At 38.2% G+C, this 51,280-nt stretch overlaps 1 protein-coding gene and 1 pseudogene across 1 annotated transcript; both read right to left on the reverse strand.

Annotated features, from left to right (window-relative positions):
- Nucleotides 1-217: 217 nt before the first annotated feature.
- On the reverse strand, nucleotides 218-31,456 carry LOC137297030 (glucose-6-phosphate 1-dehydrogenase-like). Its single transcript, XM_067828980.1, has 12 exons — nucleotides 31,319-31,456; nucleotides 21,992-22,029; nucleotides 21,733-21,841; nucleotides 20,984-21,192; nucleotides 19,874-20,035; nucleotides 18,325-18,450; nucleotides 16,739-16,832; nucleotides 15,490-15,616; nucleotides 14,137-14,226; nucleotides 13,413-13,621; nucleotides 11,987-12,156; nucleotides 218-4,162 (listed from the first exon to the last, which is right to left on the reverse strand). The coding sequence occupies exons 1-12, from the start codon at nucleotides 31,427-31,429 to the stop codon at nucleotides 4,075-4,077; spliced, it is 1,533 nt and encodes a 510-aa protein (XP_067685081.1). The 5' UTR covers nucleotides 31,430-31,456; the 3' UTR covers nucleotides 218-4,074.
- A 9,162-nt stretch (nucleotides 31,457-40,618) lies between these two features.
- LOC137295812 (uncharacterized) lies at nucleotides 40,619-42,643 on the reverse strand (annotated as a pseudogene).
- Between the last annotated feature and the right edge of the window lie 8,637 nt (nucleotides 42,644-51,280).

The following is a 51,280-nucleotide window of genomic DNA, read 5'->3' on the forward strand; positions in this document are numbered from 1 at the left end:
TGTTGTATGAGATGCATTCCACTGTATTTTGGAAGAAAGGAGTATACCTGTACATAATGATGAATAATTAACAATATAGAAATGTACTTGGGGTACATGTCTATAGTACCCGTGGTGACAATGACCACTTCTGCCTAAGTGTTCAAACATACATTTGCAGGCCATTGGCTTGATACAAAACCTCAAACTAACGTGAATAAATGAACAAACATTTGCTCTAGAAAATAGATTTTATTCAAAACTAACTTCATTATGCACAGTTGATTATCAAGGTAGGAATAGCAAAAGCAGTTTTGATGATTATTGACACCTGAATTACATGTGAACAGAAAGAAAATAGTGTTAATATGCAATATATATAAGGACAGCACATAGCACAGTAACCAGTATATAATTTCTTGTAACAGATACCTCAATAACCATTTACAGTGACATATTCTAACATAGCATTAAAGCTGTAACAATGTATAACTGCTTTCAAAATCTAAACCTATTAACACAAGCAATGTTTTGTTAGATAACTTGTCTTCCTAGGCCATGAAACTGACTTTCTTCCCTGGCCATGAAACTGACTTTCTTCCCTGAAAGTATGCTTACATACATCTGTATCACAAGAAATATATGGATATATAAACAATTATTTGAGTAAAACTAGAAAGGTAATGTGTAAAATATAAAATAAGTGATAAATATGTCTGGAAAAATGTCATAAAATAAAATGCATTTGGTTATTTGATTAATGTAAATAATATTTGGTATTAACAATTATCAACCAATACTTGATGCGTGGGTGAGTTTAGTTTTGTGCTGCATTTACCAGTATTCTTGCAATATCACGGCTGGGGAAGCGGAAATGGCTTCACACAGTGTACCCTTGTGGAGAATAGAACCTGGCACATTGATGTGACAAGAACACTTTAACCACAAGGCTACCACACAGCCAACATTCGATATGAAGCAGTGCACTTGGTGTTCGTATTAACCAAGAGCTTCTCAACACCAACCACTGGTTACAATGGGTGATAGTGATGAACAATAATGCACAGGAAACTGGCACAGGATTGACATGGAAGAACAACCAACTGATGCCATCATGGACACACCATTATGCAAACACTACGACATTCCTGTATTGGGTTTTATAAAAAACATGGATTGTATAAACCTATTATGATTTTACATGTTTATGATGATATGACCAGAGAGTGAGTGAGTTTAGTTTTACGCCGCTCTCAGCAATATTCCAGCTATGTGGAGGCTATATGTCTGGTCCAGATAATCCAGTGATCAACAACATGATATGACCAAAAAGCAACACATGCTTGATATGAAAAGGTACTGGATGTATGCAGTTACATTTTTATGGCTGATATGAACCGATAACCTGGACATATTTCATATAAAAGAAACAAGATATCTACAACTGCACAAAGCCTGGTGACATTTTCATATGTTACATTCTCAAAACTGATAATGTGGCCAAAGTTTAATTTTGACATAAAGGTAAAAACTTCTCTGGCAAAGTTTAAAATGAGACCAAGTCTAATGTTTGATATAGTGATATGTATTCTTATCTTGAATGCAGTGTAAGCGGTCAAATCTTGTATATCGAAGAAAAGAGCAGATGTTTATCTTTTGATTGCAGTGAGTTTAGTTTTACGCCACACTCAGCAACATTCCAGCTATATGGTGGCAGTCAGTAAATAATTGAGTCTTCTTTTGACCACCGAGAACATGCTGACTTAAATAGTACTCTTTTGCAAAACCATTCCCTGATGAGAAAGTTCACAAGATCTTGTAACATGTATTCAGAGAGCATTGTATTTTATGTGTTTGTCATCTTAGATTCCAACTGGGAAATACTAATGTTTTGATGTTTGTGCAATTTTATCCTCATCTGAATCAGACAATAATTGCAATAACATCATGCTTATATACAAAACTGGAACTAAATCAAGGAAGACAGGTTTCTAAATATCAAGCAGACGTCATAAGTGACCAGCTGAGCTTGTGTGACACAGCTGTCCTTAATGAGAGAAAAATAAGAGACAAGATCATGTACATGTGTGGTGTTGGCAGGGCTGACTTAACTAGAAATATTGTGATAGGGAATAATTATGAATGATTATTGATGTAAAAAGTTTTGTATCATCAATAACATTTAACATAAACTTTTGATGAAATATGGTTTCAACTTAAACACTTAAACCCAAAGTTTTGTGTATATTCATGGGCTGGTACTAAGGTATGTTCGGAGTACTAATTTGTGAGTAATCCATGCATGCATATTTCACAACTCACCAGTGATGTGAATAATGCTGCTTTATTTCAGCTTTATCTGCATTTTTGCTCCGTCACATCTATGATTTCTATAATCTATATCAACAACCAATCTAGGTGTTCACAGTACAACATTCACAGACAACCAACTGTTATACGACAAACTGGTAACATTAGTGACGATCTGACCTCACACATAAATGTTGTTTTCTGGTTGGATAAGCACTCTTCTACTATTTTCACTGTACCCCACTTACAAGTGAGGTATATTACAATTTTACACACTGCCAATGACAACTCATTCGATACTTCATGGTAGCACTTCTTTATCTTGACTAATATTGAATCATGCATGATGCATGGAAATTACATATACTTTGCAAATGCAAATCAGTGGAAAGGAGACAACTCTAAATTGGTTTTTCTTGTGTTGTCCTAAAAATCTAGTGATGGCTATGTAAAAATTTACCTTGCATTACAATAAATATATTTTGACAAAACATTTAAATGAAGTAAATGTGAATATTAAGAAGGGTGAATCACATTGCTGCGTCTTGACTAAGTCAATATTTGGGGGGAAAACAGCAAGATGCAAGATTCGCATTGTTTGATTCACACAGATTGCCTGAAATGTATGATCCGATTCCCATGCTTTAAACAGTTCAAAATACGTTGTTCACTGATCCCTTGGGGCCCATTGGTTGATGTACATAAAATTATACCCACCTCGTGACCAGTGTACAACTCATATTGTCAACATGGTAATGACTTCTGAATGGGTTGTTGTTCTCTTGACACAAGCCTGTAACTCTGGACCTTTCTGACCTCAACCCTGCTTTCCTGACGATTCCATTAAGAATGTCTACATACATACTGACACTACTCATCATTATCTTAAGTACATGCATTTGTGTTAACCTCAGAGCTTCACCCTGGAATAGTAATGTCTGGATTGACAAGACTGTTAATGTAGACCGTTCTCATTTATTCCTTTCACTCAAGGCTGTTACCTCAGACCTACCAAACCTAAACCCTGCTTTCCAAACAATTATGTTGAGAATGTTCACATACAAGATGAACATGACTCATCATTTGTGTCAGTTCATGTAGTCATGTCAATCTGAAAGACTTCATACAAGAATAGTAGTCTGGATTAACAAGCCTTATACCCTGTTACTAAGCCCTGCTTTCCTGACAATTCTGTTGAGAATGTCTACATAAAAGATGAAAATTACTCATCATTTTCGTAAGTACATGTATATATTTTAATTTCTATTCATAGAAATGCAGTGCTGTTACAAAATTTCATCAACTTCATAAATATCCGTGAAAACTTCAAACGGATTTTCACACAACAAAATTATATATTCTCTCACTTCTAATAAAACTCTCACAGTTAATTTCAACAAGAACTTATCCATTGATGACAATTTTCTATGTGTTCTCAATAAGAGAAGCTCACTCGTCAAAAGTAATTGGTGGAATCTACAATCATATCTCCCTCAGATGCAAAAGAAAGTCTACATGCAGTAAAGACAATAAGAACATCTTGTTAGTTCTTAATCATATATTCTACTGTTACTCTACTTGTATTGTTTCAGCATAATGTATTAATAATCTGCAAAATTAGATATTTTCAAAGTTTCAAATACTATGCAATAACAACCTATTTCTGCATATCCTTCTGAAGTCATAACCTTTCAAATGAATAAAAGAATTTATTAAATGTGGACAGTGACAGAATCCAAAAGTGACAAAGTGAAAGAAAAATGAGATCCTTCTTTAGGAATGTGATTATTTTTTGTCACTGTTCCAACGATATGTGCCTGTATACTTGAAACCCTTCTTGGCAAAAAGATCATCAGCTTCTGATGGACCGCGACTGAAATCACCAGAAAATAAGGCCATTAGAAACTAATAAATACAACAATGAAAAAATCTGGCTTCTGTGAACCTAGCTCTGTCATACATTCATTCTGCAATAAATGGGAGGTACCTCTGAACATATGTCAAAGAAGGAAACAATGAGGTCTGATGTTCAATTCAAGAAATAATGCTGCCTTATTTAAGAATACTGAACTGAATCAAAATCCAAATAGGAACCAGAACAATAATTTCTTTGGCCAAGATCTGAGACAATCAAGAATAACCAAATATATTCTTGACGTGAGTTGGAATCCTATTTGATTTATTCCTAAGGATCAGGGTGATGTAAGAGCAACACCATCACTGATCCATACTACCTGCGCTTTAGAGGTGATGTTCAGATGCAGTATCAAACCAGATGTGCGGATAATTGTGCTATGGAGCGAGCATTGATTTGTTCATTTGATATGCATTTCCTATTTTTTTAATTAAATAACTTGTTTCACTTCTTGGCAGGATAAACAGGTGTTACTAATTTACAAACCATGTGATTGTCTGTGTCAAAAGCAGTCTATTTGATTTGTTTGTTACCACACTGAGCAACATTACTAATAAAGTGTAACCCCAAATTGTCTGGACCAGACAATCCAGTGGTTAAAAGTAAGATCAGCCAAGCCTGACCACCCAATCGTGTTTGTCACCTCTTATTATGGGCATGGATTACTGAAGATCAACTGTAACCCGGATCTTTGTGGGCTGGGTTATTGAAGGCCTATGGTAATCTAGACAGTCTACCTCAGAGCATCTGCAGTTAAATAGTTAATAAACCTGCATAATTCACAGCTGCTGGAGTGTAGTAACTGCAAATTTGACAGACAGTCAAACTGCAAAACTTAGTCATATCAAAATTCAACATACGCAGTCTTCCCTTTGAAAAACAAATGGACCCCCCACAAACCATCAGTAAACTAAGTACACCAAATTAATCTGCAATAAAATTTCATGAAGATTACTCACAAACTTCTTTTTGTCGAAACATAATCTACAGCTAATTATGATGACATTTGGAAAAAGTTATGATAAAGCAAAATGTTTAAGTGTACTGCAGTTTCACCCCAGTGAAGTATGAGACATGTGTCATGAACAAAGGATATCTTTCTGTCGTTGGTTCTAGTGGTTGAACAAATTGCACACTCTTGCTCATTTTCAAGGACTCAGACTATCATGAGTTGAACATCTCTAAAAGTGACTCTGATGTACAAAACAACATTTAACTTCTCTCACAAAAACCATCAAAGATCTCAAAGCTGAATTCAAACTATGACCTCAAAGCCAATTTCTAAATGAACTCAAAATCTAAATTCCAACTAAGACCTCATTCAAAGTATGATCGCCAAGATAAATTTTTAACATATGGACTCAAACCTATATTCAGCCAAACCAAATAGTGAAAACAACCTGCATTTTGGATCACTAGGTCTGCTTGGTTGGGTTCGAACCCCTTGAATCCCCCATCCTTGGATTTGCCAGTGCATGGTAACTATCGTATAAATACTTTGCTTCATGGTTGCATTGTTTGCAAGATACTGCATTCCAATACATATGTATTGTGCCAAAATTTACTGGCAAAGCAATCTCTACTTCAACAAAATGGAGAACTAAACACAATCAGCTACAGCATGTTTCTTGAATTTAAGGTCATACGTTGTGAAGAGAGTTCAGTTCCTAAATGTTGAGCCTCTAGAACACAAACATGACATCCTGGTATACAAGTCAGCTTCACTGCATTCTTTAAGTTATCACATTGTGTCGAGGGGTTTTATCAGTCCCGAGTAAGGATGCTCGGGGAATACAACTTTAGTTTTCACTAAATTAAAACAAAACAACATGCAACACAACACGTTTAATTGCTGCCATGCTGACACCAGAAGATTGTTTGACCTCAATGCACCGCACGTTACTAAAGGCTTGTCGATGCACGCTTTTCTCACTTCGCGTCATCACCAAGGTGTAGCGGTTTGATATGACTTTCGTAGCGGGATTACATAACTTTTATACTCCCGCTTGCGGATCGTGATGGATGTACATGGTATTTTATCAGTGTCATGTGGACCAATCAAAACTCGACATTCTTACATGAGGCTAGATAATACATCTTTACCATCATGTGACAGTAACTGACAGACAGTAATTCTAAAACACAGTCTGGTAAACAATATGTGTCAATGTAGAAAGTCTAGAAAATGCCAACACTGGTTAAATGGCTGCCTAAAGAGTCCCACCTCTGCAGTATACAATAAGTGTTATCAGAAGATAACAAATCCCTCTAGCTCTCACAAATTAGAAAGATCAAGTCCTACAAATGTGATCTCTCCAACTCAATGAGGTTATTCCTGCCTTATCTGGCTGTCTGTATACAAGAGGAGTGTTTTAGCTATCAAATCAGTGTGTGGAATTGGGATTTACAAATGGTGTATTTATTTGTTTGACTGGTATTTTTTCACAAAGAAAGAAGTCATCGCGGATGGCACAATATTCTAAATTCTGCTAAGGATTTGTGGAACTAATTAGGAAAAAATATAATTTAAACTGGCCTTTAATATCAATAGGCACCAGTTCATAAACTGATCTTCATGAGTGTTTCACTGCCTTCATTATCTCATGTAATGGAGGAATTAAATGCTTCATCAAAAAGAGACATTGGGACATTATGTACACTGTGAAATTTGTGGTCCAACAACTGGCAACCACACCTTTTCATCTTGCCAGTTCAAAATTAATAGAGGCCATTGGGTCATTAGACTTGCTGCTATGTATTGAATCTATGATCCCTATTAAATCTACTGGACTCAAAACACTGGAATAATGACAAGGACACCTGACTTCTATGTTTTTTTCCAGCACTACCTAGAGATGCATGAGATACACATGGTAATTTGTCAATGACTGTATTGCTTTTTATTGGAAATGTAAGCACCTGCAACTAAAAGACTCGAAAAGGTCTCAAACTTGCATTGGGGAAATAGATTAGTCATGAAACTGACAGTAGGTCCACTTAATTCCAATATTATTTGTCCCACAATTGCACATAATCTTGTAGTTGGCTTTAATCACCTCACTACCTTCACTGAAAATGATCTGAAGGTGTCCCATGTTGAACAGAGCTTCAACTGACAGTACACAGCATGTCAAGAGGTGAATGTTACAGAATGTTGTCTCTCACAACAAGCATGGGTAAATGATGGCCAATTCTTTCCAGGATCTTTACAGGTCACTTGTAACAGAAAAGGGTATCGCAATGAACTGATGCATTTACACACTGTTAGAAGTTCAGACCAGTGCTAAAACTGACAAGTCATTGGGATCATAATACTGGAATATCATAGGGGAGTCAATGATTTATGACTTGTCATGACTATTTCATATTAGCCCTGAAAACTTGGTGTAAGTACAGAAACAGTCAGGTCATGCACAATTAGCACCAATTTCAGTCTTCAAACAGGGTGCTGGCCTGTTATGCCTTGGAATTTCCCCTCAGCCTTGTCATGAGTGACTGAGCATGGATAAACTCTCCTTGTACTAGTTATGGTGATATTCAAGCTTTATCCAGGGATTCTACATAACCTCAAACATTACTTGTCCAAATACATGTGAAACTTCATAAGCCTTGGTGTCATGAACACGTAAGAGCCTTGGGCTAAAAGAATTGCGCCAAACTGTTGGCAAACATTCATATAATAGTGGTAGGGGGCATACACTGAACTTAGTAAGAGCCATTAGTTTGTAAGTCTCAGGTTAGTGAAGTGGAATAGTTGTTTTCTAACCTAAGTTAGTTATCATATTTACACAAGTCCAAACTGAGCTAGAAAAAATTTGGATATGCAGGGATTGTCATGGGCTCCCAAATATGAGTCATGCTGAATCCCTCCCTATCTTCATAAGAGTCAAAAGCATATAATAGTGGGTCATCTTTGAAAAAAGGAAAAGAACTCACTGTGGAAAATCAATTCACTGACTAAGAAACAATAACGAATCATATCCATGTTAGCATGTGATATTGCATATTGATCTTCCATCATGTTTGAGAATGATGACAAGTCACTTTGTTTTGGATGCCACAGTATTGCACAGTTATGCTGACCTAATTCAACAGCAGCCAGTATCTACGAGATTACGCATGTGTACGTGTTAAAGTAACCTACAGTCCCACTGGTCATCAGAAAATTTACAGCCAATCAGAGTAATTGTTACTGACATGATTTGTACCAGCTGTTACATTTATATTTAGACATTTCCCAGTGATAACCAAATCAATGACTCAGCAAGATTTCCAAGGATGACTAGGAATTGTAGAGTTTGCATTTTGTTTTTAACTACGTCTATTTGTGTACAGGTGTTTATGTTGTGAGAATCAGTTAACATGACACTGCATCAAATTGACTCCACTGAAAAATTCACCTGAATGTTTTCACCACAGATTGCATATTTCTATGACACAGCAAACCCTGGATATGAGCAATGGTGTTTAACACAGGCTAATAATATATGCATGTGGGAAACTGAAAATGGAATAAGGGCACAACATTAGCCAACACACAAGCACTAGAAGGTTATCTCATCCTAGTGAGTGAGTGAGTTTTATTTTACGCCGCACACAGCCGCTGCACCAGCTATATGGTGGCCGTCTGTAACTGATCGAGGCTGGACCAGAAGGTCCAACAACATGAGCATCGATCTGCACAATTGGGAACCGATGAAATGTGTCAACCAAGTCAGCGAGCCTGTCCACCCGATCCCGTTAGTCGCCTCTTATGACAAGCATAGTCGCCTTTTATGGCAAGCATGTGTTGCTGAAGGCCTATTCTACCCCGGGACCTTCACAGGTGTATCTCATCCTAAAGGGTACACATTCAGTACTGGGACTTCTCCATGACACAATACCACAACAGTGTCTCTCCATCATGCTAAAATCGATAACATCATCATCACAAACTCTGTTCGTGCCTTTTATATTATTTATGATAAAAGAATGCAGACAAAACAAAATTTTGGGCATTTTAATTACTGCCCAGAATGACAGAAGTATGATTTTTCCCAAGATATTCTAAAGAACATTACCATTCAAATACCATTTAGAATTAAATTCAAATTTAAGCTTGTTCTGTTCCTATCAACATTATTTTCAATTCAAAAAAACCAAAAAATTCAGTTTAATTTCCACTCCAACATTAGACCAAAAGTTAACGGTGACTGACTTGTGACACAGTCGCCTCACGGGAGAGGTGAGCAGAAGATTAACTATTCTTTTACACCACTTTTAAAAAGCAATATTCCAGCAAAATGAACTATTCTTTTACATCGCTTTTAGCAATATTCCAGCAATAACACATAGGGGAACATCAGAAATGGGCTCCACATATTGTACACAAGTGGAGAATCGAACCGAGCTCTTTGGTGTGATGAGTGAATGCTTTACCCGCTAGACTAAAAATCGGGTGTCAGAGTAACACCATCTTTTCAATAGTAGTATAACTGTGTCACAGTACTTCAGGAGAAGGAAAGCCTGAATTGATGAAAGTCTCTGAGAGTCTTTACTTGAAGCTTAGTCATGGAGCTGACAAACATAGAAACATAATCACAGCCCATTGTGTTTTGAACTCTGCCATGCACAAGGCATGTAACTCTGCACGATGATTGCAGCACCTTAGATGACTTGGCCATCATGTCAGACAAATCAGGGTTGGATAATTTTGCTATGTTCCAGTAAATGACATGCAACAAACCAAATCAATCACTGATTCAAATTGGTAACCTTTGTAAGGCTTATCTTTAAGCCTTAAAAATAACAACATCTTCAAAGAAGCAAGTTAAATGATTCACTAAGATTGTTATGGAAGAGATTCTATTCATGCCATGGTTCTATGCTATCAGTCTTGCACTATCTATTCAAAATGGAGAGCACTACTGTCAGTACATCAAAAACAGCATGCTACAAAAAGCTTTCACTCAAAATCGCATTCTTGAAACAATTCAACCAAATGCAAACATTAGGTTGCTTTTCCTAATATCTTCATGTTAAACCCACAGTCACAGCTACATCAGATCTAAGATACTGGGTAAAATTCATTTAATTTCAACATCAAGTAACAAAAAAGCCATTTTTTGCAGACATTTTTTGCACTTGATGAAATAATTCTTAGAAAGTTATTTTTGTGCACATAAATCCTCACATATATTTAACACTGTCGGTGGCCTTTATGCTCATGAATTTCATACTTCTTGAAAATTAGTTGTCAACATAAATTTTATCAGTTGTTTTCATCTGAAAAACTGATATGACATACATGTGGGAATGAAAAATGAGAACACGGAAAATTTGAATTTCCTACTTTTTGTTCTTCAGAGCAGCTGTCACTGAAAGCTACACCAAATATATACAGCATGGCCTTCAGTTATACAGTAATTTATAATGTATATACCAATGTTTCACCAACATCATCTCATACTCTACAAGCATATCTCGTGTTACCATCAGCTGATGACACTGTTTTTAAGATGTTACAAACTTACATGCAAATTAGGGAAGGATGGATCCTAATCCTATTCTACAAACCATGTACCCCACTCGTGTTAGCAGACCATCCTAAGATACCTGCTGCGGAGTTGAGTACAAAATAACACACAGACATTGTTACAACCCACAGCCCTGATGAAAACTGTATCAATACACGCATAATGTGATCATGCACAAACAGAACCTGTCCTCAAGTTTACACAAAGATATGGCGTGAGTTTGGTTTAATGCTGCTTCTAGCAATACTCCAGCAAAATCAGAGTGGGGGACACCTGAAGTGGGCTTCACGTAACATAGTCATGTGGGGAATCGAACTCGCCCTGCGCCATAACAGGTGAACGCTTCACCCACTAAGCTACCCCACCACCCTTCAAACATATGAAAGGCAGACAGAATGTGTGCAAAGTCAGACTGCATTGTCAATATCTGCGACTTGGAAGTTAACCAAGGTGTTTTACCATTCCTGTTGTTAACAGTACATTGTGTGGCTAGCCACAAGTGTGGATTGTCTTGTCAGTGCCGTGGTCTTAGTATGGACCCATTCTGAGAATGGAATTAACTGTCCCAAACCTAGGGATGTCTATCAGTTGACTACAATTATTAATATAGTAAATATACAAAACAAAAAACAACACACGTAAACAGAAGCCAGAAACATGCAATAAACAAAGGAACATCAGGGGTTAAGTAACCGGAAAGTTTCTCTTAGTCAAGCATATCTACAATAAACTTCATTACAGGTAATTCCTGGTGGTTGAAGCACAATATATGACATGCTTTTCTCCACGGCTCGAATATTGCTACAAGGTGCATTCAAACTCATTGTTTTGTGTCGTTGATATGGAGGGCCTTTTTGCAGCTAAATTATCTCAATTTATACACATATTTTTAAATACATTTTTAGCCAAGGACTTTCACTAACTGTTAATGGGATTTGTCCACATGTGAGTGTCATTTAACCCCTGATTAACATACTCAAACTGAGTTATTCACAAAAGCAAGAGTATTAGCTATGAAATTCAAGCATAGAGACTCAGAAATAATCTCCACCAAACTTATCAAACACAGTAACACCACTTGTTTCTCATGTGCTTCTATTTGTTTGATTCTAAAATGTTTCCTTTAATAATAACATAGGTAATCTACAGCTCTAACAGTTATCAAATTGGTATAATTTGCAAGGCCATGATCAACAATGTCTTCTTCCAGATATGTATATATCTGTGGAGTTTATTTCTGTGTTTTATCAACCAACGGCGCACTGACCTGCCATAGACGTATGGGATTGGTTTGGGTTTTTCCTTGTCCACCTGGTGCAGAAGTGGTGTGAATATCCTCCACGCCTCAGACAGCTCGTCAGATCGGACAAAGTGGATCTGGGATCCCATGAAGACATCCAGGATCAGACGCTCATAGGCATCAGGGAGCTTCACATCCTGGAATGCAAGTGCAACTGTTGATAGTTTGTCAGGAGACTACAAATTCTACTTGTTTTGGATCTTTACTTGATTCTGTATATCTGTACTGTTTTTCATTGGGGCAAATGCATTGTTTCTAAGTATCACAAGGGGAAGGAAGGGTGGGCATGATTGTGGTCTACAATAAACATAACTAGCCAGCTAACAGTGCATGATTGGGTGAATACAGGCTTGATAACAATAGTGAGTGTCCACTACCCATTTGGATTCAAACTGGTGCAGTACTAGGCGTAAAATTTGGTTGTAAATGCCAGGGGTGGTGGGGGTGATTGTGGTCTACAATAAACATAACGAGGCAGCTAACAGTGCATGATTGGGTGAATACAGGCTTGATAACAATAGTGAGTGTCCACTACCCATTTGGATTCAAACTGGTGCAGTGCTAGGCGTAAAATTTGGTTGTAAATGCCAGGGGTGGTGGGGGTGATTGTGGTCTACAATAAACATAACGAGGCAGCTAACAGTGCATGATTGGGTGAATACAGGCTTGATAACAATAGTGAGTGTCCACTACCCATTTGGATTCAAACTGGTGCAGTATAAGCTACTAGGCCTAGAAATTTGTTGTAAATGTCAAACATTAACATCAACTTACAAGTGCTTTGAGAGCTTTGAAAATCCAGGCCCAGTTCAATACAGGCCCTGTACATGGCAATATCGTACAGCATACACTGGTGTCTTGTTACATATAATTGTGAAAGCAAGACCAAAACCAAAGATGTATTGTCCAGAAACTTTGATTTAGCTACTCTCAAGATGCTATACTAATGAAATTTGCGCCCTTCATCCCACATGAAACATACATCAAAACATATTTCAATGATGGCCACAATGTCTAAATTGGACAGCTCAACTACAATGAATATGTTTCTTGGTATCACAATACAACATAATGCTGAAAAGCACAAACAAATGTTTCCTTGATTTGAGATGATTTGTTGGATTTCTACCGGTACAATGACAAATCTACATGAAACAAGAAAGAGTGAGTGAGTCAGTATGATTTTATGCCACTTTTAGCAATATTCCATCGATATCATGACACTGTGCACCAGAATAAGCTTTACATATTGTACCCATGTGAGGGACTGAACCTGGGTCTTTGGTATAACAAGCGAATGCTTTACCCACAAAGCTACCCCACATGAACCAGAACATGAAACATCAAGGATGTCTAATGTCTGTAGGTGCTATCAAATTACGTTTCAACTCACCTTGTAGCGGCTTCCGTACGAAAGGTCAAGTTCAGATTCTTCACATTCAATGGCCATTCCAGGGGTCTTGGTCATCATCTTCATATACACAGCCTCATTTGGCTGGACGCGGATCACCAGCTCATTGCGCTTCACTTCACCAGCAGGGAAAATATCTCCAGCTACATCGCTGAACTGAATACGGACCTCTGCCTTGCGCTCATTCAGGGCTGCATTAAGATAACACGTCATTAGCGCATAGGAAATCTTAAGTTACATTATTTGCTTTTTCAACTATTTGCCAATTTCTATTCATTATGCGTCACATATATTATTACATATCAAAATTATTTAAGCATTTCTAGAACAATAGATATGGGTGGGTGGGTGTACAAGGTAACAGTGAGTGAGTAAGTGAGTGAGTGAGTGAGTGAGTAAATAACTTCACTCTGAACAGTATTTCAGTTATGTCATTCGACAGCGGTAGATCAGTTAAACTGATATTCGCTCATCCACCATGGGGGGATTTCTATGCTGGAACTGTGATAGCTCTTATACCCTTCACTGACCATCCGTTTGTTTCAGGTCATGAATCACATTAGCTCCAACGACCACTTTCACATTTCCAATCAATTCCACAAATGAACAGCATGGCAGGAAATAAAACAGCCCAACTGACCTGTTGATGGATAAATGATAACATGCACCAACATACACCGTTATTGATTAAAACTGAATTGCTCACCTTTACCACACCTGAGTATGAATGGCACACCATCCCACCTTTCATTCCTCACAAACAACACAGCAGTGGCAAATGTTGGAGTCACTGAACCTGAAGCCATTAAACAGTTGTATCAGAGGATATATACTTCCTGGTGAACACAATACACAGGACAGCTTTACCTGCCCACATTACTGTCTGACATATAGGTTCTCTGTGAACAAATGCCCTTGGGGGAAAAATGATAATAATCAGAGTTAATTCTGGGCCCACAGTCAATGCTTTAAATAAGGGTTACAACTTGGGCTGGCTAAAATGACTAATACTTAGAAATATTGTTGATGGTAAAGATTATTAATGATAAATTAAATCTATTATTCGATACGAAATTTGTTATAGATAATACTTTAAGTAACTTTAGTGACAGAAAAAGAGTTTTAATTTTGTCACAAAAAATGCTAATTTATGACTTTATCCATGATCTGCTTCTACATTGTGTTCAAGATGTTGTTTAGTGAATGGTCCATTTATTCATGCAAAAACATGTCACCTCTCAGACATTTTCAGCATTTTTACTCCGTCTAGTTCCATCTCAGATATTTATCAATAATCAATTGGTATTATGTTAACGATTATCGAGTTTTACAATCTATATCTATAGTCAGCAGTAGTTGCAACTGAATAAACAATTTATTCCAGAAGTTCCCCTCTCGAGTGTAGATTATGGCATATGTATGCAACATGCAAGTCATGCACTGCACAGCTGGATTGCTCTGATTGTTTGTTGTTTAATGATACAATCAGCAATGTTACAGCTATATGCTGGTGGTCTGTAAATAATCAAATCTGGCCCTGACAATCCAGTGATCAACATCATGGGGGCCAATCTACACAGTAGGGATACGATGACATGTGTCAACCAAATCAGCGAGTCTAACAACCTGATCCCGCTAGTTACCTCTTGCAACAAGCATGAGTGGCTGAAGACCAATTCCAAAAAGGATTTTACAGTGACTAAAACATAAAACAATCACAAAAATCTTTAAGTTGAAATCTATCGAAGTTGTCACTGACATTCTTGTCCAAGTAGAGATGCACAAACATCTAAGACCCTTGTTTTCAAGAGTTTCTTCTTCTCTCATCAATAAACTCAAGCTTCTCCTGTAGTTCTCTAATGGTTGGCCATATAACCTTATTACCAGCTAACTGCGACAGAAAATTCATGTGAATGAGTATTGCCAGACAACTGCCATAAACGTATGTTCATCCTGAAGCTGCAGTATATTGTAACACAGAATTTCTGCCAGTCCTCATGCTTACTCATTGCCAGTCCAGCTAACCAGCCCTGGTGAACACAGCCACAAAGGTACCTACCCTTGGGGACGGTGGGATCATCAAGGTACCCATCCTTCTCTTCTCCCTTGCCATCCTTCTTGCCCACATACTGGCCAAGCACTACCTCATCCATCTTTATCGGCTGGATGCTTCGTAATACCTTTACCTACACAAAAATAAGCAATACTTCAGCAATACCATGGCAGGGGACTCCAGAAATGGGTTTCAAACAGTCAGGTAACCAGAAGTAAAACACAAAATGAATGAATGAATGAATGAATGAATGAATGAATGAATGATTGATTGAATTTAGTTTTACGCAGCTTTTTGCAATACTCCAGAAATATCATGACAGGGATTACTAGAAATGGGCTTCACATATTGTACCCATGGGGGAAACAAATCCCAGGTCTTCAGCATGACAAGCTAACACTTTAACCACAAGGCTACCTCAGTGCCCCACATAATATTGCATAAAACATACATTTTATGCTCTGCTATTAAAATGAGTCAATTTATGCCACTTTTAGCAATATTCCACAAATATCACAGCTGGGGGCACTAGAAATGGATTTCACACATTGTATCCATGTGGGGAACCAAAACCAGGCATGACAAGCAAACACTTTAACCACTTGGCTACCCTCCTGCCCCCTCATTAAGATGGAACATTACCCATGCTGGATGCAAAGCTTCATACCTTAGTTCTTGACATTTGTATTGAGTTTGATAAAAAAAAACCAGCGGTCCAAATACCTGCCTGCCTGACCTCCTGGGACATGTTATTTTCAAAATGGACACACAATTTCTCTAATTCACTTGTCTGATGGTCAGGTTATAATTTAGACATGCATATGACGATGTTCAATACACATTTCAGGATAATGATTCATTATTAATTCACTCATAAAAATAAATGATGAATTCTAATTGGATGGTAAGTGCTGTTGCTTGTCAAACCTTAATTATTGGCAGGCAAGGAAGTTTCGGTCAGGGCTGGCAAGTTTTACATCTAACTAGCCCTCTGGTCTGGCTAGCCCACTGATCAACATAACTGTATTAGGATGATAAACATCAACCGGCAATAAGCCTGACCCCAGTCCTGTTTGTCACCTCTTGTGACTAGCATTGGTTGATCAAGAAGTAAAAAATTGATCTTCTTGGGGGTAGTTTATGTCACTTTACATTTGTAATCATCCTTGTTCTGAAGGTGGGTAGTGTCTACAACAAATGTATTCTGCTATCCACATTATCATATTAAACATGTACAACCAATTGCTCCATCTACCTTCTCATTTCGGATGTCTTCAGCTGCTGTTGAAGGTGGTTTCTCCATGGCAACCAATGTCAGGATCTGGAGTAAGTGGTTCTGCATCACATCTCTGTAAAGGGAAGTATCAAAACAGGCTCCATTGTAAAACCATATGTGACCAAATGTACAAAAAGATATTTCAGCAACACTATTTCTGAAAGTTTGTATGTCCTTGGGTTTGATCTGGCTACAGGCTGGTCAAGTCCACACATAAACATTGAAAAAACCTGAGTCAGCAGATTTCTTGGAGTATAAAGTGACATCCTGAACTATAACTCTGGAAACTGGACTAAGGATAAGATATGTGGATAGCAGCAGTTGTGTTGCTCTTCATCAAGATGATTTTCAGCTTCATATCTTATTCTTATCTAGAACTCCAACTTCTATATGCTTCTCAAAGAAGAGTAACTGGACATCACATGAGTTTACCAAAAGCAGATGCTGATGTTTTGCTTCTTAATGCACATGGTAGCAATATTCTCCACTATGACAACTGTTTAAACAGATTCTACACCCTATAATGCAAGGGTTGATACTATGATCAACAATCCATGCATTAGGAAAACTTGACAAACTATAAACCCAGTCCATGGACTCAAGATCAATATGGACCAGCCCTCATTTCTCGAAACAAACTTCAGTTTTCATATAAATTTTGGAATTGTTCAATCTATAACTTAACTATATTCAGAAAATGAAAAAAAAAAAAACATACAAAATTAAGCAATCTACCCTCCAAACTCAAATTGTCAACTGTGTTCAAAAACGATATCAGTTCATTTTGGGAATTGCATTTCCTGCGTTTTCTCAAATATGAGTAAAAATCTAGCTAAGTCAAAAAAGGTTTTTAAATTAAGGTTTTGAATTTGCAATTTAAAATGAAATTTTGCTACCTGAAAAAAAAGAAAACCAACTTGCTACTTGGTAATTTTTGGTGAAACTGCTTACATTCATCAGTTTGACATCATTTTGTAAGGACAGATCTCCAGTTGTGCACTTTCACTCACAAACATTTACAAAAATGCTCAACAGAGCTTTAGTTGGTCACTAAGTCATCACTAAACTCACATAATTGCAACAAAGACTCAGTCAACTCGGTGCACACTGTGCATAAATATCGCAGTACTGCTTCCGATGTTTGATAATGAACATTTGTCATACTCTGAAGTTGATGATGTGTTTCATGTATGCATTTTCGTTTTAAATGGCAGATCGGTAAAAATGAAAGTTCTATCTATTCATGAGTAAAATGTTCAATTATTCTATTTTTCTTTGCTGTCAAAATTAAAGTTCATGAATACAAATCTAATTGTGGCATTTGTTGTTGGTTTTAGTTAAAAGAAACACTGCATATTATAGAACAACCTTTATGGATAAGAACCTCTTTCATTTATGAGAGAAATGTTTCAGTACAGATTCTTTTACCGTCAGTGCTAGACAACGGTACATGTCACTCTCAAGAATAAAAGAATAAAAGAAGTTGTTATCCATAAAGTTTATTATACATTGTACATCCCAAATTCTAAAAAGACACTCAAAGAAACACTGGTTGTCTGTCTCACCTGATGATTCCAAACTGGTCAAAATATCCCCCTCTTCCTTGAGTGCCAAATGGCTCCTTGAAACTTATGACAACACTGGCAACATTGTCCCTGTTCCAGACGGGGCTGAATATACGGTTCCCAAACCTATAAAATAGTATTCATGTCAGTTGGTTGACACTACACCGTAGCTCACCTTCAAATATATAGTGTCAACAGTTTCACATGTGAACAACACTGCAACTGAACAAAGTTGCTTTAACAAAATCGACAATTTTACTGAATTACACATTATGTTATCATATGGGAGAACACACATGCCGAAGTTCAAAATTTTCATTCTGGCACATTTACTATGTGCCCACAACTAACTGAATAAATTATTTATTTTCATTACACTTTCAGTTCAAACTTTGTGAACACAGGTGAAAGATCAAAGGTCAGGTAATGTGAGTGAATGAGGGAGTAAGGTTTAAGTATGGTTTAACACCGCTTTTAGCAATATTCCAGCAATATCACGATGGGGAGACACCAGAAATGGGCTTCATACATTGAACCCATGAGGGGAATCAAACCCAGATCTTTGGCATGACAAGCAAACACTTTAACACAAGGCTACCCCCCCTTCCCCTCATGTGACTGTAGCTACTGGTAAAAAAAATGACAGTAAGATCTTGTCCAGTCCAGAAAGCTCAGCTAATAAATGTTTGTTTGCTCTTAAAACACTGAGCTATGTGCAGCTGTCTGTAAATAATCACGTCTGGACCAGACAATCCAGTGATCAACATCATGAGTATCAATCTGTTGATACAATGGCAGGAGGTTAGCAAGTCTGACCACCCAATCTGATTTTCTGCCTCTGAGGATAAACATGAGATGCAGAAGATCAATTCTAACCCAGTCGTCACAAGATGAATATGATAACACTGAACTGGACAAAACATATCATGCTGATGCAGACATGTAGATATAGAACATTATTTATTATCATTTACTATGCTTTGTGTTTTTTCAGCAAATGACCCAGTTGTCGAGGCAATTTCAACTCATGATAAAGCCAATTCTGAACATTTGTTGTACAACCTGAGAACTAAGTTAGACCGACAAAGTGAACGCATGTACACGAAGTAGACAGTGCGAGGCAATGAGAAACCCATTTAGTTTGTGAAGGGGTGAGCAGACGTAGGCTAGTGCACATGCAGTGCCTGATGATGAAATTGATTCTGCGCAAAGTTGCACACACCTTGCTCATAAGACACTGACATGGTTGGTGGGCACTTCACTGCACTGTAATTGCTCACAAACAACCTGGGGCTCCTTCACTCACAATGGGAAGCACGAGCGGGCAGCACTCATAGTAATACATGCTAATATGTGTCAGTTGTCAGGTTGGTGCTCAACTTTTCCTTGTTTGCAAGCAGATAGGCAATCACTGTCGTTCATATACAGATCAAAGTGGCCACCATAATAATGACACACATCACACATGTCCTGCAACACCAACACAAGCTCCTGAGAAATAAGTGTTTTGGACCAGCGAGACTGACTGGTAGCAATAAAAATGTCTCACCTGAGAACCATAAGATTCTGCACCATTTCTTTGCCAAGATAGTGGTCAATTCTGTACAGTTGCTCCTCAGAGAACAGGGCCGCCAGATGGGCTGACAAACGATTGGATGAGTCCAGATCATGTCCAAATGGCTTCTCTACGATAATGCGTGTCCATTTGTCTCTGTAAGTATTCATTGAAATAAACAGTAAACTAGAGTTAGAACAAACTCAAAGGGACCACTGAGGTTCATTGTAACAAGATTTCATATTGACTAAAGCATACAGCAAATGACAAAAGGGTCATAAACATAGTTTATTGTAATCCAAAAGGACATTGTCTCTTGTGTACATGGTAAGAGTGAGTGAGTATGGTTTTACTTTTCTTAGCATCAGTACCATGGGGTGGGGGCTGAGAGAGAAAGATAGAGAGAGAGAGAGATATAGAGAGAGAGAAAGAGAGAAAGAGAGACAGAGCAAGTAACTGGGGATGAATGTAACATTCCTCTTTATCACAGACCACTGCTATGAAGTGGAATCAATAAACATTAACTATTCTTTTCATGGTTATATATGAACATAATGTTCACTGACCTAAACAAAACACAGGTCAATGATGTCTATAAATAGAATCTAGACAATCAGCTGCTTATGCAGAAAATCTAACAGTTTCAATGACATATTGGTGTGTTAAAATTCTCAAACAAAATACCAAAAGGTATCCAAAGTCAGTTCGAGTCACAGTTCTGGCGGCATCTACAGCCATACGACATGATACTAGTATGATTTTGTATTGTTTGGTTGTTGTTTAATGCCGTTCTCAGCAACATTTCAGCCATGTGGCAGTGGTCTGTTCACAGTCAGTCTTTCACTCAATAATCCAGTGATCAACAGTAGCAGCATCGATACATGCAACTGTGATAGGATGACATTTGTCAACCAATCCAGTGAACCTGGCCACCCGATCCTGTTCGTCGCCTCTCATGGCAAGCATGGGTTGCTGAAGACCAATGCTCCCCGGACAACTAATACATTTTGAAATGTGCACGGTGCAAATGTAACACATAAGTATACCAATGTTTTGACAGTGGGGACTTACATTTACATACCAGAAATGGCACTAAGTACCTACTTTTGTGACATGCAGACTGCCTTGAGGTTCAGGGTCACAGTCTCAAAGACTGATGGTGGCAGGGCCAGGTAGAACAGTCTGTTTGGATCTCCCTTCTGTTTGATGGCCTTGTTCAGTTTGGAGAAGTCTTCTGCCTGATCATAGCTGCCAGCCACATACTCATTAAGCTTGAAGAATTGTTCAACCTTTGCTTCTTCACCCTTCTTTACCTGGAGGTCAAGCATGTAAGTGAGAAAGGGGTTTTCCAATGGATCAAAGCTCCATACAGCTTAATGTGTCATATATTATTGCTCTTAGTCATACTGGTTTCCCTGCTTGAGTGTTGACATAGGGACACTCGGAATGAGCTTTACAACTTGTATGATGTAAGCTGAACCCTGGCCTTCAAGTGAAACGCTTTCAACACAAGACCACCCCACTGTCCCATTCAAGGTATGAAACTGACCAGGGCAAACCATCTTTATCTCTCCAAACAAGAAGAGGCTGGTTTTCTTAAATGTAAAAGAAATAACCGAGTGAAGCGGGCTTTCACCTTTGACTTCAAGAATTTTACTTACACAGACAATTAACATGTATGTGTATGTGGCATCTAGAACTAATCAAGACTGATGCTGGTTTATAATGCTAGCACTCTGAGATACTTTCCCAGTATCTTTGTCTGACTAGACAAACCAGTGGTTGATGTTATGCATCAGGCTTGGCGCCAATGGTTACAATGCAGTGCATACCATGTAAGGTTGTTATCTCACCTTCATGTGTGGAATACATTGCTTTTTGATAGCTTCTACTGTCAGTTTGCTCCTGGCATACCCAATGAAGAAGGTCTGGGGAGGAAGAAGGCCATCCCTGAAAAGCCACCTGAAAAGATATGTGATGTTTAACACTTGACAACTGCTTTTATCACTTTTGAAAGTAAAGAGTTTTTAATGATACTTTAAAATTACAGATTAATGATCATTATGACAAATACATAAGCACCATTACTGAAATAGAGGTTTTAAGTCTTACCATAACGTAGGGTAAATTTTCTTCTTTGCCAAGTCGCCCTGAAACAGGATGTAATTCTTTGTTAACACTGTGTGGCTGTGCAGGTTAGAATTTCATATACAGTGACAATATACACAGTAACACTGAAAGGAGATATGATACTAAACTACCTGGTTACTCTACTGTTATCATTTAAATTGGGCAAAGAGCCAGCATAGGGTTGTACCATATACACTATGAGACGAACACAAAATAGGGTAATACATTATATTCAATAAATCAAATGTGCATTTGCTTTGGTTGTAATTTTTCGATATTAATTTGGGGGTAAGGCACAGAAGCAATATATTGCAACATTGCCTAAAATACTGCAAACAACACTACAAATATGGTTATCGCCTTGTATTTTCTCATCTCAACTCTCATCAAAAGGCTGATATAAAATGTCAACTAAGGTAACAACTACCTAGTTGAGGTTTCAAGCTTTAATGATATCACGGATCCAGTACCATCGTTTACAGAAGGGAAAGTCGGAAAAAGTACCGCTTTTTTGTTCCAAACAACACTAATAAGAAGCAGACTTTAATTGGCCTTGTAGCCAGGTCAGAATCAAACGGAAGGATAGATTATAATTTCAAATCATAATTTGAAATCTGTCTGCATTATTGAGGCCTCAAAAATGTATAGTTTATCAATTATTTTGTTTGTGAGATGTCTAGGCTCTATATTGGACAATAATCCAGAGCACCTGGTATACGGGTGTATGCACTTCGCAATCACATGCTGCAAGCGCTGCATCAGCAACATGGACAGCAACACAGAGAAGCTTCTTCATAACATCATTAAATACTTCCGAGTCAAAAAGATTTATTAGCTATGATAGGGTGTACTATAGGGCCAGCTGTGCACTGGGCTTGTCATATAACCTGATGTATGGGGTTGCAAAGAAATTTACGGTGGGGGTTGGTAAAATGACAGTAGTTATGAGCATGCATGCTCCTGTAATTAAATTTAATTTTGCATACGACACTTTGATACATATCAGATCAGTACAAAGTGAAACATCACTTTTTAATATTAATATTTTATTCTAGTGACGATGAAAAACAATGAATTCATGAAATGGTGTGGTTTCTTCAACCTAATATGGGAATTGCATCTATCTGGTATTTAATTTATCTTATTCTTTATCATTCTATATGACATGTGCCAAAAATAAGACATTTTCAAACATTAAAGTTCTACTTCAAAGGTTGTCCTCAACTAATTAATTATGTGAAATATACAGAATTGGTTGAATGCGTCACTAGGTTAGGGTCAGCTGTGTAGGTTAAACAGTGGGATGTGGAACATGCTTTGTTCACTGAAGTAGTGTTCATGCATATATGATGCCTGTATTCAACTAATACACAAATACTGGTAAAGAAATATGTGAGCTGAAAAGCCAAACTGGTTAACACAACAGAGCTGTTACCTAATGTCATCACAGATGGTATCTTATCTTTCAAAAAAAGTGAAGAATATTAGGGTTATTGTGTGATGAGATGTCCTGCAAGTAGTCTGATGTGAATGGTAATTATTCTTCAAATTACCTATGTCCAAAATGCCCACTCGAGTCACATGCTCACAATTTGTTATCAGAAAATATTGCTTCAAACCTTTATTTATCATAGCCATTGTTCATCCACTGTTTCCCCTTCCAAATGACATGCTATATTTGTTTAATTGGTTTAGTTTCAAATTAATAACAGCAATTATGACCCAAATATTTTACCTACAGATACAAAATGACATGCTGAAATTATGTAATTAGTTTATGTTATTTCATTTTCATATCAATAATAGCAACTACAACCAAAACATTTCACCTAAAGATGCAAAACGACATGCTGAATTTGTTTAATTAGTTCGTTATTTTATTTTCATATTACCAACTGTCCAGTCTGTTGCCTTGATGAAGCTTCCAGCTGGTAGATATAATTGTCTTAATGCATAACTGAACAGTGTGTAACACGCCACTATCAATGTATTCAATGTACTCATCAAGGCAAGGTGGTGGCACTGATTACACAGTGGCCTCTACACCACTGTCTTAACAAGGCAGCATTAATCAGGAATATATCATTATATTTCCATCAGGCATAGCTGGGATGGCAAAAACGAAATATTAACAATACTCAATATGAAAGTTATGTCCTTGATAATATCCTGTATACAACGTGATAGACACATTTAGACAGGCAGAAACAGAATTCCTATTGACAATTGCAGCATACAAAAAGCAATTGTCTATGAACATGTTATCACTCACCTATGACATACATTTTTTATAATTTTTTTATCTTTTTGAGAATTGGGTGAGTGAAAAGGGTTTTACGCCACTTCTAGCAATAACCCAACAATATCACAGTGTGGAACACCAGAAATGGGCTTCACACATTGTATTCATTTAGGAAACAAGTGAATACTTTAACTGCTGGACTACCTCACAACCCCTGTAAACACTGGGATAAGATGACTTATTTTACCTCACACATAAATGTTGTTTTCTGACTGGTCGGACGCTCTTCTGTTATCTTCAATGTACCTCGTTTTCAAGCGTGGTACATTAGAGTATACCCTGCTGCCAATAGCAACTCATTCGGTACTTCATGGTAGTTACATTTTTATCTCGAATAACATTAAATGATACCAATGTTTTGCGAATGGAAATTGATGGAAGGGAGTTAACTTAAAATCTGTTTTTCTAGTGTTGTGATCAAAATCTAGCAATGGCTACAAAAACATTTGACTCTCTTTCCAATGAATAAATTTTGACCAAACATAGTCCCTGTGAAAATTTGTTTTTAGTGAGTGAGTTTAGTTTTACACCTCATTCAGCAATATTCTGTGAATATTAAGAAGAAGAATTACATCTTTATGAAGACAATACCGATGAAAAAAAAAAAAACAGCAAGATTTGAATGTTTGATTCACATAGGTTGGCTGAAGTGTACGATCTGATACCCATGCTTCAAACAGTTCAGAATTAACATTGAGGCGTTCGTTAAGACAGACACTCTGTTTACAGGTCAAAGTCAGTAAGCCTGACCAACCAATCCTGCTAGCCCTCTCTTATGATAGGCATGAGACCCTGACTGACTGCAGATCTTCATGGGTTTGATGGACTACCTAACCACCAACGACCACAATAACAATCTTACTACTGCAGTGAAATTGCCTGTCTTTGGTTAACACCCTTAGGTACGGTATAAGATGTTTTTGAAAAAAAAATCAAATAATCAATAATCTTTCCAACATAAAACAAACGTAATCCTTAAGCACATGTTATAAAAGAAATTTAAGTGATTTTGCTTCTAAATTAATCTTTTTAATCTTCTAAACACACAGATAAGGCAATAAAAGAAGCAACAGTAAATATCAAAGTGTAACTTTCCCTAAACTGGATTGCCAGGTCAAAAACATCAAGATAAATAAAATCCTACATGGTAAGATCCCTCACTGACATCAATTACTGCAAGCAGATTTGATTTACAGGACTTACACTAAGGGCAATATGATCATGAAAGACTAATAGAATTCACAATGGTCTCTAGACGTGAAGATATCGATCGTAAGGGTCTTTCTTCACCACAATCTAATTCCTTGCTAATTAAGAACAGCTAAAGCAGAGGTCGAGCCGTTGCACTGACCAGCTGTTTGACAGTCTGCTCACTCTCTGTCAGACTAATCTCATCATGAAACATCACCATTATTACAAGCATGGCTTTCAAGAGAATCTTTTAAAGAAAGGATTAATGTTTGGGTAATGGAAAAGGTTTGGGACATTAGAACATGAGTTCCTGTTATGCCTGTAAATTAGCCCATAAATCTCCAGGCATTCCATCGCAAATATCCATAAGATTATATTTACAAAACAGTAAAAAAATCAATCCTATTATTTGCAGAAACGAAACCCCACAAAATGCTGAATTGACCATGAATGTATAAACATGAGCGATGTATCGTTAGCCAACAAGTGAAAAATGCTGAGTCATCATTTGTCAGTGTTTATAACTTGCTATTTTTTTCAAACAAGCCTAAATGCACATCCAGTTATGGGGACAACTGATAGATGTGATAGGTCTGCTAATAAATGCAGCTGATATCTTAAGATAACAATGTCCAAGAAAATATCACCTTTCAGAATGATTCTCACAGATTTTATTGTCATGGAACATTGTAGAATGGCAAGGTACTTGACCACTGACTGAGGGTTTGATGAAGTAAACCTCTGTCATATCTGGGGAAGGTCAATATGTTTGAATGACATGGGTATAGTGGATAGTAAGTTTTATTTGCAATTTCAATTTTTGTGTTGATTCTGCTTGCTTTAACAAATTTGGTTTTACAAACTGGTGTTGCTAGACACATACAGAAGTGCTGCACAAGTCACCTTCAACAGTACGAAGTCCATTCACCACCTTTGTGGAGCCGATGGGAGAGCCTTGTGGTTAAAGTGTTCACTCATCACGCTGAAGATCCAGGTTCCAATTTCCCACAATGGGTACAATGTGTGAAGCCCATTTCAGGTGTCCCCCTGCTGTGACATTGCTGGAATATTGCCAAAAGTGGGGAAAAACTAAACTCACTATCACCTAACTGTGAATCCCATGGGCACAGCAGTGCTGCCAAGCCTAAGAACACAATTGGGGCCAAAGGAGAGGTAACTCTGAGACAGACACTTTTTCTAAAATTAATTATGGTTCACTAAACTGAAGTACATGTTGGAGCACTGTGTCAAGCTGAAACAGCAGTTCAGGTAACAGTTAACCCAAGAAGCAGGTTATCATATTTCTTCAAAAACAGCCATATGGAACCTAAGTGTCAAAAATATTCCACTGAAGATTTGTGGTTGATAAGGGAACAAAAAGTCATGTGAATGCGTAATGATTTTTACCAATGATCTTAAGTTCCAAATATCATGAGAATGATTACAAACCTCAGCATACAACGTCTTTCCACGCAGTACTCGCATTACATTAAACAAAACTAAGCTATGTGACATTGCCAACTTCAGAAATGTAACCTATTCTGCAATAGTGGCAATTATCCATATATTTCTGTCAGTTTCAATGTTCTTGACCTTAACATTTCATGGATATGAAGATCACCCCTTCTGGATTATGTGTGCTCAACTTCTCAACAGCACAAAATGTCAACACAACTTGCATTTGAAACAACCATACAAGGAGTGAATGCATCGTCACAAATCAACTGTCACTAAAACTACATACATCAACTGTTAACATGATAATTCTTCACATAAACCATGCCACTGAAAATGTATTACCCTACTACATTTATTAGTTTTGGGGCATCAGCTGCAAATATCATAATACTTTTGAGATTTCAAGCATGAAAATGACTTTTATTGAAATCATCTCCACTACCTTGAGTGTTCTCATAATGGCAGCTTTTAATCAGATCTTGCTGGACAGAACACAATTTTACTAGACAAGAGACAGCTATGTAAAATTCTATTTATCATCCAACAAATGTATTGTTCACAATGAGAAAAACTATCGAGGAATGAGTAATTAATTTTGTCTAGCCCAGGGGAATCACTGGCAATCATGATTATCCCATACTATCCATAATAATACTCTTTTCAGGAGACAAACAGAAATTCCATCTTCCAATTTAGTTATTCTCTTGCTAAAGGCAAAGTAAAATTTACAGCAAATGATTGAGTTATCCTATCCCTAACTGCCTTCAAATTTTTAGTGTTAGTAATTTGAATTTTTGTATCCATACTAAACAAGTCAAACTATTCACAACATGTGGGTGTGTGTAAAATTACTTGCGCCTATCACTGAATTTTAGTGCATATTAACTTGAACTTTATACGACAAAAACGCACAAAATCTGAGCAATATGTTGTTTCATTTAATTCATTAACTATAACACATAAAAGGTAATATTTCACAAATCAACATCAGTAATTTGAGAATGTAATTGAAGCGGATCACATGTGTTGATGTAACGCTCAGTAAGTTCTATTTATGTTGTTTTTTTCATATGTACATGATGCTACACCTACCTTCTAACAAAGGACAGATGGGTACAGAATATTAGATGTCACAGTTACATATTTTGAATCAGAATTCAGAATTATGAAATGTCTCATTATATATCGTGTGTGGATGATAAGACTTCTAAATTGACTAATAATGGAGAGTTACCTTAAACTTTAAAACTCACATGTGAAATACTACTCAAATCACGTTGAATTAATACATACTAAAAACAAATAGTTCTACCTCTATTTACCTGTTTTCAAATGTCTCCACTTGATTTACAGGACTTATTTCACAATGCAAGTCACAACACGAGATAACAGACTTAAGAAAATATACTTCTTACTAGAATGTTAATGTTAGTTGTAAGAAATGATCTGCCATCTTGTATGATTGAAATGGGCATTCGTTCTAGTTCCAAGGAAACTATCTGTTTCCGTTTCACTTTGTATGCATAGAAGATGCAGTATTTTGTACTGCGTACAACTCACATCAACCAAGCATAACATTACAAGCATACTCTTATGTTTAATGACATTTTTTCCAACTGCTTGTCGTAAGAAGTGACTAAATATAGCAATTGTTTAGATAGATGCTCGTGCTTTTGATCACTAGACTGTCTAGTCCAGATTTGATATTATATAGCTGGAATATTGCAAAGTGCAGTGTTAAACAACAAACCAACCAACTCTCTTTACCTTCATCCTATTTTACATAATTTCTTAATTCAAACCAGACATATTTGAAAACTGCATACAAATCAATGCATGACACAAAACCCTAGAGGTATTAATGAGTGAGTGATACAGGAAAATTGGATTTCAGTTAATATGGGCTGATATCAAACTGCAAGACAAATGTCATGAACCCTTTCAGATTAATCGTTTCATAAAACAGTTGATCGATGATGGCTAATGGATCTTAAACAAAATTGTGTGATCAACAAAATTACAAAAACAGCTAAACCTACATTATCATGATTTGTCAGCAATCTTGAAGCAGATAAGAAAACAGTTAAGTACAGACATAATTCTGGAACGCCTCAAATGTCTGCAAACATTCTCTAATTTATATCAGGAATTTGTCAAGTCATGTTTTCAGCATGATCATCAATATACAGAGGTGACTTGCATTTCTAGGATTAAACAACTACTGAACGAGAATAGGCTTATGTTTAGTTTGCAGTTATCAACCACCCCCTCCCCTCCCCCCAGCCAAAAAAAACTTAAAATGATAAGACAGGACACTTTTAGTAATACATGTAGCTCACTGTCCACATAATGCTCAGTCATGCTTCATCAGCAGTCCCAGCAGTTTCAGATCACAACAGTTGCTAGGTGACAGAGTTCCAAACAGTTTGCTCAGCAATGTTTATTCACTGAACTTTTTTTTTCAGTGAAGAATTGCAGGACATTTCAGCTGTCAATATTTTCTCTTTGGTCTCAACAGCTAAATGATATTCTGGTGTTTTCTGCATGATACTACTGGAATATTGCTACTAAAGGTGGTGTAAAACTCACTTACCAGCTGTAAGTTACCTAAGGCTGGCAGAAGTAATATTTCATTGGCATTCACTGGTGAAACAAGATTTCTTCAATGCCAGAGTTGAAGGAAAAATGCTAAGAAAATGTATATAATGTTTGACTTGACGTCACCTGATCCATATCGAACATTCACATTTATAACATTTATATGAACGTTTTCTCTAACTCATCTCTATCAATGTTTACTAAAAAACATGACAACATGAAAGCATTGTAATGCTGTATTAAATTGTGTTACTTAATGAGATTTCAGTCTCATAATCCACTAGGACTTTCCTTAGTAATGGTTGCAAGATCAACATAGCTTTGATATCATTTTAGCAAAATTAGATGTGATAGTGTTAGCAGACGAATCATCATTTTACCATGTTTACACTAAATAACAGGCACTCTTCTTGATGTACAGAATACATGATATCAATTACTAAACTATATTCAATATGTCTGTAACAGCTGCACCAGACATTGAATGACCACAGTTATGTCACATTCACACTGCAAGTTTGTGCATCAAAAACTGTCTGATAAACTAGTCATATCACGTCTAGGGATTACATGGCAAATTACAATTTCTGGGTGTAAGAAAATTTTAAGGTGCATCATACAATAAGTGAGTTAAAAGTTTAATGTCACATGAGCATTGTCTTACAGATAAACTGATAAGAATGGTGAATGGAATATAAACATGACCATGTTGAAAAATATTCTGTACATGTGAGTTGCTAAGTAACCAAGATATGCAAACTGCACAGGTGTTTTGACAGTGAAGGTGGATGATCCTCAAGGTGCCATATGACTTTCATTTGAAAATTCTTGCCTAAAAGTATAGTATTGATATTCAGTTAATGGTCATAACTGATAACAGAAAATTAAGATATCTCAAAGTTAAATTAATAATTTTAATCAAACGTCCAGCTATTCAAATACTGTTGTTGCTACTTAAATATCTAATGCAGCTGTTTGTCATAACAGCATCTTCATAATTCTGCATAAATATATACATAAAATTATTATACATGTGTAAAACTTTAATAATTAAGTTTTTAAGAGTCACTTTTATTCTAACTGTTCAAACAAGTGAATATGCAAAATGTTATCAAATGCCAAAGTGATTTGATAATGCTGTAACAAACCATACTGACACAAATGTTTACAGTACAGTTGCACATTATTTACAATCTTGTGAGGGAATTCTCAGGTCGAATTCCCTTCCTGATTCAGTTATTGTGATTGTGAGTGTAACGGACATTGTCAAGGTTTTGTCGCCTTCACAATCACCATGCTGGTCAAAGTAAATCGGTTTGGCCAGGAAGTCAGTGAAAAAAAGTGACATTCTCTATTTTACATGATAGAAATGGTTTGATTCTGTTGAGCCAGTTCACCGCACATTCACTTGCTGACGAGCGAGTCCCCTCCCACCCATGCTTCGCACAGCGCTTAGCGTCCAGTTCACATCGTTTGCAAACTCCGTCCACTAATCACTAACGTGCATAACGGTGAAATAAAATGGAAATGCCATTGCAGACGCCGAAAATATGCATCAGTAAACTTATTTCATTACTAAGCGAACTTGAACATTATCGGCAACGCGAGAGTCACTATTAGTGCTATAAGGCAAGTTCTGATATTTCGCCGAGTCATTTTCAGTGACAGTTTCGTCCCTTGGGCAACTTATTGTTGTAGTGTAAGTCCAAGTTGTCACGCTCTAAAACTGAAACATTTAGAAAACAGATGACATTGCTTACCGAAGCACCGAGCACGACAAATACATGGGAGGCACCGTGCCCTTCCTGCTCCAAAGAATCTCGGATGCGAGACAAAACTTCCTTCGTTGCTGGCGAATCCATGCTTGTCATACTGAAGCTGCAGACGAACTGAGCAGGAAGTAAATCTCACGTATGCGCTGTGTCTCACTGCGCCTGAGCCGGGCTCGTTGTATGGTACACCGTAAAGGACATAATTTGCAAACTCGCCCTCGCTGCTCTGTGGCTAATGTATACATCAGCTGTTGAGCATTTCGAGAAATCATGAGTTATAGGTTTATAATCAGTGTCCTGTTCTTGTGTCAGTCAATATGGGTCATTTGTATTATCGTGCCTGGCCTTGTTCTATATCAGGGAAACTAAATAAAGGACAATATTCTCGTTCATTCCATTTAGCCATGGTGAAGAGAATACAGTTGCGACTTACAATAGCAAATTTTGTTACTTGCCTCCACGCGGGCATACTCACCTATCCATCTGTCTGTATTATTTTCTTTGTTTCCAATTTCTCTGAATTTTCATTCCGACGTGAAAATATAAAACGTTTCCTCAGATTAATTTTCCTCGCTGCTATCATCGTTTTTGCCCTTATGTGATAAAATAGCTGACATTCTTGCACCGTCATTAAACAAAACGCCATCTTAATATTTCTTCATCTACAATTATCAAAAAGGGTTTCTAATGCTAAGCTACGCGATCTACATTCTTCGTAACAAATTTGGTGACAACTATTGCCAAGTGATCTAGACTGAACACACCGAGGTCTCGCATCAAAAAGTTTACGATTTTGAACGTTCATGATTTATGTAGGTTGTGAATGTTGAATTTGGTTAAATTAAATCGCACAGGCATTTCTTTCACATGGCCGTAATAAAACAAAACTATTTTTTTATATTTCTACGTCGAATTATATCTTTGCAAGATATACAGTCTTAATTCCACAGAAATCAGCTGATGTTGCGCTTCCATAGATTCAAGTACGTCACTCATGTCCGTCTACGCGTTTGACTCTCCTACATAAGATCCGCAACATACGGACCAGGTAGTTCAAGGTAAACAGATATGACCCCAAACTGCAACCGGATTCTGTGGAACAAGTCCGTGTTCAGCTCCCGGAAAACAATGTATATCACAAACAGAAGATATGAGAAGATATTCTATAAGTTAAATTCTTTAGTATTGAAAATTGGGGTGGTCCTGAACTTTATTTTTGTTAATTTGTTTTACTTTTTATTTTTGTTGGATACAGCTACTATACGTAGAGTAAACATCGATAGGAAATTGTTCCCAGGGTAACACTCGTCACTCAATGGGCAAAGAAATGATGTAAAAAGTTTCTGTATGGTTCGGTGAGTGAGTGAGTTGGATTTATGGCCGCGTTGAAAAGTATTATAGTTATTTTATCGCGTGTCAGCTCAAAGAGGGAGAAGTGAAGTTTTTAATGAGTACCAGTTTAGTCAAGCACGAGAATGGGGTATAGTAATAAAAGAAACCATGTCAGTATTGAGAAGGAAGTGGTGCTTTGATTTGACACGACAACCAGCACTTTATGGCGACACAACATGTTAACAAAGAATAGATGCAGCAATCGCTACAACCGTGCTCCCATACTAGTTAGTGTGGTTTGTTTGTTTGCTTGTTAATATAACAACATTTACCATAAAACACTAGCTATGGCGGCGACCTGTGAATAACTGAGTTAGGGTCAGACAATCCGGCATTCGGAATCATCAACAGAACTGGTCAACAACGATCCCCATGGCCGTGTGCAAAGACCTGCCATTAACCAGGTCCCGAGCATGGCCACCAGATCCAATTTGTCACCTCCAGCACAGAAGCTAAACTTGGGTCGACGCGGAACCCCCTTAGGATCTTATATTAGACCTACAACCTATACCATCACAAAAAGGGAAATAATATTTGCTTGTGATATTTGTCGAATTTGAAAGGACGACATGGAGGTGCAACGAACTGATACATCCGTTATAAGATGGCAACACTGAGGGAAAACTACTGCTTCCTTTTCCTCGTTTTTCGAGTGCGTGATCATGGAAAAACGGAACCAATTAGTGTAGTCAAGCACACATAATATAGAGCTTAATGTGTTGTTTTCCATTAGAATAAATATCAAGAGGTAACGGACTCGCGAAGGTCCCGGGGTAGAGTAGGCCTTCAGCAACCCACGTTTGCTGTAGAAGGCGACTGTGCGAGTTGTAAGAGGCGACTAACGGGATCGGGTGGTCAGGCTCGCTGACTTGGTTGACACGTCGGTTCCCAATTGTGTAGATCGATGCTCATGATGTTGATCACTGGATTGTTCGCTCCATACTCGATTATTTACAGACCTCCGCCATATAGCTGGAATATTGCCGAGTGCGGCGTAAAACTAAACTCACTCACTCAAGAGGTAACGCATCCACGATGATCCGTATGTACAATGGAGTAATGTGACACCAGAAATGGGTTTCGCACATTGTACCCGTGGGCAATCGAACCTGGGTCCTAAGCATGACGAGCGGACGCTTTAAACATTAGGCTACCTCAGGGCACCGGTAATGCAACAGAGACACTGCTGTCTATATATAGGTTATTATACGTGCATGCGTGTAAAAATTCTTGCATTTCCTCAACGCGAACGAGAGTTATATATGATTTGTTTGTTTGTTTCTTCCTTTCTTAACACCACGCTCAGCAATGTTAGAACTATATGGCGACAGTCTATAAATAAACGAACCTGGACCAGACAATCTAGTGGACAGTGCCATGATCATCGATCTACGTAACTGGGATACCATGACATGTGTCAACAAAGTGAACAAAGTCTCACCACCTGATCCCACTAGTCGAAAAGTATAGGTTGGCGAAGATCAATTCTAAACCGGATCTTCACAAGTGTGTAATCAAGAATTCGTATAGTTTGACGCACAATTAGGCCAGTGAAGTAACGTTTTCATTTAGAAGATAAATAGTTTGGTTTCTACAATTTCCGGGGTTCACCGAAATTCGACATAGGCAAATGTAGTTTAAAACCGACGGTATATCGAACTCTATTCGACAGCGGTTATGGGAAACACTTACTATTGGTTAACAATTCCCATTATTTGTATTGCACACACACGCATACTTGCTGCTCTTAATCCAACTCGTGTTCTTTTGTATATTTATTTCTCATTATGTCATAAAACCAATATATCAAAGACTGGTAAATGTAACACCCACTACCCTATATAACTAGATGCCTAAAACATTTCCACGTTGTAAGATGTTAATTTACCATATTATAAAGTTGCTACATTGTGCAAACTGCAACCTGCCCTACTGAAACCGAGATGGTCGTGTGGAGACATGTGCTGTTGTTAACGAAACTCAACTCCCGGGTAGACGAAATTATTCTCGAGAGCATATCGTGACTAGCTTACGTACTTGCTGTTTCTCCCTTGGATCAGTGACAATATAAACACGTGAAATAGTGTGGTAATGTTGGGCATTACATGTAGATGATCAATCGTTAAATCACTAGTACAAAGTTAACCGTCAGGATATGTGTAGCAATGCATTTTGGTTGAGTGTCATTTTGTATCGATGTCCACGTTTTAAGTGGATAATAAAGACCATCACAAGTTCAATATAAAATTGACAAGGCCATGATTTCAATATGTTATCAACAGGTACCACTTAGATGCTCATGTCAAGCAGCCAAAGACATACATCTGCGCTTGTTTGCAGAACGCTTGCGATGACTGGCCACAAATCAGTTGAGACAACAGCGCTTGCCGACATCACAACTGCAAGTCAGCGTGACGGTGCGTTATAAATGCACACAAAATCACAGGATCAAATGTAGCAAATCGATAAAAGGAGAGTGAATTATATCTATTTAGTACATGGAAATTACGGGAACATACACGTGACAAATCATTATTGCCATTATTTATTCATTTCTATCTGGATATGTTTATATATATATATATATATATATATATATATATATATATATATATATATATATATATAATTATAATATTGTCCTGCAGTTAGTTTACAGTAAAATCAGTACGACAATTTTAGAAATAAGCTTAACAGATATATTGCTCATAAAAGTAACTGTGACCATATCTTTACTAAAACCATTCTCAAAATAACCTAATTTCTTTAATCTTTCGGGTGAGTATAAATATTATAATGCTCCCCAGCACTGTGCGTGTGTTTTGAGTGATTGACAATCTAAAGTGCAGCGATGTTTTCAGGGGCAAAATACTGATCCCTTGCCTTGCTAAAGAGTTGTCAATATATTTCTCGTTCTAAATTTGCAAGCAGAATCAAATCAGAAGCATATGCGGTGATTTAGAAAGATTGACAAGGGCAGTATGACTTCGATTATGCCAGTGTGGTATTTGTACCGGGACTGAATGTGTCAGTACCGGGCTACCATAGTATATTGCAGCCCTATTCCTCTTTATAACACCATTTAATGTAACTACCGTCATGGTCAGATAATATGCCAGTCTCGTATTGTTGATATACTGTAACATCGAACTCGTGCCGAGACGAACATTAATATCATATCGCAGGAAATAATTGAGTACCACTGCTGAATGGCGCGTCCGAGTCTATTGACGTATTCCCACACGCAGTGCAGTGTATGCCGTATTAGCAGGTTGCCATACATTTGGGGAGATTCAGATTCATCACTCAGAAGTATCAAATGACTGTAGCCACTTCTGATTGAAACAGCTGATATGACGCCGGTATCATGTTCTATTCATAAAAGTGTTACTTATGGTAAGCATTTAAATAGCTATATATCTATTATTACATGGATTTATTCATATTATCCGTATGTCCAGATTTCAAAGTAACATAAATCATGACAGCTACACATTTTTGCGGAAACAGATTGGAAATCAAATTGTATTCCAGTTTCGAGAACAACAGAGCCTAAAATTTGGCATATGTTATGCCCGACCCTAAGCCATATTCTCTACGTCATAATGGTCGATCTGACGTCATAACTGTGACGCGCAATGAGGAAAAAAGCTTTCAAGGTTTGCGTTTTTTTCTACCCGTCTTCATGGTCACTTCATGTTGACTTACGAAATAGTTGCGTCACATCCTTTCCGTGCTTACCAAAATGAACAAATTCATACTGACGTGAAAAAGAATCAAATAACACGCTATTCGTGCAACGTTCATTACAAGCGTTTCCATAAATGAAATCATTAAGCCATTCAAAACAGTGAACTAAAATGACTGTTTTTCCATTACCTAAAAGACCTGGAGATATAAGTACATCCAATCTTTGTATTCTATTTCATAGTATGTATAGGTACAAGCGGTGTCCAGTTAATCGTTTTATAATGGCATCAATGTCTTCGAACTATTTCAGTAAAAATATATGGGTATTTCTGTCCGGGTTTAGAATTGGGAATAGAACATTTCGTCAAGTCTGCTTCAAATGGGAGCAAGAATTTGTCGTCATGGAATGTTGTCATGGAATATTTGTCGTCAGAGAGAATATCACAGCACATAATTGCGAATGTCATACGTCTAAAAGAATCTCTCTTTTTCATTGCTATCCACAAACCGCTTTTTTATCACTTCTGTTCAAGTGAAATAAATGTTATAAGGTGGGCTTTGGTGATATTTTGATACAGGTCATAACTAACGCTTGAGTGATGAATATCATAGTGTTGCCATGACAACCAGACCTCATTATAACGACCCACGTCCGCCAGTAATGTAGAGATGTGGTAAACATGTTACGCTATTGCAACATACTTTATTGAGTGGGGCCCACATCATTTCAATTCCAACTTGTAAATGTCTTTCGTCACTATTACAGCAACTTGTGTATTAAATAAGTTCAATGTGTAGTGTATTTTAGTTAAAGTCTAAAATTGCCAGGTACTGGCAATGGGTTTCTGGAAAGTACATATCGCCAAGACTGGCAAGAACACACGGTAACACTGGGATGAGATATATAGAATGCTACACGATATCTCGTATTAGATATGACACAATTGATTTCATACAGATCGAATGTGGATTTTGCCCTAAAAATGCTAATAATAGTAACGCTAAGCTGGAGCTATGAGAAGGAACTTGATGCTTTAACTCCTGGACCAAGATTCACGCATTGTGAAATCCGCATTCTTCACGTTGTATACAACTGTCTTTTGGTATGGCCATCAGCAGTTATCAGCGTTCAGGTAATATCCAGGTAGCATAGATCACTGAAGATCCGGGCTAGAAATTGTATTTAGATTCTATGCTTGTTGTTAGAGGCGACTAACGAGACTAGGTGTTGTTGACGTGGTTGAAACATGTCAGTACACCAGATGCGTAGAACGATGCTCATGCTGTTGATCACTGGATTGTCTGTTCCAGACTCCATATTTTACACATCGCTGCAACTTAGCTGGAGTATTGCTGAGTGCTGCGTTACACAACAAACAATAAATTAAATCAGGTAACGAAAGATGACGTCACGACGCAAGGACGAATGTTGTAGAAAGTGAATCAACCGGAGTGATTGTTATGAATCGACCTGACTTGGTGGCGTGGCCATGAATTGGGGTTCGGCCCCGTGTGACCATCCTTACCATATTTTACCATCCGTTGGCTCATCGATTGGGCGATACACAGAGGATACTCAACGACCTTCAGTCTAATACCATTTTTATTAAAAGAGTTAATGATTTGGTATCAAACGAACCTCGCTCGTTTGCTACTAAATCTTTCAGGAGTTTAATAAATATGGTGTTTCACGAAAGCGAGTTTAGTATTCTGTTTATTACTGGCCAACATAAATTAACAGAAACCTCGGCGAACTTGCCTACCGTGTCAGGGTTTTCAGTTTTCCGCGTGTCAAGCAAGGGCTAGTACCATTGCGACAGCGGCATTAGCATTGTGAGTCACAACTTTGAACCATTTTGACGTCATACGTCCAGCGGTATTACACTAGTGTAATAATGCCGTAAATATTACACTGCAGTATCTTCCATGGGCGAGTAATAATATCTTCGCATGATCATGCTTTACCAAGACGTCACAGTTAAATGATATCATGAATCTCTCTTCCACTGAGGATGTTTAACTGCACTCCAAAAGACAGATCCATTGTGTACACTATTTAGCTGAGCCATGATGTCCATCCAAATTTAATTAATGAGCTGCCCAGAGCCACTGCAGACTATAGTAACAACACCCTGCTCTGTCCTGTTCCATAGACATGTTTATAGCCAAAGTGGGTACAATTATCATTAAAACTCCCGCTGTAACTTGACGATGCAAGCAAAATGCTTGACGACGGGACATTGTCAAGTTCTTTGTTAGGTGACGTCATAAGTGGCTCAACTGTTGATGTTCAATCACCTACAGCTCGTTTGAAGTTGGGCTCATTACTGACGATATTTCACCTGTGCCATTATGTACTCTCTTGCCGGTGTCAGCTGTAACAAATGTACCCTATATTATAATAAACAGCAATGGAAACATGGACTGGAACTCTAACGCTGTTGAGCACTGAAAACAATGGCGGCAGGTAGTATGGGCAAAGGTCAAGGTCGAATGTCGTCACCCTAAAAAATGACGTCATCTGTGTTGTTCTGTGACGTATCCATATTTGTAAACAGTGCATGAGTAACCTGTGTCGTTTGTTGTTAGCAGTAAATGCCTCTAAACCGATGCCGTTTTTTATTCTTATTTTATTTAAAAATACACCCATTTAAGCTACAATGACTGTAACGCTGATTTTCAGGCCATTATTATTTGCAGATACCCTCGGTCTAATGAAAGACCTGAGGTTTCTGCAAATGACAATGCCCTGAAAAAGGCGTTACCTTTGTAACAGTGACATAGACAAATACAAAAGTACAGATTTGTTTTGGGGAGCATACGTACTCTGGTTTTCACATAGTTGCATGTGTCTAACAGCAGTTCTTCATACATACAAGACATTAAGTACAATTTTATCTAATGACAATTGATACAATAATAATTACAATAATAGTTTGTAGAAATGAATTTCTTATATTTCTTTAAAATGGACAATATAACACGAATTAAGTCCATCTCCTGGTGTGTTCTTACACAATGTTCATATATAGTCTTTCTTCCTTAACAATATTACGCCATCTGCCTGTTTCTATGGATAGTTTATGGTTACAAGTTCTAATATAGGTAAGCCAAATTAATGGAAAGTGTAATAGACAACTTTCAAGGTATTGAGATGACCTAAACATTTATAAGTATACCTGTTGGAAAGCATATCAATTCGCCATATATCATACAATTTGGTGTTAATTGCTTAGCTTGCAATTAATATATGTTTACAAAAGTAAGATAGTACTCTTCCCGAGCCCCACACTTCTGAGCAGTAAAACAAAATCATCTGTGCAAGGATTTCGAAAAGTCAAAGCTGACAGTCAATGGGAATATCTTCTAGATATAGCATCAGTTCCTTAGTGAGAGTGACATAAAACGAAACTCACTCATTAAAGTCACTGCCAATGCCGTGTTACCACAAGCTGCATGGGAGGTCTGTCTTCCACAGGCACGAGGCTGTTGTGTTTTGGGCGTCTGAATATCAAGCATGGTGCGGTGTGTTTCTGCACCCTTGTTTTTCGCTGTTTTGACATTTTTTCATTTCACTCAAACTCAACGAATACAGAATCAATTGCACTGACGCAAATTCTAACAAGTCGCTTAAAGTGCCTATTTAGCACACGAAAAGTTGCATGTATCTTATAAATGAGTATAAATGACTTCACGTTTTAGTTTTTACATGACTATCAAATTGTAGGGTGTTCCCGTACTTTTTGTTTGTAGTATAGGATAAATTAAGTTAATAGTCGTATAAATATTCTTACGATAGTTGGATACAGGATAAAAATAATTGTCGAGACAGACTGGGAGATTAGGAGTTCATAACAACACTGCATTTAGAGGACATTGTGTTTAGTTAAATAAATGTCAGTTTAAATGATTTGACCTTTGTTTGCAGGATTTACAATGTCCCGTGCTTTCAGTGCATGCACGTCATACACATTATTCAGTCACTCTGAAATGATTTGCTTGATTCACCTGAGTTCCCTTTTACCTTGAGAAGAAAACATTCACTGTGACACATCAAACTAACATTCATAAATATTTATTCAATTGCACCGTGGGGTATTATAAGTCTTTATCACAGAATATGCTGTTCCGTTACAGGACCCGTAACAATGACTGCCTCGGGTCTGGATTAACGTCTTGCACAGGGGATATATACATAATATTATATCACAGATAATTCCTCACGCTTGGAGGAACATATGCCCGTGTTTCCTGTATGTTCCTCGAGGCCGGACATTCTGGGCTCTTTGAAATGAGTACGGCGGTCTTCGTTTGCTGATGCCGTATGCTTCACATCTCCACTTTTTACTGCCATCGAATCGGCATTCTTCTTCGACATTTCAGAATTAGAAGTTAATGGTGACACATTCTGGTAACTCTCGAACATAACAGAGACATCATCTGGTACACTGCTGTTCGGGGATTCCAGTCGCTTTGGGCAACTTAAATCCAACACATCCTCAGAGGCGGGGCGTTTGCCACTTTGTGTTCGTTTGTCTCCTGACGTATCAATGGTGGTAATGTCGTTAAAGTTGTTGTCTCTAGTGGGGTCGTCGTTATCGCAGTCATTGACGTTGTCTGTTGTTTGTGTCATAAGCCATGTCTGTGGAAGAAAGTGAGTGTAAGTTTATTTCAGTACTTGCGTTAATGTTGAAATTATTTCCAACAGTAACAATCAATCTGAATACAAGAATGAAGTAAAAGTACACCCCAAACATTAGGTTTTGCTGGGATACAATAATAGTGCCCTCTGGCGTTCACAGAATAGAATTAGTGGTGACAAGGCATGTCGTACGGAGTGTCTGAATATGTTCATTATACACTCTTTTTGTCAGGTGTGGCGTTACCACCTACTACTGTTCTTGTTCTGAAATTATTATTAGCTATCGAGACCCCTATGTTGACGGATGCGTTCAAGAAGCACTCACTCACTTCACATGGAGGTAGAATCGTTGAAGAAACACAGATTAGGGTATCATGTGGGCGTACTGAACTGGGTTATTATTTTTACTTTTCGGTGTCGAACTCCGAAACTCGTCGGCTCGCGTCGTATTATGCAACACTAGTACAAGTGTCTACGAATTCTCCATGGCTACGACTTCGGCTACAGTCTTCCATTCTACATAAACTATACTCAGTGTACGTTATCACCCTATGGCAAACACTGAACAAAACATACCTTGACTTTGTCAAGAACGACAGCGTCACACTCGTTCATTCCCTCCTCAACACGACGGCGCTTCACGGGCTGAACAGGTGTGAGTAAATGCGGATTTTCCTTCAGATGGTCAACCAGGATCCTGGACAAGGAGGGCAGAAGAGAAGCATGGGAGACCAGATTCGCCTGGTATACTGGTGGAAAACTCAAAGGCTTGGCGTTCGTTTGTTGAGCTATCGTCTGCATCTTCCAATTCAGTGTCGTCTGCCGCATCGTCTGTGTCGTCTGCTGGGTTGTTGTTGGGAACACTGGAAGGAGTGGAAGTCCTGGAAGCTTGCGAACTGCTACATGTAGTTCATTTTGCGTTGCTTCTATATCTTCCTCCGGCTTTTGTGTGTCAGACGCAACGCAATGACGTCCTTTATTACGTCGCTGCGAAAACCATTTCTGGAAAAAGAAAGACAACGGAAGTTAGTCTCAAGCGTGTTCTGATCTAATTACATGTGAATCAATGTCATCCTCTGGCATCCAGGTGTTCTGATGTAATTACCATCAGCGACGCGGTGATATTACTGGACCATCGTCGAAAGCCTGCAGTGTCATGTAACATATTCATAGGCAGCTAATTAAGTTAGCTCAAACCTTACTATTATTATGTGAGATTTCATAAGTAAATATCACGACAGAAAGATTAAACACATCTTGCACTTTCCTTTATTATCGTGTCACCGTCACTTGTAAACGTCATTCAGCAATACACTACTTGCGCCTTATTAATTGCGCCTCTATTAACCTTAAACTATTCCGTGAAAAAGAATTTAATAATTTTGCGACATCCTCACCTTCAGTTTGTGATACGGAGCCCCAACGTAAGTAGAAAAATGCATCCCGGAATTAATGCGCACGTTCCTCTTTACAGGACTTCCACAACCATTTGTCCTCCGAAGTTGACGTTTTCGCATAACTGGACAGCTGTCCTCGGATACTGTATCAGTAGTCTTTTCAACTTCTTCACCGACTATTTCATGATCCATGTTAGATGAATAAACGCTTGTATCACTCACTCAATAACAGAAATGTCGTTTAGTCTTCCACGTTCACTGCTGTTATACACAATTTAAGTGTGCATCTGTGTCTATTTGAGTCTTTAGCAACGCCTTCGGTGCCAATGACACGGTCGGTATGACAGGTGAACTGATTGACACTAATCAGATGTCAGATCGACCGACCAATGAGAAGCGAGCGTGTTATTACACGAGTAAAACAATAAGCGGTACCTCGACCTTTGATGTGAAGGAGTTTCCGTCACTGCTGTGACACCGATAAATGCAATTAGCTCAACGTTGAGGGTGTTTTAACAGGTGTAACAAGTTTGATGTCACCGCGCGATTGTCAGGTTGCGCAGAGGGATTAATCCACCCGGGGGATAATGAGATGTTTATGTGGAGTAAATTACCCGTGACCGGTCAGATGAAAGTGGTAGCATTACTTCCCACCTTGGTGTCAAGGTTGTCAAGGACAGATAACAATAGGTGTCTTATCTTTGGGCTATCCTCGCGGTGTCTTATCACTCGCCTCCCTCACAACAATTTAATCTAATTACATCAAGGTGAGTTCGCCCATGTTCTGACAAGGATCACTGAATCTCGGGTAAGCCTACAGTGAAGGGAGACATTGCAAATCATTTTTCAAGTGAATTGCAAACAATGAAGCAGTCGAGTATTATCTTTATACAACATGGTTATCGTGTAGAAACCCATCACCGTGTTTGTATAGAACTGCGCGATGCCATCGTTATTCTTGAATCGAACAGAAACAGAAGAAGAAAGCTGTTATATACTTCTCTTCAAAGGTTTAGGCTCACTCCAAAAACAATCACAATATGCTATGCGTATATATATTGTTACTTCGAAGATCGATTTCTGCACTAACGCGTGGAAGCCAGTTGCAAACCTTATGCAGATGAATAACACATTATTGCTCAAAAACATGTGAAAATCTCATGCACCCGTGAACATATTAAGATGCCTTTTGGTGTAACGTTTTGTTAAGATTTCGCCAATTTTCACTGCGTTTTATCATTTCTTGAACCCATAACAACCTTTTCAACTGTACGATTTTTTAGCAAAACATCAGTTCATGTGTAAACATTATTAAACAGTATATTTTGCAAAAACATATTTAGAACAGTTGCCTGAAGCAAGAGGTAATATGTACACTTGTGAGTCTAAACATTTGATGGAAATGATATTTACATACTGAATGTTTAATATACTGTAAGAATTACTGAAAGTCAGTATATGTCTGCTCAGTTGCTAATGGTAATATGACCTAAGAAATTTCTGTATGGCAAAATGAACGATGTCTTTACAGACGAATATGTATAATATCCTATATTGTAAATTATAAGCTATCGAATGCCTTTATTGCAAAAATGCAATTAATACATGTCTGTATATCAAAATAAGAATTATTGAATGTCTATACAGAAGAATAAGAACAATTGAAAGTCTGTACAGCAGAATATGAACTTCGGTAGGTTTGGATGACGGCGAATGAGGTGTCGGATGCCAATATATGAACATGTGGGTCTCACGTCAACACGTGAACTATCTGTAATCTATATGAGACATGCTGCTGGCAATATTCCCTGGTAAGCAGGGGTTGGTCTGTCCCGCTGCTTCCCATTATCTCCTGGGAGTGGGATAACGCAATACCTGATGGTGGGTACATGGGATACAATCTGTTTCTGGGGACAGTCAAGTGTGTTTGTTCTGTAATACCACGATCAGCCATTTCACAGCTTGTGTCGGCGGCTGGCGAAATGAAGCGCTCCCTAATGAATTATTGTCTACCATCATGTTACAACTCTTTTGATGGTAATATAATAGCTAGAATTCGTCGGGCAGTTAATGAAAGACCTCGGGCTTCTGCAAATGATAATGCCCTGGAAAATAGCGTTACCCTTATAACAGTGCTTCTTCTTGAGACACCAATGGCGTATCTGAATATGCTATGTCATGCTATCATTCGCTGATTTACCGCCGCTGGAATACTTCTAAACGTTCGCTGAATCATTCGCTTACATCACCTGGTGGGGTGCTCTGTTTACGCGTGCAGCTATGTGGGGGCTGGTCTGAGGGTGCCTATCTACAACCATAGCAAAGTTTCCAAAACAGATAAAACCTCCTGTCGCTCACTTCGTATTTTGGACATTGACCATGAATGTACTGTTGACTAACAGATAAGAATTTGGAATCCCAAAATGAGTCCCTGTACTCGTGACAGAAATTGACACACTAAAGTTATAGTTGTAAAAGGTTTCCTTTAGTAAGACAGTTACTGCAGATTATAATTAATTTGTACTGTGCCTGAGTGGTTTGACCGCACGCACATGCTTCTTGTTACCCGATTTAGTTGCCTCTATATTGCGGAAAACACATGCATTATACACAAACCAGCATATTCTCCACAATGACAAAAGCAATATTACTAATCGCCTGTGATAATAATGTTATAAAAAACTCGACTCCCTAAATTCCCGTCAAACTCAAAGGGGTGGTGGGGTAGCCGCGTGGTTAAAGCGTTAGCTCGTCACGTAGAAGACCTTGATTCAATTCCCCACATGGGTACAATGTGTGAATCCCGTGTCCCCAGCCGCGATATTGCTGGAATATTTTTAAAAGCACACTCACTCACACATCTTAATTTGTTCTTATATTTGTATGATATGTAGCATTTATGGTTTCCAATGATCCAAATTATATTTTGGCACCCGTAGCTGCTATCTCGTGAGAATGTTACTTAACGCCTTTTCCAACAGTGCGTAACTGAACTACTGGTTGATATCATGAATCAAGTCCCACATCAAGCGATGATTACTAAGGATCCTTCCAGACACGGAATCTAGACACATGGGTGTATCATCGTCAGCACACACTGATTTCTCAAGCCATTCCGTTTATTTAACATCAGTGTACTGTGGGTTCGTCGCACAGTTGTCCGAATAATTTTCAAAAATAAAGATCTAGATTTCTACAGTGGTGTAATGTTTTCATATGTTGTGATTGGCACATATTTCACGTTTGAACGAAATCGGTGTATAAATGATTTATTTTAGAATGTTTTTTTGTGTAATGAGTATAGCAGTAGAATTTAAAAAAAATAATGTTTTCTTCACCGATCAAATTTGAAATATATGCCAGTCATAACATATAGACACAATACACGACTGTACAAATCTAGATTATTATTTTTGAAAATTATTGTACCGACAGAGATTCGAACCCCCTCTTCGTTGTACTCACTATATTACAATCGGTAAAACGAATGGGGATGGACACCTCTTTGAGTATAATTTCAACTATCACGTTTTGTCACCTCCGTGTGTGAGGAATGCTGATGGTGTCACAGGTCGCCGGTGAGTAGGAGTAGTCTTTAGGTCCTGCAACCAAAGGGCAAGAATCGGAATGGATGTGTTATCTAAAACAAAACGATCACATATCTTTTAATTATTGATGTCACTAGAGTGCAGGCGGGGACAGCGGGATCTTAGGGTTAGTCTCGCGATATGTAATTTGAATGGAACCATCCATTAAAACTGAAAACGACAACCAGTGAGACGGGAGATCCGCAACCTGGCCGAATCTGTGGAGACTCACTTTAGATGAGAGCCATTGACAAGGAGTGACACTCGGGTGTTCACTGTTTGATTTAATGATTCTTTCAACAATGTTTCATTTTCTTGTTAATGGATTTAGTAGCTACACCGAAATGCCCCTCCTATTGGTAATAATGAAGCTGTATATTCATCCCCTTTAAATAGGCTCCCTGAGCTAAATGACCAAACAAACAGGAAGAGTTGCTTCCTGGGTGAGGGTTATTAACGAGTGAGAGGGCGAGTGAGTATGGTTTTACGCCGCCTTTAACAGTATTCCAACTATACCTCGATGTGGGGAGATCATTAATGGGATTGACACATTGTACCCATGTGGGACATCAAAACCGGTCTTCGTCGTGACGAACGCTTTAACCACAAGGCTGGCTACCCCTCCACCAGGGTTATTAATGACAATTGCTGGCATGTTATAGGTGGGTAGGTGACATTCGATTTGCGTATGTGCAAATCGCTTACATACTATACCCTACCGCTCGATAATCGACGTTACATGTGGTTTTAATTGACATTTCAATCTATTTGGTTTATTTGACGGTGGCGGTTTACATATAAGTGCCTTATGCACCTTTATTAAAAGACTGCGTTCATGGGAAGCTTATTTTGTTGTTACATGAACTATTTTAAGGGTGATGAATTAATCATGAAGATGGACTCGTGAAACAGTGTGAAAACTGGTGCTTAAGGGACAGCAATATTTCGAGAATACCTTCCTAATACGTTAAATCTGGTGACACTGATTGGGCAAAGGACGAGCACTCGATGTAGATACTGTTTGGCTTAAACATATGCTTCGGATTGGTAAACAAGCCTACATTCATAACAGTGCACAACAAGAAGACTAAACTAAGCATGCTACATAACACACAAATATAATAACAAATTAAGACCTGTGAGTGGGTATGGTTTTACGCCGCTTTTAGCAATATTCCGTCAAAATCACGGCTGGGGACACCAGAAACGGGCTTCACACATTGTACCCATGTGGGAAATTGAACCCAGGTCTTCGACGTGACGTGCTAACGCTTTAACCACAAGGCCACCCCACTACCCCTTTGAGTTTGTTTTGTCAGCGTGAGGCAGTTTTGCGGAGTGGATGGAATTCATTATACGTTAGGTGATTGTTATTATTTGTTATTTAGATATTGTGGTTGTAACGGTACAGCTAAATTTGCATTAAAATGGCGGCTGTTGGTTCCAGTGATTAGTGCGCTCGGCAAATTGTGTTTCGATCGCAGTATTTATTGCTCGCGCCCACCTTTATGCTATGTCAGTTTGTAGCCCACTTCTCATTGTACCATTACATTATTGCTAGTGTTAAGCAAGTTTTGGGTACACTATGAGTTTAGCGTTTTTCAGTCCGTTACTATGAAAGTAGAGGAAAATAACTACTTTATAATTAAATATCTCCTTTGCATGAAAGAGTTAGTAGTATCGTATCATGAAGTTAGATAAGTTAGTTCAGACATTTCTGTACACATATGATGAAAGATGCTATCCTTATTGCGTACATGCATGAGAAGGCAATTAGAGTATTTTAGAAACACAGATTTACTTACGAAGGGAATCTGGACTGGCGAGGTTGTTTTCTCTGACGTCCGCTTCGGTCATACCGAGAGGACCAACCTAGTACGGGGTCAGTAGGTCATAAGCATGTAAACAACACACAAATCGGCAAGGCGCACACTTCAGTCAAATTGGATACTTAGTGGAATATACATTGGACACTTGGGGAAATTTACTCTCTGGAAATGGAACAGTCGTCTTAAAACTGAGTGAGTACCTTCTCTAGTGCGACTGCCAAGTGTCAATCTGAGCATATTGAAGTTTTATATTACTGACCTTCAGCCTTTGAAAATTTAGAGTTGGCCTGCATAATAATTAGTATACTGCCTAGTGTCAGTCAGAGCGTATTGTAGTTTTCAGTCACTGACCTTTACATTTGAAAACGTAGAATGTGCCTGCATAATAGTTAGGCAATCCTTATATAGTAATAGTCTGATAGTTGCCTCGTTAAACCGCATTTATTCATGACAGGTCGAATGATGTGGAAGTTTCCAGTCTGCCAGTGAGTTGTCAATACTTCCGGCAGAGTGTTGTTTTCACCCGTGATAGTGAGTAGCTACCTTGTTGTTGTAGGTAGGACAGGGTGAAGTATCTCTTATTGTTGCCTTTAGGCAGGTTCATGTTTGTGATTCTGTGAGATAACTACCTGTTAACCATAATAAATTGTAGAATGCAGCTGCATATTTGAAGTTCAGCAACCTTGTTGCGTACACGTGTTGTTTTCACGTTTAGGCTATCTACAGGTGTATAGATCATTGAATGACTATTAGTGCATTCCATCGTAACAGTGGTGAACCTACTTTATGGAGATTTTTGTCAATGTGGAAATGGTGGAACTATTTAATGAAGATTTTTGTCAATGTGGAGAATATACTGGTTTGCGTTTAACTCGTGTGTTGTCCACAATTTATAAGAAGCGCAATCGGCTGACATACAACATATACATGCGGTGCCACCCAGGCACAGTACAAAATAACCTATAATCTGCAGAAAGTTTCATACTAAAAGGAACTTTATACCACATTAACTCATATGCGTCAGTGTGTCAGTTTATGCCACGAGTACAGGGACTCCTATCGGGATTCCAATTCTTATCTGTTTGTAAACAGTAGAGTGGTGACCACTGGCCAAAATACGAAGTGAGTGATAGTGGGGCACCCTCAGACCAGTCCCTACATTGCTACGTGCGCAAACTGAGACATGTGACAGCTGCGCCATGTAAGCGAATGAGTCAGCGAACTTTCAGAAGGGAATCAACGAATGAAAGCATGACATAGCATATTCACCGGTGCCATAGAATATTGCTGAGTGTGTCGTAAAACTAAACCCACTCACTCGTGTTCAGATACGCCATTGATGTCTCAAGACGATGCATCAAGAGTTATGGAACATGGGGTAATTATGTTGTTAAAATATACAGGAGGAAGTGTTATTGTTATAGGTTACAGGTCTCTGGGCTACTTCTTGCTCCTTTTTTGGGTGAAGAAGGGTCAAGGTCGGTCCAGTAAGAAGGGTCAAGGTCGGTCATGTAAGACGGGGCAAGGTCGGTCATGTAAGAAGGGGCAAAGTCGGTCATGTAAGAAGGGGCAAGGTTGGTCATGTAAGAAGGGGCAAGAAATAGCACTTGAAGATGGGGCAAGAAGTAGCCTAGAAATGAAATGTTATACAATAAAGAAGGCGTTGTCATTCCTGTACTCGTTGGTTCACCAATCACTGTCAATCATAACATGATACTTCAGAATAATATTCATGGGTTTCAGAGATCGCATTAATGATCAGTCTACTTCAAAGGATGGAATGCAAAAAGGGAAATGGAATTCCGTTAGTCATAGTTGATGTTATGGCATGTGCACAAGTACATGTAGGGTTTGTTCAGAATAAGCATGGTCGTGAAAACCTTGTGTTAACCGTGTGATAGTTTAGTGTGTTTGCTCACTCTTGCTGTCTAGTCAAACCTGTTGACCACGCGTGCATGCTGACCGCTCAGTTTACACAACAGTTAAAATATAAGCCAAGCGCTTTAATCAGGCTATACGGTATAAAGGGAGACCAGAGCGTTCATCGTCACTCCCACCTGCCAGCACTTCCTGGACACACAGCAGTGCAACAAGCCTGTGTCTCTCAGGGCATCTTACAGGTATTTTTGATTTATGACAATATAATACTAAGGACTAACATTGGGTAATGTCCAGCCTATTACACCGATACTTCCTCCTCTTTAACCCTCAACAAGGAACTTACAGGATCGACCTTCCTCAACCAGATGTTTTGTTTTATATTTTCTAGAAGTTGGTGAGTCAGTAATGAAACATACAACTTTACCGATAATACAATTTCACTTTTTACCTATCCAAACTTGTCAAAACCTGCAGATGGCAACCATACGCATGTGTATGTATGTAGCAGAATAACAGACAACCAGACTGGTAGTAGAATTTTGTCCGAATTTCGAATCCAATTGTACAAAGAGGCGGTGGGTTCATTGAATGTCTTTGCAATTTCTAAAAGTGCAGCGACTTTGTCAAATGACTCTCCAACAAGTTTGCGTGTACGTTTGCATTAATCTCTTTATCATTTGTCACGTGACCGTAATGGCGGCCTGCTTCAAGTCATCAGGTAAATTGGATAAACTCACTGCCATTGCTAATTAGTCACTGATACTCGCAAACTACAATGAACAACTTATCAGGACTTGCCTCCAGTTGTCAGTCTATTGTCAACTGCGTGGGCACCGACACGTGCTTCTCATGTCGGATTATGTGGTGATCGCTAATTTGTATAGTTATCAGGTCTCTTTTGTTTACTCCCAGGGACCGTGAGAAGACGTTTAGTTACCCGTTATTGTTTACTTATCCGAGTTTACTTGACTCCAATAGTGATAATTAATGAAGAATTTGTGCATGTATGTATATACTGTAACGTCGTAATTATAGCCACGTAATGAAGATGACGTTACCGTTCCCCGTAAACAGTTTCACTTTCAAAATTGTAAATCGGAGTAAAGTGAAAAGTATATTAATGTCACTGTAGTTACCTGTATTGTACAGTGTCCCGAAACTGGCCGGTTATCCTTAGAGTAGAGATACAAAGGTCTTCGCTGACTAGTAGAGAGAAGACAAACTCCGAGTAAAAGCAAGGAAACTATAATATATAGAGATTATCACTGGTTAAAGTGAGGTCTACGTAGATGACATGGCCATCAGCAACTACACAAGCACCTTCTACTCCGTGAGGGAAACCATCACCTGGGTGTACCACACCAATGCACAGGACCTCATAAAGTGGAACAAAAGTGCACAGACATTCTCATGAGGAAGTGTCATATCTGAAAGACCATAAAGTGACAAATTTCATTGTTGTTTAATTCATTTTTAAGAGTATGTATTGGGATATTGGTAAAGTTAGTAACAGTATTGTTAGTGGTCGGTAA

Source organism: Haliotis asinina, chromosome 9 (genome assembly GCF_037392515.1).
Source record: "Haliotis asinina isolate JCU_RB_2024 chromosome 9, JCU_Hal_asi_v2, whole genome shotgun sequence".
Taxonomy (NCBI): Eukaryota; Metazoa; Mollusca; class Gastropoda; order Lepetellida; family Haliotidae; genus Haliotis; species Haliotis asinina.

Bases quoted from the DNA above. Each gene is read 5' to 3' on its own strand.
- LOC137297030 (XM_067828980.1), bottom strand. From the start codon at position 31,429: ATGACAAGCATGGATTCGCCAGCAACGAAGGAAGTTTTGTCTCGCATC. The intron at 16,833-18,324 runs GTGAGACAGACA...TTCCCTTTACAG, and splicing joins GACCAGTTTGGAATCATCAG to AGATGTGATGCAGAACCACT. The intron at 13,622-14,136 runs GTGAGCAATTCA...ATCTTAATGCAG, and splicing joins CATACTCAGGTGTGGTAAAG to CCCTGAATGAGCGCAAGGCA.